This window comes from Phyllobates terribilis, unplaced genomic scaffold (genome assembly GCF_046119375.1).
Source record: "Phyllobates terribilis strain yellow unplaced genomic scaffold, ASM4611937v1 Scaffold_13__5_contigs__length_258822181, whole genome shotgun sequence".
NCBI lineage: Eukaryota > Metazoa > Chordata > Amphibia > Anura > Dendrobatidae > Phyllobates > Phyllobates terribilis.
The window spans coordinates 178,296,662-178,367,580 of record NW_027362773.1 but is presented as its reverse complement, the minus strand read 5'-3'; the positions used below and the strand labels follow the sequence as shown (position 1 = coordinate 178,367,580).

The 70,919-nt window shown below is 52.2% G+C and overlaps 1 protein-coding gene across 1 annotated transcript; it reads left to right on the top strand.

The window, feature by feature from the left end:
* Positions 1-10,936: 10,936 nt before the first annotated feature.
* Positions 10,937-45,738, top strand: LOC141173642 (protein inscuteable homolog). The gene is made up of 4 exons (XM_073657942.1): positions 10,937-11,359; positions 26,377-26,429; positions 28,710-28,833; positions 45,610-45,738. Exons 1-4 carry the CDS (start codon positions 10,937-10,939, stop codon positions 45,736-45,738), a joined length of 729 nt encoding a protein of 242 aa, XP_073514043.1.
* The last annotated feature ends 25,181 nt before the right edge of the window (positions 45,739-70,919 follow it).

The window sequence follows — 70,919 nt, the reverse complement described above, 5'->3', positions numbered from 1 at the left end:
ATACAGGATGTAACTCTGGATCAGTAATGTAATATATGTACACAGTGACTGCACCAGCAGAATAGTGAGTTCAGCTCTGGAGTATAATACAGGAGGTAACTCAGGATCAGTAATGTAATGTATGTACACAGTGACTGCACCAGCAGAATAGTGAGTGCAGCTCTGGAGTATAATACAGGAGGTAACTCAGGATCAGTAATGTAATGTATGTACACAGTGATTGCACCAGCAGAATAGTGAGTGCAGCTCTGGAGTATAATACAGGATGTAACTCAGGATCAGTAATGTAATGTATGTACACAGTGACTGTACCAGCAGAATAGTGAGTGCAGCTCTGGGGTATAATACAGGATGTAACTCAGGATCAGTAATGTAATGTATGTACACAGTGACTGCACCAGCAGAATAGTGAGTGCAGCTCTGGAGTATAATACAGGATGTAACTCAGGATCAATAATGTAATGTATGTACACAGTGACTCCACCAGCAGAATAGTGAGTGCAGCTCTGGAGTATAATACAGGATGTAACTCAGGATCAGTAATGTAATGTATGTACACAGTGACTGCACCAGCAGAATAGTGAGTGCAGCTCTGTAGTATAATATAGGAGGTAATTCAGGATCAGTAATGTAATGTATGTACACAGTGACTGCACCAGCAGAATAGTGAGTGCAGCTCTGGAGTATAATACAGGATGTAACTCAGGATCAGTAATGTAATGTATGTACATAGTGACTGCACAAGCAGAATAGTGAGTGCAGCTCTGGAGTATAATACAGGATGTAACGCAGGATCAGTAATGTAATGTATGTACACAGTGACTGCACCAGCAGAATAGTGAGTGCAGCTCTGGAGTATAATATAGGAGGTAACTCAGGATCAGTAATGTAATGTATGTACACAGTGACTGCACCAGCAGAATAGTGAGTGCAGCTCTGGAGTATAATACAGGATGTAACTCAGGATCAGTAATGTAATGTATGTACACAGTGACTGCACCAGCAGAATAGTGAGTGCAGCTCTGGGGTATAATACAGGATGTAACTCAGGATCTGTAATGTAATGTATGTACACAGTGACTGCTCCAGCAGAATAGTGAGTGCAGCTCTGGAGTACAATACAGGATGTAACTCAGGATCAGTAATGTAATGTATGTACACAGTGATTGCACCAGCAGAATAGTGAGTTCAGCTCTGGAGTATAATACAGGAGGTAACTCAGGATCAGTAATGTAATGTATATACACAGTGACTGCACCAGCAGAATAGTGAGTGCAGCTCTGGAGTATAATACAGGAGGTAACTCAGGATCAGTAATGTAATGTATGTACACAGTGACTGCACCAGCAGAATAGTGAGTGCAGCTCTGGAGTATAATACAGGAGGTAACTCAGGATCAGTAATGTAATGTATGTACACAGTGACTGTACCAGCAGAATAGTGATTGCAGCTCTGGAGTATAATACGGGATGTAACGCAGGATCAGTAATGTAATGTATGTACACAGTGACTGCACCAGCAGAATAGTGAGTGCAGCTCTGGAGTATAATATAGGAGGTAACTCAGGATCAGTAATGTAATGTATGTACACAGTGACTGCACCAGCAGAATAGTGAGTGCAGCTCTGGAGTATAATACAGGAGGTAACTCAGGATCAGTAATGTAATGTATGTACACAGTGACTGCACCAGCAGAATAGTGAGTGCAGCTCTGGGGTATAATACAGGATGTAACTCAGGATCAGTAATGTAAAGTATGTACACAATGACTGCACCAGCAGAATAGTGAGTGCAGCTCTGGAGTATAATACAGGAGGTAACTCAGGATCAGTAATGTAATGTATGTGCACAGTGACTGCACCAGCAGAATAGTGAGTGCAGCTCTGGAGTATAATACAGGATGTAACTCAGGATCAGTAATGTAATGTATGTACACAGTGACTGCACAAGCAGAATAGTGAGTGCAGCTCTGGAGTATAATACAGGATGTAACTCAGGATCAGTAATGGAATGTATGTACACAATGACTGCACCAGCAGAATAGTGAGTGCAGCTCTGGAGTATAATACAGGATGTAACTCAGGATCAGTAATGTAATGCATGTACACAGTGACTGCACCAGCAGAATAGTGAGTGCAGCTCTGGAGTATAATACAGGATGTAACTCAGGATCAGTAATGTAATGTATGTACACAGTGACTGCACCAGCAGAATAGTGAGTGCAGCTCTGGAGTATAATACAGGATGTAACTCAGGATCAGTAATGTAATGTATGTACACAGTGACTGCACCAGCAGAATAGTGAGTGCAGCTCTGGAGTATAATACAGGATCTAACTCAGGATCAGTAATGTAATGTATGTACACAGTGACTGCACCAGCAGAATAGTGAGTGCAGCTCTGGAGTATAATACAGGATGTAACTCAGGATCAGTAATGTAATGTATGTACACAGTGACTGCACCAGCAGAATAGTGAGCGCAGCTCTGGAGTATAATACAGGAGGTAACTCAGGATCAGTAATGTAATGTATGTACACAGAGACTGCACCAGCAGAATAGTGTGCGCAGCTCTGGAGTATAATACAGGATGTAACTCAGGATCAGTAATGTAATGTATGTACACAGTGACTGCACCAGCAGAATAGTGAGTGCAGCTCTGGAGTATAATACAGGAGGTAACTCAGGATCAGTAATGTAATGTATGTGCACAGTGACTGCACCAGCAGAATAGTGAGTGAAGCTCTGGGGTATAATACAGGATGTAACTCAGGATCAGTAATGTAATGTATGTACACAGTGACTGCACCAGCAGAATAGTGAGTGCAGCTCTGGAGTATAATACAGGATGTAACTCAGGATCAGTAATGTAATGTATGTACACAGTGACTGCACCAGCAGAATAGTGAGTGCAGCTCTGGAGTATAATACAGGATGTAACTCAGGATCAGTAATGTAATGTATGTACATAGTGACTGCACAAGCAGAATAGTGAGTGCAGCTCTGGAGTATAATACAGGATGTAACGCAGGATGAGTAATGTAATGTATGTACACAGTGACTGCACCAGCAGAATAGTGAGTGCAGCTCTGGAGTATAATACAGGATGTAACTCAGGATCAGTAATGTAATGTATGTACACAGTGACTGCACCAGCAGAATAGTGAGTGCAGCTCTGGAGTATAATACAGGATGTAACTCAGGATCAGTAATGTAATGTATGTACACAGTGACTGCACCAGCAGAATAGTGAGTGCAGCTCTGGGGTATAATACAGGATGTAACTCAGGATCTGTAATGTAATGTATGTACACAGTGACTGCACCAGCAGAATAGTGAGTGCAGCTCTGGAGTATAATACAGGAGGTAACTCAGGATCAGTAATGTAATGTATGTACACAGTGATTGCACCAGCAGAATAGTGAGTGCAGCTCTGGAGTACAATACAGGATGTAACTCAGGATCAGTAATGTAATGTATGTACACAGTGATTGCACCAGCAGAATAGTGAGTTCAGCTCTGGAGTATAATACAGGAGGTAACTCAGGATCAGTAATGTAATGTATGTACACAGTGACTGCACCAGCAGAATAGTGAGTGCAGCTCTGGAGTATAATACAGGAGGTAACTCAGGATCAGTAATGTAATGTATGTACACAGTGACTGCACCAGCAGAATAGTGAGTGCAGCTCTGGAGTGTAATACAGGATGTAACTCAGGATCAGTAATGTAATGTATGTACATAGTGACTGCACAAGCAGAATAGTGATTGCAGCTCTGGAGTATAATACAGGATGTAACGCAGGATCAGTAATGTAATGTATGTACACAGTGACTGCACCAGCAGAATAGTGAGTGCAGCTCTGGAGTATAATATAGGAGGTAACTCAGGATCAGTAATGTAATGTATGTACACAGTGACTGCACCAGCAGAATGGTGAGTGCAGCTCTGGAGTATAATACAGGATGTATCTCAGGATCAGTAATGTAATGTATGTACACAGAGACTGCACAAGCAGAATAGTGATTGCAGCTCTGGAGTATAATACAGGATGTAACGCAGGATCAGTAATGTAATGTATGTACACAGTGACTGCACCAGCAGAATAGTGAGTGCAGCTCTGGAGTATAATATAGGAGGTAACTCAGGATCAGTAATGTAATGTATGTACACAGTGACTGCACCAGCAGAATGGTGAGTGCAGCTCTGGAGTATAATACAGGATGTATCTCAGGATCAGTAATGTAATGTATGTACACAGAGACTGCACAAGCAGAATAGTGATTGCAGCTCTGGAGTATAATACAGGATGTAACGCAGGATCAGTAATGTAATGTATGTACACAGTGACTGCACCAGCAGAATAGTGAGTGCAGCTCTGGAGTATAATACAGGAGGTAACTCAGGATCAGTAATGTAATGTATGTACACAGTGACTGCACCAGCAGAATAGTGAGTGCAGATCTGGAGTATAATACAGGATGTAACGCAGGATCAGTAATGTAATGTATGTACACAGTGACTGCACCAGCAGAATAGTGAGTGCAGCTCTGGAGTATAATACAGGATGTAACGCAGGATCAGTAATGTAATGTATGTACACAGTGACTGCACCAGCAGAATAGTGAGTGCAGATCTGGAGTATAATACAGGATGTAACTCAGGATCAGTAATGTAATGTATGTACACAGTGACTGCACCAGCAGAATAGTGAGTGCAGCTCTGGAGTATAATACAGGAGGTAACTCAGGATCAGTAATGTAATGTATGTACACAGTGACTGCACCAGCAGAATAGTGAGTGCAGCTCTGGAGTACAATACAGGATGTAATTCAGGATCAGTAATGTAATGTATGTACACAGTGACTGCACCAGCAGAATAGTGAGCGCAGCTCTGGAGTATAATACAGGAGGTAACTCAGGATCAGTAATGTAATGTATGTACACAGTGGTTGCACCAGCAGAATAGTGAGTGCAGCTCTGGAGTATAATACAGGATGTAACTCAGGATCAGTAATGTAATGTATGTACACATTGACTGCACCAGCAGAATAGTGAGTGCAGCTCTGGAGTATAATACAGGATGTAACTCAGGATCAGTAATGTAATGTATGTACACCGTGACTGCACCAGCAGAATAGTGAGCGCAGCTCTGGGGTATAATACAGGATGTAACTCAGGATCAGTAATGTAATGTATGTACACAGTGACTGCACCAGCAGAATAGTGAGTGCAGCTCTGGAGTATAATACAGGAGGTAACTCAGGATCAGTAATGTAATGTATGTACACAGTGACTGCACCAGCAGAATAGTGAGTGCAGCTCTGGAGTATAATACAGGATGTAACTCAGGATCAGTAATGTAATGTATGTACACAGTGACTGCACCAGCAGAATAGTGAGTGCAGCTCTGGAGTATAATACAGGAGGTAACTCAGGATCAGTAATGTAATATATGTACACAGTGACTTCACCACCAGAATAGTGAGTGCAGCTCTGGAGTATAATACAGGAGTTAACTCAGGATCAGTAATGTAATGTATGTACACAGTGACTGCACCAGCAGAATAGTGAGTGCAGCTCTGGAGTATAATACAGGAGGTAACTCAGGATCAGTAATGTAATGTATGTACACATTGACTGCACCAGCAGAATAGTGAGTGCAGCTCTGGAGTATAATACAGGAGGTAACTCAGGATCAGTAATGTAATGTATGTACACAGTGACTGCACCAGCAGAATAATGAGTGCAGCTCTGGAGTATAATACAGGAGGTAACTCAGGATCAGTAATGTAATGTATGTACACAGTGACTCCACCAGCAGAATAGTGAGTGCAGCTCTGGAGTATAATACAGGATGTAACTCAGGATCAGTAATGTAATGTATGTACACAGTGATTGCACCAGCAGAATAGTGAGTGCAGCTCTGGAGTATAATACAGGATGTAACTCAGGATCAGTAATGTAATGTATGTACACAGTGACTGCACCAGCAGAATAGTGAGTGCAGCTCTGGAGTATAATACAGGATGTAACTCAGGATCAGAAATGTAATGTATGTACACAGTGACTGCAGCAGCAGAATAGTGAGTGCAGCTCTGGAGTATAATACAGGAGGTAACTCAGGATCAGTAATGTAATGTATGTACACAGTGTCTGCACCAGCAGAATAGTGAGTGCAGCTCTGGAGTATAATACAGGATGTAACTCAGGATCAGTAATGTAATGTATGTACACAGTGACTGCACCAGCAGAATAGTGAGTGCAGCTCTGGAGTATAATACAGGATGTAACTCAGGATCAGTAATGTAATGTATGTACACAGTGACTGCACCAGCAGAATAGTGAACGCAGCTCTGGAGTATAATACAGGATGTAACTCAGGAACAGTAATGTAATGTATGTACACAGTGACTGCACCAGCAGAATAGTGAGTGCAGCTCTGGAGTATAATACAGGATGTAACTCAGGATCAGTAATGTAATGTATGTACACAGTGATTGCACCAGCAGAATAGTGAGTGCAGCTCTGGAGTATAATACAGGATGTAGCTCAGGATCAGTAATGTAATGTATGTGCACAGTGACTCCACCAGCAGAATAGTGAGTGCAGCTCTGGAGTATAATACAGGAGGTAACTCAGGATCAGTAATGTAATGTATGTACACAGTGACTCCACCAGCAGAATAGTGAGTGCAGCTCTGGAGTATAATACAGGATGTAACTCAGGATCAGTAATGTAATGTATGTACACAGTGACTGCACCAGCAGAATAGTGAGTGCAGCTCTGGAGTATAATACAGGAGGTAACTCAGGATCAGTAATGTAATGTATGTACACAGTGACTGCACCAGCAGAATAGTGAGTGCAGCTCTGGAGTATAATACAGGAGGTAACTCAGGATCAGTAATGTAATGTATGTACACAGTGACTGCACCAGCAGAATAGTGAGTGCAGCTCTGGAGTATAATACAGGAGGTAACTCAGGATCAGTAATGTAATGTATGTACACAGTGACTGCACCAGCAGAATAGTGAGTGCAGCTCTGGAGTATAATACAGGATGTAACTCAGGATCAGTAATGTAATGTATGTACACAGTGACTGTACCAGCAGAATAGTGAGTGCCGCTCTGGAGTATAATACAGGATATAACTCAGGATCAGTAATGTAATGTATGTGCACAGTGACTGCACCAGCAGAATAGTGAGTGCAGCTCTGGAGTATAATACAGGAGGTAACTCAGGATCAGTAATGTAATGTATGTACACAGTGACTACACCAGCAGAATAGTGAGTGCAGCTCTGGAGTATAATACAGGATGTAACTCAGGATCATTAATGTAATGTATGTACACAGTGATTGCACCAGCAGAATAGTGAGTGCAGCTCTGGAGTATAATACAGGATGTAACTCAGGATCAGTAATGTAATGTATGTACACAGTGACTGCACCAGCAGAATAGTGAGTGCCGCTCTGGAGTATAATACAGGATATAACTCAGGATCAGTAATGTAATGTATGTGCACAGTGACTGCACCAGCAGAATAGTGAGTGCAGCTCTGGAGTATAATACAGGAGGTAACTCAGGATCAGTAATGTAATGTATGTACACAGTGACTACACCAGCAGAATAGTGAGTGCAGCTCTGGAGTATAATACAGGATGTAACTCAGGATCATTAATGTAATGTATGTACACAGTGATTGCACCAGCAGAATAGTGAGTGCAGCTCTGGAGTATAATACAGGATGTAACTCAGGATCAGTAATGTAATGTATGTACACAGTGATTGCACCAGCAGAATAGTGAGTGCAGCTCTGGGGTATAATACAGGATATAACTCAGGATCAGTAATGTAATGTATGTACACAGTGACTGCACCAGCAGAATAGTGAGTGCAGCTCTGGGGTATAATACAGGATGTAACTCAGGATCAGTAATGTAATGTATGTACACAGTGACTACACCAGCAGAATAGTGAGTGCAGCTCTGGAGTATAATACAGGATGTAACTCAGGATCAGTAATGTAATGTATGTACACAGTGACTGCACCAGCAGAATAGTGAGTGCAGCTCTGGAGTATAATACAGGAGGTAACTCAGGATCAGTAATGTAATGTATGAACACAGTGACTGCACCAGCAGAATAGTGAGTGCAGCTCTGGAGTATAATACAGGAGGTAACTCAGGATCAGTATTGTAATGCATATACACAGTGACTGCACCAGCAGAATAGTGAGTGCAGCTCTGGAGTATAATACAGGAGGTAACTCAGGATCAGTAATGTAATGTATGTACACAGTGACTGTACCAGCAGAATAGTGAGTGCAGCTCTGGAGTATAATACAGGAGGTAACTCAGGATCAGTAATGTAATGTATGTACACAGTAACTGCACCAGTAGAATAGTGAGTGCAGCTCTGGAGTATATTACAGGATGTAACTCAGGATCAGTAATGTAATGTATGTACACAGTGACTGTACCAGCAGAATAGTGAGTGCAGCTCTGGAGTATAATACAGGAGGTAACTCAGGATCAGTAATGTAATGTATGTGCACAGTGAATAGTGAGTGCAGCTCTGGAGTATAATACAGGATGTAACTCAGGATCAGTAATGTAATGTATGTACACAGTGAGTGCACCAGCAGAATAGTGAGTGCAGCTCTGGAGTATAATACAGGATGTAACTCAGGATCAGTAATGTAATGTATGTACACAGTGAGTGCACCAGCAGAATAGTGAGTGCAGCTCTGGAGTATAATACAGGATGTAACTCAGGATCAGTAATGTAATGTATGTACACAGTGACTGCACCAGCAGAATAGTGAGTGCAGCTCTGGAGTATATAACACAGGAGGTAACTCAGGATTAGTAATGTAATGTATGTACACAGTGACTGCACGAGCAGAATAGTGAGTGCAGCTCTGGAGTATAATACAGGAGGTAACTCAGGATCAGTAATGTAATGTATGTACACAGTGACTGCACCAGCAGAATAGTGAGTGCAGCTCTGGAGTATAATACAGGATGTAACTCAGGATCAGTAATGTAATGTATGTACACAGTGACTGCACCAGCAGAATAGTGAGTGCAGCTCTGTAGTATAATACAGGATATAACTCAGGATCAGTAATGTAATGTATGTACACAGTGACTGCACGAGCAGAATAGTGAGTGCAGCTCTGGAGTATAATACAGGATGTAACTCAGGATCAGTAATGTAATGTATGTACACAGTGACTGCACCAGCAGAATAGTGAGTGCAGCTCTGTAGTATAATACAGGATGTACATTGGTCTTGTGTCCGGTCGGTCTTGGCTCCACGTTCGGTATGGTGTTTTCTCGGGGAGCCCGGCGTTCTCTTGTTCGTGCTGCTGTTGCTGCAGTGTAGTCGGTGAATCACTTATCTGATCATCAGGCGCGGGCAGCACGTTCCAGGAGTATAAATTTTCTGGGTGACTCAGAGTTGCACATTCGTACAGTATCTGCTGAGTAAATTCTACATTCTCCATATCCTAACACTAAAATCAATGAATTTAATTACTTTTATTAAAACGGAGAAGAGACGATGAGGAGAAGCTTCAAAGAAGAAGCAGAATTAAAGTGAAGGGAAGATGTTGTGGGGGAGGGGCGCCTCGTCTCATGGATCCTGGGGAGGGAGGGGGGCGCTTTATAAAAGAAATACTGGAAATTATTGTGATTGGGGCTTCTTCCATAACCACAGACTGGGATATCCCAGAACATGAGGAGGGCAGACATAAGATGGGTACGGCCAAACCTCAGCCCTCACAACCAACCGAAAAACTATGGAAAAGAGGTCACACCCATGTGCCAAGAGCCGCCCTCACACCTACTGGTTGGGATTGGCCCTGACACCAACTGTCTGGGACCCCCCTAACACCCACTGGCTGGGACCCCCCTGACACCCATTGGTTGGGACCCCCCTGACACCCAATGGCTGGGAGTGACCCTGACACCCAGTGGCTGGCATTGGCCCTGACGCCCACTGGTTGGGATTGGCCCTGACGCTCACTGGTTGGGATTGGCCCTGACGCTCACTGGTTGGGATTGGCCCTGACCCCCACTGGTTGGGATTGGCCCTGACCCCCACTGGTTGGGATTGGCCCTGACGCCCACTGGTTGGGATTGGCCCTGACACGCACTGGCTGGGATTGGCTCTGACGCCCACTGGCTGGGATTGGCCCTGACGCCCACTGGTTGGGATTGGCCCTGTCGCCCACTGGCTGGGATTGGCCCTGACGCCCACAGGCTGGGATTGGCCCTGACGCCCACTGGTTGGGATTGGCCCTGACGCCCACTGGTTGGGATTGGCCCTGACGCTCACTGGTTGGGATTGGCCCTGACGCCCACTGGCTGGGATTGGCCCTGACGCCTACAGGCTGGGATTGGCCCTGACGCCCACAGGCTGGGATTGGCCCTGACGCCCACAGGCTGGGATTGGCCCTGACGCCCACTGGTTGGGATTGGCCCTGAGGCTCACTGGCTGGGATTGGCCCTGACGCCCACTGGTTGGGATTGGCCCTGACGCCCACAGGCTGGGATTGGCCCTGACGCCCACTGGTTGGGATTGGCCCTGACACGCACTGGCTGGGATTGGCCCTGACGCCCACAGGCTGGGATTGGCCCTGACACCCACTGGTTGGGATTGGCCCTGACACCTAGTGGCTGGTAGCAGCCCAGACACCCAGCTCCACCAGTGCAGTTGGCCGTCTTCTCTGCTCACACTTGTAGCTGGCTGGACCTGCCCCTAGTTGGATCATAGGATGGTTAACGATGCCCCAACACCCTCCCTATAACTGTCCTCACCAAAGGATGGGATTTTCCATCCCATCCCCACACATTGGTGTCCCTGCCATACCAGCCATGATCCAAACCACCCATAATGAATCCCCAGTTCTGTGTGGCTCTTACTGCCGATGACGGCTGAATGTTCATGTCCCTGTGTCGCGATGGCTGGTGTGACGCTTCCTGTGCCATGTGGTGTCTATTGCAGGATGAACCTGATGCAAGTGGACTCAGTACAGCGGTGGATGGACGACCTCCTGCTGATGACGGAGTGTGAGTGTATGTGCATTCTCCAGTCCAAGCCCATCAGTGTGGACGACGACTCGCAGACGGACCTGATGTTCACCTCACAGGACAGCACCCAGAGCAGCCTCGAGATGCTACTGCGGAGAGCCTGGATCATCAGCACCGAGCTCACCAAGATAGTGCAGAAGCTGGAGAGGAACCGCTGGAAACGGATCCATTGTATGAGCATCAGAACCAACTGCCACGTCTGCTCCATGATAAAGGAGTACAACACCTTCTCCAGAACGTCAACAGACCAGATGCAGGAGGTAAGCTGGAAAGTGTCCAGACCACCATTACAGGGGCGCGCAGTGCCTATCATGTCCACATCAGCATGGCCGATATAGTGCTCCTGTGCGGTGTCCAAGGAATCAATCACTCCGCACAACTCCATGTAGGGTCCACAGGGGTCCTGTAACCTTTCCAGCAGAGGCGGCCAAGAGCTGCCTCCAGGGGTCCGGTCTACATCACACCCTGCACCCCAGTCACTCGGCCACACACGGCGTCATTGCAGGAGTTGAGCACACACACAGCGTCATTGCGGGAGTCGAGCACACACACAGCGTCATTGCAGGAGCCGAGCACACACACAGCGTCATTGCGGGAGTCGAGCACACACACAGCGTCATTGCAGGAGCCGAGCACACACACAGCATCATTGCGGGAGTCGAGCACACACACAGCGTCATAGCAAGAGCCAAGCACACACACAGCGTCATTTCATGAGCCAAGCACACACACGACGTCATTTCATGAGCCGAGCACACACACAGCGTCATTGCGGGAGTCGAGCACACACACAGCGTCATTGCAGGAGTTGAGCACACACAGCGTCATTGCGGGAGTCGAGCACACACACAGCGTCATTGCAGGATCCGAGCACACACACAGCGTCATTGCGGGAGTCGAGCACACACACAGCGTCATAGCAAGAGCCAAGCACACACACAGCGTCATTTCATGAGCCAAGCACACACACGACGTCATTTCATGAGCCGAGCACACACACAGCGTCATTGCGGGAGTCGAGCACACACACAGCGTCATAGCAAGAGCCAAGCACACACACAGCGTCATTTCATGAGCCGAGCACACACACGGCGTCATTTCAGGAGCCAAGCACACACACGACGTCATTTCAGGAGCCGAGCACACACACGGCGTCTTTGCAGGAGCCGAGCAAACACACACAGCATCATTTCAGTAGCCGAGTACACAAACCGTGTCATTGCAGGAGCCGAGCATACACACAGCGTCTTTGCAGGAGCTGAGCACACACACAGCGTCTTTGCAGGAGTTGATCACACACACGGCGTCATTTCAGGAGCCGAGCACACACACGGCGTCATTTCAGGAGCCGAGCACACACACGGCGTCATTTCAGGAGCCGAGCACACACACGGTGTCTTTGCAGGAGCCGAGCACACACACGGCGTCATTGCAGGAGCTGAGCAAACACACACAGCGTCTTTGCAGGAGTTGATCACACACACGGCGTCATTTCAGGAGCCGAGCACACACACGGCGTCATTTCAGGAGCCGAGCATACACACGGCATCATTTCAGGAGACGAGCACACACACGGCGTCATTTCAGGAGCCGAGCACACACGGCGTAATTTCAGGAGCCGAGCACACACACAGCGTCATTTCAGGAGCCGAGAACACACACGGCGTCATTTCAGGAGACGAGCACACACACGGCGTCATTTCAGGAGACGAGAACACACACGGCGTCATTTCAGGAGCCGAGAACACACACGGCGTCATTTCAGGAGACGAGAACACACACGGCATCATTTCAGGAGACAAGGACACACACGGCGTCATTTCAGGAGCCGAGCACACACGGCGTCATTTCAAGAGCCGAGCACACACACGGCGTCATTTCAGGAGCCGAGCACACACACGGCGTCATTTCAGGAGCCGAGCACACACACGGCGTCATTTCAGGAGCCGAGCACACACACGGCTTCATTTCAGGAGCCGAGCACACACGGCGTCATTTCAGGAGACGAGCACACACACGGCGTCATTTCTGGAGCCGAGCACACACACGGCATCATTTCAGGAGCCGAGCACACACACGGCGTCATTTCAGGAGCCGAGCACACACACGGCGTCATTTCAGGAGCCGAGCACACACACGGCGTCATTTCAGGAGCCGAGCACACACACGGCGTCATTTCAGGAGTCGAGCACACACACAGTGTCTTTGCAGGAGCCGAGCACACACAGCTTCATTGCAGGAGCCGAGCACACACACAGCGTCATTGCAGGAGTCGAGCAAACACACAGTGTCTTTGCAGGAGTCAAGCAAACACACAAAGCGTCATTGCAGGAGTCGAGCACACACACAGTGTCTTTGCAGGAGTCGAGCACACACACAGCGTCATTGCAGGAGTCGAGCAAACACACACAGCGTCATTTCAGGAGCCGAGCACATACACAGTGTCTTTGCAGGAGTCGAGCAAACACACACAGCGTCATTTCAGGAGTCGAGCACACACACAGTGTCTTTGCAGGAGTCGAGCAAACACACACAGCGTCATTTCAGGAGTCGAGCACACACACAGCGTCATTGCAGGAGTCGAGCACACACACAGCGTCATTGCAGGAGTCGAACACACAGCGTCATTGCAGGAGTCGAGCACACAGCGTCATTGCAGGAGTCGAGCACACACACAGCGTCATTGTAAGAGCCGAGCACACACACAGCGTCTTTGCAGGAGCCGAGCACACACACAGCGTTTTTGCAGGAGCCGAGCTCACACACAACATCTTTGCAGGAGCCGAGCACACACACAGTGTCTTTGCAGGAGCCGAGCTCACACACAACGTGTTAGCAGGAGCCGAGCACACACACCGCCTCATTGCAGGAGTCGAGCACACACACCGCATCATTGCAGGAGTCGAGCACACACACAGCGTCTTTGCCGGAGACGAGCACACACACAGCGACATTGCAGGAGTCGAGCACACACACAGTGTCATTGCAGGAGTCGAGCACACACACAGCGTCATTGCTGGAGTCGAGCACACAGTGTCATTGCAGGAGTCGAGCACACACACAGTGTCATTGCAGGAGCCGAACACACACACAGTGTCATTGCAGGAGTCGAGCACACACAAAGCGTCATTGCAGGAGTCGAGCACACACACAGTGTCATTGCAGGAGTCGAGCACACACATAGTGTCATTGCAGGAGCCGAGCACACACACAGCATCTTTGCAGGAGCCGAGCACACACAGCGTCATTGCAGGAGTCGAGCACACAGCGTCATTGCAGGAGTCGAGCACACATACAGCCTCATTGCAAGAGCCGAGCACACACACAGCGTCTTTGCAGGAGCCGAGCACACACACAGCGTCTTTGCAGGAGCAGAGCACACACAGAGCGTCTTAGCAGGAACCAAGCACACACACCGCCTCATTGCAGGGGTCGAGCACACACACCGCGTCATTGCAGGAGTTGAGCACACACACAGCGTCTTTGCATGAGCCGAGCACACACACAGCGTCATTGCAGGAGTTGAGCACACACACAGCGTCTTTGCAGGAGCCGAGCACACACACAGCGTCTTTGCAGGAGCCGAGCACACACACAGCGTCTTATCAGGAGTCGAGCACACACACCGCGTCATTGCAGGAGTCGAGCACACACACCGCGTCATTGCAGGAGTCGAGCACACACACAGCGTCATTGCAGGAGCCGAGCACACACACAGTGTCATTGCAGGAGTCGAGCACACACACAGCGTCATTGCTGGAGTCGAGCACACAGTGTCATTGCAGGAGTCAAGCACACACACAGTGTCATTGCAGGAGTCGAGCACACACACAGCGTCATTGCTGGAGTCGAGCACACAGTGTCATTGCAGGAGTCGAGCACACACACAGTGTCATTGCAGGAGCCGAGCACACACACAGCGTCATTGCAGGAGTCGAGTACACACACATTGTCATTGCAGGAGTCGAGCACACAGCGTCTTTGCAGGAGCCGAGCACACACACAGCGTCTTTGCAGGAGCCGAGCACACACACAGCGTCATTGCAGGAGCCGAGCACACACACAGCATCTTTGCAGGAGTCGAGCACACACACAGCGTCATTGCATGAGCCGAGCACACACACAGCGTCATTGAAGGATCCGAGCACACACACAGCGTCATTGCAGGATCCGAGCACACACACAGTGTCATTGCAGGAGCCGAGCACACACACAGCGTCATTGCAGGAGCCGAGCACACACACAGCGTCTTTGCAGGAGTCGAGCACACACACGGCGCCATTGCACGTGCTGAGCACACACTCAGCGTCATTGCAGGAGCCGAGCACACACACAGCGTCTTTGCAGGAGCCAAGCACACACACGACGTCATTGCAGGAGCCGAGCACACACACGGCGTCATTGCAGGCACTCTCTCATTCCTGTGTGTTATTGCAGTGGAAAACTACTAAGGTTCAATAAAATTGGCAATTATTATATTCATTAAAAATCCAAAGTACAAAAATGTAAAAAAAAAATACACACATGTAGTCTGTAACGTGCTACAAACCGTCCATGGGTTCTTAATCATAACTGGGGATCCTGTGTGCAGCGAAGGAGGGATGAGAGCACTCCTGCACGGACACTGTGTGCACTGAGCTGCTGCACGGACACTGTGTGCGCTCAGCTGCTGCACGGACACTGTGTGCACTCAGCTGCTGCACGGACACTGTGTGCACTGAGCTGCTGCACGGACACTGTGTGCACTGAGCTGCTGCACGGACACTGTGTGCGCTGAGCTGCTGCACGGACACTGTGTGCGCTCAGCTGCTGCACGGACACTGTGTGCACTCAGCTGCTGCACGGACACTGTGTGCACTGAGCTGCTGCACGGACACTGTGTGCACTGAGCTGCTGCACGGACACTGTGTGCGCTGAGCTGCTGCACGGACACTGTGTGCGCTGAGCTGCTGCACGGACACTGTGTGCGCTCAGCTGCTGCATGGACACTGTGTGCACTCAGCTGCTGCACGGACACTGTGTGCACTGAGCTGCTGCACGGACACTGTGTGCACTGAGCTGCTGCACAGACACTGTGTGCACTGAGCTGCTGCACGGACACTGTGTGCACTGAGGTGCTGCGGTGTCAATGCGGATGAACAGGGCCAAAATCGTGTCTTCTGCCTGAATTATTTTCCAACCTCGTCTGTGATAATCCAGCAATGATGAGCCTGGTTCTATCACCGCATCCATCCTCACCAGGATCAGGATTATACTGCTCGTGTCCATTGTTTTGTCAGTGAGGCTCCAGCTTACAACAGAACTTCAGAGAATCAGAGAAAGGGTTATTCCAAAAAAAAACAAGTTACACCCTACCTGTAAGACAGGTGATCTCTTGCTGATCACTCCCGAAATCCGGGCTCTGCAGCCTTATTCTGAATGAAGCAGAGGTGCGCATGCTCGACCCCCACCCCATTATTTGTCAATAGGAGTGCCAGAAAAAGCCGAGCATACGCACTTCTGCCCCATTTAGCACTAGGTCACAGAGCCCCTATCACATGGGGAGAATTCCTCTCTTCCGCTTCTCATCTTCTCTCCTCACCTCTGCTCCTCTCCTCCTTTCTTCTGCTTTGCCTCTATTCCTCTTCTCTTCTCCACCGCTCCTCCTCTCCTTCTCATCTTCTTCTCTCCTCACCTCCTCTCTTCCGCTCCGCCTCTATTCCTGTTCTCCTCTCCTCTGCTCCTTCTCTCCTCCATTCCTCTCCTTCTCCCCTCCTCCTCCGCTCCTCCTCTCTTCCACTCTTCCTCTCTTCCATTCCTCCACTCCTTGTCTCCTCCACTCATCCTCTCCTCCGCTTTTCATCTTCTCCTCTCCTCCCCTTGTCTCCTCTCCTCCCCTCTGCTCCTCTCTTCTGCTCCACCTCTATTCCTCTTCTCCTTTCCACCGCTCCTTCTCTCCTCTGCTCCTCCTCTCCTCTGCTTTTCATGTTCTCCTTTCCTCCCCTCCTTTTGTCCTCTCCTCTGCTCCTTCTCTCTTCCTCTCATCTGCTCCTCCTCTCCTCTGCGCCTTCTCCTCTGCTCCTTCTCCTCTGCTCCTCCTCTCATCTGCTCCTCCTCTCCTCTGCTCCTTCTCCTCACCTCCACTCTTCTCTTCCTCTTCTCTGTGCCTCCTTTCCTCTGCTCCTTCTCCTCTCTTTTACTTTTTTCTTCCTCTCCTCTGTGCCTCCTTTCCTCTGCTCCTTCTCCTCTCTTTTACTCTTTTCTTTCCTCTCCTCTGCTCCTTCTCCTCTCTTCCTCTCCTCTGTTCCTCCTCTCCTCTGCTCCTCCTCTTGTCCTCTCCTCTGTTCCTCCTCCTTTTGTCCTCTCCTCTTCTCTGCTGCTCCTTTTGTCCTCTCCTCCTCTTCTCTGCTCCTCCTCTCCTTTCCACCTCTCCTCTGCTTCTCCTCCTCTCCTCTGCTCCTCCTCTCCTCTGTGTCACGCAAGGTGTGGGAAAGACTTAGTGCAACACAGAGGGAAGAGGGAAAGGGAGCCCAGACTCAAGGGGAAGGGGAGACCTCCTAGTCTGGTCTAGTGTCACACTATCTCAGCTACTGTCCCTATATTGGCTCTTCACGCCGTACGCGTGCCTCGCCCTTACTTTCCCTGGCGTATGGCTAAGGCTAGGGAAGGGGGAAAATGAGCACTAGTCGATCCCCACTAAACTCTAGAGACAACAAGGGTAGACAAACAGGGGGAGATTGCTTAGCTTTAGATGACTCCAGACAAATGCGCACACGGCCTCAAGCTCCAGAGAGGACGAAGTACTTCTCTTGCTAAAGCCTCACAAGTAGTAATGAATATCGCCGGCACCTCCCTCTCAGACACACCAGGTATTTATACACCCAGGCCAGGGACCTAATTAGCCAGAGGGAGGTAGCTGCTGGGTTCTAGAGAGTGCCTCTAAGAAGATGTCTACAATGCCAAATGTAGAGATCTCCTGCAACCAACTCCATTGCGACTGTCTGTCACCTCTGACACACCCGTGACACTCTGCTCCTTCTCCTCTCCTCTGCTCCTCCTCTCCTCTGCTCCTTCTCCTCTCCTTTGTTCCTCCTCTCCTCTGCTCCTTCCCCTCTCCTCTGTTCCTCCTCTCTTCTGCTCCTCCTCTCCTGTGCTCCTTCTCCTCTCCTCCTCCTCTCCTGTGCTCCTTCTCCTCTGCTCCTTCCCCTCTCCACTGTTCCTCCTCTCCTCTGCTCCTTCTCCTCTCCTCCTCCTCGCCTCTGCTCCTTCTCCTCTGTTCCTCCTCTCCTCTGCTCCTTCTCCTCTCCTCCTCCTTGCCTCTGCTCCTTCTCCTCTCCTCCTCCTCGCCTCTGCTCCTTCTCCTCTCCTCCTCCTCTCCTCTTCTCCTCCTCGCCTCTGCTCCTTCTCCTCTGTTCCTCCTTTCCTCTCTTCCTCCTCTCCTCTTTCTCCTCTGCTCCTTCTCCACTGCTCCTTCTCCTCTGCTCCTCCTCTCCTCTGCTCCTCCTCTCCTCTGCTCCTTCTCCTCTCCTCCTCTGCTCCTTCTCATCTCCTCTGTTCCTCCTCTCTTCTGCTCCTCCTCTCCTGTGCTCCTTCTCCTCTCCTCCTCTTCTCCTGTGCTCCTTCTCCTCTGCTCCTTCCCCTCTCCACTGTTCCTCCTCTCCTCTGCTCCTTCTCCTCTCCTCGCCTCTGCTCCTTCTCCTCTCCTCTGCTCCTTCTCCTCTCCTCCTCCTCTCCTCTGCTCCTCCTCGCCTCTGCTCCTTCTCCTCTGTTCCTCCTCTCCTCTGCTCCTTCTCCTCTGCTCCTTCTCCTCTCCTCTGCTCCTCCTCTCCTCTGCTCCTTCTCCTCCTCTGCTCCTTCTCCTCTCCTCTGCTCCTTCTCCTCTGCTCCTCCTCTCCTCTTCTCCTCCTCGCCTCTGTCCTTCTTCTCTGTTCCTCCTCTCCTCTGCTGCTCCTTCTCCTCTCCTCCTCTGCTTCTTCTCCTCTCCTCTGCTCCTTCTTCTCTCCTCCTCTGCTCCTCCTCTCCTCTCCTCCTCTGCTCCTCCTCTCCTCTGCTCCTTCTCCTCTGCTCCTCCTCTCCTCTGCTCCTCCTCTCCTCTGCTCCTTCTCCTCTCCTCCTCTGCTCCTCCTCTCCTCTGCTCCTTCTCTCCTCTGCTCCTCCTCTTCTCTGCTCCTCCTCTTCTCTGCTCCTCCTCTCCTCTGCTCCTTCTCCTCTCCTCCTCGCCTCTGCTTCTCCTCTGTTCCTCCTCTCCTCTGTTCCTCCTCTCCTCTGCTCCTCCTCTCCTCTGCTCCTCCTCTCCTCTGCTCCTTCTCCTCTCCTCCTCTGCTCCTTCTCCTCTCCTCCTCTGCTCCTTCTCCTCTCCTCCTTCTCCTCCTCTGCTCCTCCTCTCCTCTGCTCCTTCTCCTCTCCTCCTCTGCTCCTCCTCACCTCTGCTCCTCTCCTCCTCTGCTCCTCCTCGCCTCTGCTCTTTCTCCTCTGTTCCTCCTCTCCTTTGCTCCTCCTCTCCTCTGCTCCTTCTCCTCTCCTCCTCTGCTCCTTCTCCTCTCCTCCTCTGCTCCTTCTCCTCTCCTCTGCTCCTTCTCCTCTGCTCCTCCCCTCCTCTGCTCCTTCTCCTCTGCTCCTCCTCTCCTCTGCTCCTTCTCCTCCTCTCCTCTGCTCCTCCTCGCCTCTGCTCCTTCTTCTCTGTTCCTCCTCTCCTCTGCTCCTCCTCTCCTCTGCTCCATCTCCTCTCCTCCACTGCTCCTTCTCCTCTCCTCCTCTGCTCCTCCTCGCCTCTGCTCCTTCTCCTCTGCTCCTCCTCGCCTCTGCTCCTTCTCCTCTGCTCCTCCTCGCCTCTGCTCCTTCTCCTCTGCTCCTTCTCCTCTGCTCCTCCTCTCCTCTGCTCCTCCTCTCCTCTGCTCCTTCTCCTCTCCTCCTCTGCTCCTCCTTGCCTCTGCTCCTTCTCCTCTGTTCCTCCTCTCCTCTGCTCCTCCTCTCCTCTGCTCCTTCTCCTCTCCTCCTCTGCTCCTCCTCGCCTCTGCTCCTTCTCCTCTGCTCCTCCTCTCCTCTTCCTCTCCTCTCCTCTGCTCCTTCTCCTCTCCTCCTCTACTCCTCCTCGCCTCTGCTCCTTCTCCTCTGTTCCTCCTCTCCTCTGCTCCTTCTCCTCTGCTCCTTCTCCTCTGCTCCTCCTTGCCTCTGCTCCTTCTCCTCTGCTCCTTCTCCTCTGCTCCTCCTCTCCTCTGCTCCTCCTCTCCTCTGCTCCTTCTCCTCTCCTCCTCTGCTCCTCCTTGCCTCTGCTCCTTCTCCTCTGTTCCTCCTCTCCTCTGCTCCTCCTCTCCTCTGCTCCTTCTCCTCTCCTCCTCTGCTCCTCCTCGCCTCTGCTCCTTCTCCTCTGCTCCTCCTCTCCTCTGCTCCTCCTCTCCTCTGCTCCTTCTCCTCTCCTCCTCTGCTCCTCCTCACCTCTGCTCCTTCTCCTCTGTTCCTCCTCTCCTCCTTCTCCTCTGCTCCTTCTCCTCTGCTCCTCCTTGCCTCTGCTCCTTCTCCTCTGCTCCTCCTCTCCTCTGCTCCTCCTCTCCTCTGCTCCTTCTCCTCTCCTCCTCTGCTCCTCCTCACCTCTGCTCCTTCTCCTCTGTTCCTCCTCTCCTCCTTCTCCTCTGCTCCTTCTCCTCTGCTCCTCCTTGCCTCTGCTCCTTCTCCTCTGCTCCTCCTCTCCTCTGCTCCTCCTCTCCTCTGCTCCTTCTCCTCTCCTCCTCTGCTCCTCCTCTCCTCTGCTCCTTCTCCTCTCCTCCTCTGCTCCTCCTCTCCTCTGCTCCTTCTCCTCTGCTCCTCTTCTCCTCTGCTCCTCCTCTCCTCCTCTGCTTCTTCTCCTCTGCTCCTTCTCCTCTGCTCCTCCTCTCCTCTGCTCCTCCTCTCCTCTGCTCCTTCTCCTCTGCTCCTCCTTGCCTCTGCTCCTTCTCCTCTGTTCCTCCTCTCCTCTGCTCCTCCTCTCCTCTGCTCCTTCTCCTCTCCTCCTCTGCTCCTCCTCGCCTCTGCTCCTTCTCCTCTGCTCCTCCTCTCCTCTGCTCCTCCTCTCCTCTCCTCTGCTCCTTCTCCTCTCCTCCTCTGCTCCTCCTCGCCTCTGCTCCTTCTCCTCTGTTCCTCCTCTCCTCTGCTCCTTCTCCTCTGCTCCTTCTCCTCTGCTCCTCCTTGCCTCTGCTCCTTCTCTTCTGCTCCTTCTCCTCTGCTCCTCCTCTCCTCTGCTCCTCCTCTCCTCTGCTCCTTCTCCTCCTCTCCTCTGCTCCTCTTTTCCTCTGCTCCTTCTCCTCCTCTCCTCTGCTCCTCCTCTCCTCTGCTCCTTCTCCTCTGCTCCTTCTCCTCTGCTCCTTCTCCTCTGCTCCTCCACGCCTCTGCTCCTTCTCTGCTCCTCTTCTCCTCCTCTCCTCTGCTCCTTCTCCTCTGCTCCTCCTCTCCTCTGCTCCTTCTCCTCCTCTGCTCCTCTCCTCCTCTGCTCCTTCTCCTCTCCTCCTCTGCTCCTTCTCCTCTGCTCCTTCTCCTCTGCTCCTCTTCTACTCTGCTCCTCCTCTCGTCTGCTCCTTCTCCTCTCCTCCTCCTCTCCTCTGCTCCTTCTCCTCTGCTCCTCTCCTCCTCTGCTCCTCCTCTCCTCTGGTCCTTCTCCTCTGCTCCTCCTCTCCTCTGCTCCTTCTCCTCTCCTCCTCTGCTCCTCTCCTCCTCTGCTCCTCCTCGCCTCTGCTCCTTCTCCTCTGCTCCTCTTCTCCTCTGCTCCTCTTCTCCTCTGCTCCTCTCCTCCTCTGCTCCTTCTCCTCTGCTCCTTCTCCTCTGCTCCTCCTCTCCTCTGCTCCTTCTCCTCTCCTCCTCTGCTCCTCCTCTCCTCTGCTCCTTTTCCTCTCCTCTGCTCCTTCTCCTCTGCTCCTCTCCTCCTCCTCTCCTCCTCTGCTCCTTCTCCTCTGCTCCTCCTCTCCTCGCCTCTGCTCCTTCTCCTCTGCTCCTCTCCTCCTCTGCTCCTTCTCCTCTGCTCCTTCTCCTCTGTTCCCCCTCTCCTCTGCTCCTCCTCGCCTCTGCTCCTTCTCCTCTGCTCCCCCTCGCCTCTGCTCCTTCTCCTCTGCTCCTTCTCCTCTGCTCCTCCTTGCCTCTGCTCCTTCTCCTCTGCTCCTTCTCCTCTGCTCCTCCTCTCCTCTGCTCCTCCTCTCCTCTGCTCCTTCTCCTCTCCTCCTCTGCTCCTCCTTGCCTCTGCTCCTTCTCCTCTGTTCCTCCTCTCCTCTGCTCCTCCTCTCCTCTGCTCCTTCTCCTCTCCTCCTCTGCTCCTCCTCGCCTCTGCTCCTTCTCCTCTGCTCCTCCTCTCCTCTGCTCCTCCTCTCCTCTCCTCTGCTCCTTCTCCTCTCCTCCTCTACTCCTCCTCGCCTCTGCTCCTTCTCCTCTGTTCCTCCTCTCCTCTGCTCCTTCTCCTCTGCTCCTTCTCCTCTGCTCCTCCTTGCCTCTGCTCCTTCTCCTCTGCTCCTTCTCCTCTGCTCCTCCTCTCCTCTGCTCCTCCTCTCCTCTGCTCCTTCTCCTCTCCTCCTCTGCTCCTCCTTGCCTCTGCTCCTTCTCCTCTGTTCCTCCTCTCCTCTGCTCCTCCTCTCCTCTGCTCCTTCTCCTCTCCTCCTCTGCTCCTCCTCGCCTCTGCTCCTTCTCCTCTGCTCCTCCTCTCCTCTGCTCCTTCTCCTCTCCTCCTCTGCTCCTCCTCACCTCTGCTCCTTCTCCTCTGTTCCTCCTCTCCTCTGCTCCTTCTCCTCTGCTCCTTCTCCTCTGCTCCTCCTTGCCTCTGCTTCTTCTCCTCTGCTCCTTCTCCTCTGCTCCTCCTCTCCTCTGCTCCTCCTCTCCTCTGCTCCTTCTCCTCTCCTCCTCTGCTCCTCCTCTCCTCTGCTCCTTCTCCTCTCCTCCTCTGCTCCTCCTCTCCTCTGCTCCTTCTCCTCTGCTCCTCTTCTCCTCTGCTCCTCCTCTCCTCCTCTGCTCCTTCTCCTCTCCTCCTCTGCTCCTCCTCTCCTCTGCTCCTTCTCCTCTGCTCCTCTCCTCCTCTGCTCCTCCTCTCCTCTGCTCCTTCTCCTCTGCTACTCCTCTCCTCTGCTCCTTCTCCTCTCCTCCTCTGCTCCTCTCCTCCTCTGCTCCTCCTCGCCTCTGCTCCTTCTCCTCTGCTCCTCTTCTCCTCTGCTCCTCTCCTCCTCTGCTCCTTCTCCTCTGCTCCTTCTCCTCTGCTCCTCCTCTCCTCTGCTCCTTCTCCTCTCCTCTTCTGCTCCTCCTCTCCTCTGCTCCTTCTCCTCTCCTCCTTCTCCTCTGCTCCTCTCCTCCTCTGCTCCTCCTCTGCTCCTTCTCCTCTGCTCCTCCTCTCCTCTGCTCCTCCTCTCCTCTGCTCCTTCTCCTCTGCTCCTCCTTGCCTCTGCTCCTTCTCCTCTGTTCCTCCTCTCCTCTGCTCCTCCTCTCCTCTGCTCCTTCTCCTCTCCTCCTCTGCTCCTCCTCGCCTCTGCTCCTTCTCCTCTGCTCCTCCTCTCCTCTGCTCCTCCTCTCCTCTCCTCTGCTCCTTCTCCTCTCCTCCTCTGCTCCTCCTCGCCTCTGCTCCTTCACCTCTTTTCCTCCTCTCCTCTGCTCCTTCTCCTCTGCTCCTCCTTGCCTCTGCTCCTTCTCTTCTGCTCCTTCTCCTCTGCTCCTCCTCTCCTCTGCTCCTCCTCTCCTCTGCTCCTTCTCCTCTGCTCCTTCTCCTCTGCTCCTCTTCTCCTCTGCTCCTTCTCCTCCTCTCCTCTGCTCCTCCTCTCCTCTGCTCCTTCTCCTCTGCTCCTTCTCCTCTGCTCCTCCTCGCCTCTGCTCCTTCTCTGCTCCTCTTCTCCTCTGCTCCTCCTCTCCTCTGCTCCTTCTCCTCTGCTCCTCCTCTCCTCTGCTCCTTCTCCTCCTCTGCTCCTCTCCTCCTCTGCTCCTTCTCCTCTCCTCCTCTGCTCCTCTCCTCCTCTGCTCCTTCTCTTCTGCTCCTTCTCCTCTGCTCCTTCTTCTCTGTTCCTCCTCTCCTCTGCTCCTTCTCCTCTGTTCCTCCTCTCCTCTGCTCCTTCTCCTCTGTTCCTCCTCTCCTCTGCTCCTTCTCCTCTGCTCCTCTCCTCCTCTGCTCCTTCTCCTCTGCTCCTCCTCTCCTCGCCTCTGCTCCTTCTCCTCTGCTCCTCTCCTCGCCTCTGCTCCTTCTCCTCTGCTCCTCTCCTCCTCTGCTCCTTCTCCTCTGCTCCTTCTCCTCTGCTCCTCTTCTCCTCTGCTCCTCCTCTCGTCTGCTCCTTCTCCTCTCCTCCTCTGCTCCTCCTCTCCTCTGCTCCTTCTCCTCTGCTCCTCTCCTCCTCTGCTCCTCCTCTCCTCTGCTCCTTCTCCTCTGCTCCTCCTCTCCTCTGCTCCTTCTCCTCTCCTCCTCTGCTCCTTCTCCTCCTCTCCTCTGCTCCTTCTCCTCTGCTCCTCCTCGCCTCTGCTCCTTCTCCTCTGCTCCTCTTCTCCTCTGCTCCTCTTCTCCTCTGCTCCTCTCCTCCTCTGCTCCTTCTCCTCTGCTCCTCCTCTCCTCTGCTCCTTCTCCTCTCCTCCTCTGCTCCTCCTCTCCTCTGCTCCTTCTCCTCTCCTCTGCTCCTTCTCCTCTGCTCCTCTCCTCCTCCTCTCCTCCTCTGCTCCTCCTCTCCTCACCTCTGCTCCTTCTCCTCTGCTCCTCTCCTCCTCTGCTCCTTCTCCTCTGCTCCTTCTCCTCTGCTCCTCCTCTCCTCTGCTCCTTCTCCTCTCCTCCTCTGCTCCTCCTCGCCTCTGCTCCTTCTCCTCTGCTCCTTCTCCTCTGCTCCTCTTCTCCTCTGCTCCTCCTCTCGTCTGCTCCTTCTCCTCTGCTCCTCCTCTCCTCTGCTCCTTCTCCTCTCCTCCTCTGCTCCTCTCCTCCTCTGCTCCTTCTCTTCTGCTCCTTCTCCTCTGCTCCTTCTCCTCTGTTCCTCCTCTCCTCTGCTCCTTCTCCTCTGTTCCTCCTCTCCTCTGCTCCTTCTCCTCTGTTCCTCCTCTCCTCTGCTCCTTCTCCTCTGCTCCTCTCCTCCTCTGCTCCTTCTCCTCTGCTCCTCCTCTCCTCGCCTCTGCTCCTTCTGCTCTGCTCCTCTCCTCGCCTCTGCTCCTTCTCCTCTGCTCCTCTCCTCCTCTGCTCCTTCTCCTCTGCTCCTTCTCCTCTCCTCCTCTGCTCCTCTCTTCCTTCCTGTTATTGGGTGAGCTACCTTGATATAGTAGACAATGACAATTCAGGAGACCTTTATTATGACCAGCATTTATAGACGCCTGTGTATACAAACACGTTAACAAAAAGGATGGACCTCATTTTATATTTTTGCGCCCAAAAATGGAACCTAGAACATCGCTTTAACTTGCTGTAGTTTGTGTAGTAGTAAATCTGTCAGACAGTAAAATGGAAAGAAGACGCAGATCCGTCGTGTTATAGATTGGTAATAATATAATAGATAGGTGACGCGTCGTCATCGTCGTGTGTATAATGTCATTACGGGATCATCATCATCGGAGGACAGAACAGACAAAACCTCCAGCCCTGGACACGTCTGACGTCCTATTACACGATGATGAGGATGATGAAGGTAATTTTCGTGTCCTCTCTTGGGCTCTCGGTCCTTTTAGCTCTTCTTCTTTTATTTTCTTTCCCATCTAAACTTTTGTACCATTTGCTGAGACCTCGAGCAGAGAGAACATAGCGCCGCCGTGATTTTCCGTATCGCCTCGACAGGACTCGATTTGCATTCAGGGCGTCGGGGCGCTGGCGGCCGTTAGTTAATTGTAGGGATCTCGCGGCAGAAGATTGTTTATTGTGATAATTGAATGACTTTGGATAGTTACAATGTTTCCTCTTAGAAACGTAAAATAGAAGCTGCATTATCTACTTGTAATTTCCAGAGGTCGGATCCATCACATTCGCTGCGTAGATTCTCCTCGCCGCCTCTCCACTCTCCCGCACTTATCCCGGTAATAGTTGCTTGGGATCGACATAAATTATGGGAAAAAATAATGTGTTATCAGGTTCAGAACAGCGTAATAACTTTTAATGAAGTCGTTTTAGAGGAAAGTGAGCACAATCACATCGCGGCAGATGAAAAATATGTTTTCCGGATGTGGACGATTGACTCGCTGGGTGCGTAATGTGAATGTTCTGCTGACACCGTCAAGTATTTATAGATCCGCTGATATTTATGGTCAGACAGGACATCGGGCTTAATGTTTATGCATCTTAGCAGCATTATCCGCCCTGCCGGCCCTTTAAATCAGGCCGATAACAAATGTCCCTTTTATTCGTCCGCAGTATGAAACTTTATTAATGGAGAAATGTTCCGAACTTACAGAAATCACCGAAAGGTAAGAACAAGTCACAGGAACGTGCAGATTTACTGAATTTAGGTGAGACCGCCCGAAAAAAAAACCTCAGCTGGATGTGACGCCCGTGTCCGGACTCCTCGCCACCTCTTCACTGGCTTTCGCCTAAATTTCGCCGCGGTTTGGCAAACTTGTCCTATTTTATCCCTCATCGTAAAACACTCTCTCTGCAACACTGTAATAAACACATAATGGACAGGACTGGACGCCGTGCGGTAAAACGTCGGCTTACACTCTCTGAGCACCAACGCAGTAGTGAATCTGCCCCAATATTCCTGTGAGGGGCGCCACGTCCGGCTGAACAGAGAAATGTTACTGCTGTGTGTGCGCTTCATTGCGTCACTGTCCCGTAGCTTTACTATTGGGGTGCACTCACATATATGGGGGGGCAACTTACTTACGTAAAATTAGTGTCGTTCTCATCTCTGGACGGAGAATTGTAGAAAGCCAAGTTCTGCCACCAAAACCGTCCATGACGATGATCGCAGAGGCTGCCGCCGCGTCTGAAGTCACTCCGGTGTCTCTAGGCCCCTTCGCATGTCCTGGACGGGCCGTCCGCCTTCTTTCCTCGAATGCCTCACCCACCCATTATAAGCTATGGGCGGCTCACATGTCTGGGATGACCAGGGTTCGCATGTCGTGGACGGGCCGTCCGCCTTCTTTTCTCGAATGCCTCACCCACCCATTATAAGCTATGGGGCGGCTCACATGTCTGGGATGACCAGGGTTCGCATGTCGTGGACGGGCCGTCCGCCTTCTTTTCTCAAATGCCTCACCCACCCATTATAAGCTATGGGGCGGCTCACATGTCTGGGATGACCAGGGTTCGCATGTCGTGGACGGGCCGTCCGCCTTCTTTCCTCGAATGCCTCACCCACCCATTATAAGCTATGGGCGGCTCACATGTCTGGGATGACCAGGGTTCGCATGTCGTGGACGGGCCGTCCGCCTTCTTTTCTCGAATGCCTCACCCACCCATTATAAGCTATGGGGCGGCTCACATGTCTGGGATGACCAGGGTTCGCATGTCGTGGACGGGCCGTCCGCCTTCTTTCCTCGAATGCCTCACCCACCCATTATAAGCTATGGGGCGGCTCACATGTCTGGGATGACCAGGGTTCGCATGTCCTGGACGGGCCGTCCGCCTTCTTTTCTCTAATGCCTCACCCACCCATTATAAGCTATGGGGCGGCTCACATGTCTGGGATGACCAGGGTTCGCATGTCGTGGACGGGCCGTCCGCCTTCTTTTCTCTAATGCCTCACCCACCCATTATAAGCTATGGGGCGGCTCACATGTCTGGGATGACCAGGGTTCGCATGTCCTGGACGGGCCGTCCGCCTTCTTTTCTCTAATGCCTCACCCACCCATTATAAGCTATGGGGCGGCTCACATGTCTGGGATGACCAGGGTTCGCATGTCCTGGACGGGCCGTCCGCCTTCTTTTCTCTAATGCCTCACCCACCCATTATAAGCTATGGGGCGGCTCACATGTCTAGGATGACCAGGGTTCGCATGTCGTGGACGGGCCGTCCGCCTTCTTTCCTCGAATTCCTCACCCACCCATTATAAGCTATGGGGCTGCTCACATGACCAGGGTCAATACAAGTCTATGGGTCTGTGTATAATCCATGTGTCATCCGTGTGCTGCACATGTCTAACAGTGCAAAGTACAGGAGAAGCTTTGTCATTTCTTTTTCTTTTGCCATAGCAGAAAACACTGACGACACAATGGGAAACATACCGGCACCATATGCCACAAATCCACCTCAATGTCCTGTTACTTATGGATGTATTATTCTACCAGACAATAGGGATCTAGGGTGTAACACCACAATGGAGTCAATCCGAAAAATGTGCAAAAAAAGAAAAAGGTGGCACTCACCGTCCATTGAAAGATCCTTTATTCAGCAAAAATGATAACATGGATGCAGGAGAGTTAGGAACACTTAATGGACCATTGCGAGTTCATTACTCTCCTGCATTCATGTTTTCATTTTTGCTGAATAAAGGATCTTTCAATGGACGGTGAGCGCCACCTTTCTTTTTGCACATTGATCCAAAACACTGATGACACGGTACTGTTTTTTCCAGTAGCGGTTTTATACGGACATGTGAAGGAGGCCTAAAGCTGCGTCTATGGAGAACTGTGTTGTGATTGGATGATGTGAAGTGGCGCTGTCCCCCTCGCCGGTGCCGCTGCTTTACTTCTCGTGATATTTCTACTTTTACCCCTTCACTGAACCCTGAATTGTATTCCAGGTGCACACAGACAGATGAGGAGGATGCCCTGGCAGCGATGAAGGCCTCCATTAACCAGGTCCTGACCGCGGTCGGCCAGGCATTCAGTCAGCTGATTAATCTCGCCCTGATCCAGGAAGTGAAGGTGACGAATCTCATAGAACAGAAAATCACATGAAATCTGACCACTCGGTTTTTGTGTCGCAGTCACGAGTTGCAGCTCGGTAACGCTCGTGCATTGCTGTGTTGTTACTGTGCAGATTGATACATTGTTGCTTTATACAGTGAAGGAAATAAGCATTTGATCCCTTGCTGTTTTTGTAAGTTTGTCCACTGACAAAGACATGAACAGTCTATAATTTTAAGGGTAGGTTAATTTTCACATTGAGAGATAGAATATCCCCCCAAAAAAAATCACATTGTATAAATGAAATACATTTTTTGCAGAAAAGCACCCCCAAAGTATAATGTTTCCCCCACCATGCTTCACGGTTGGGACGATGTTCTTAGGGTTGTACTTATCCTTCTTCCTCCAAACACGGCGAGTTGAGTTAATGCCAAAGAGCTCAATTTTTGTCTTATCTGACCACAACACCTTCTCCCAGTAACTCACAGAATCATCGAGGTGTTCATTGGCAAACTTCAGACGGGCCTGCACATGTGCCTTCTTGAGCAGGGGGACCTTGTGGGCACTGCAGGATTTTAAACCTTTAAGGCGTAATGTGCTACCAATGGTTTTCTGTGTTCCCAGCTACCTTGAGATCATTAACAAGTTCCCCCCGTATAGTTTTAGGCTGATCTCTCACCTTCCTCATGATTAAGGATACCCCACGAGGTGAGATTTTGCATGGTGCCCCAGATCGATGTCGATTGACAGTCATTTTGTATTTCTTCCATTTTCTTACTATTGCACCAACCGTTGTCTCCTTCTCACCCAGCGTCTTACTTATGGTTTTGTAGCCCATTCCAGCTTTGTGCAGGTCTATGATCTTGTCCCTGACATCCTTAGAAAGCTCTTTGGTCTTGCCCATGTTGTAGAGGTTAGAGTCTGACTGATTAATTGAGTCTGTGGACAGGAGTCTTTTATACGGGTGACTATGTAAGACAGCGGTCTATAATGCAGGTAACGAGTTGATTAGGAGCCAGAACTTATAAGGGTTTGTAGGGGATCAAATACTTATTTCTCATTGCAAAATGCAAATAAATGTATCTAATTTATACAATGTGATTTTCTTGATTTTTTGGGGGGATATTCTATCTCTCAATGTTAAAATTAACCTATCCTTAAAATTATAGACTGTTCATGTCTTTGTCAGTGGGCAAACTTACCAAAACACCAAGGGATCGAATACTTATTTCCTTCACTGTATAATGCCAATCCCAAAAAATCAAGATGTCTTCACTTTGTGATCAATGAGGGTCTGTCAGGATCTGGAGCATAAAGAGGGGGGGTCCGTATAAAACCCCTCCAAAGTTTCCGCATGTGCACCTCCCGCAGCACAGAGAACTTCAGCTCCACTCCATACGCATGAATGTACCAAGTGCATTGCGACAATGTATCATTTTGGTCACATGGTGCAAGAAAATTCCTTTTAATGAGGAATCTGATTTTCCTTCACCTCTGATCACACGACTGCAAAGAAATCAGCATTTCACCAGCGCAGAGGTTGGGGCAGAGAATGGGTAGAAGTTTATGGAGTTTCTCAGCGTTTTTGGGCTCCTGGAGATGGTCGTTAGGTTTATGGACTTTTCTAGGACTGTTGAATAATCCGGAATGCTTGATAATCCAGCACCGGCCGGGTCCCATTGATTTTACTGTAATCTCTGCTCACATTGCTACGTTGTGTTTCTCGGCGTCTCTGGGGTTAACCCCGTCACTGCCCCCCGCTCTGATTGTTATAATTGGCGCTCCCTCCTGGATCTGCGCCTGTGGGAATCCTCCTGTCGTATAGCAGGACGCAGCCGGTCCCACATCCCGCCGTTAATCCACAGCGATTCCCCGTCCTCGCTTTCTGCAGCTTTTATCGTATTTGACAGAGAAGATTATTTTTAAGGAAAATGCAGTTTTCTTGTCAACAAGAATGGTCAGGACTGAGCGAGCGGAGGAATGGGCACTGACAGGTGGCGGCGTGCGCCCAGCCAGTCCGGTGAGATCATTACTGACGTGACTATTTCAGAAGACGGATCTGTGTCTGCCGCGCGGTGCACTAATCCATGATGAGTGATGTCATAGGATGATGTCATGCTGCCCCGTGGAGCCGCACGTCTGCCCAAGGTCACATGGCTGCAGGAAAGGCCACCTCTTATTGTCAGTTCCTTCCTCTTTTTTTTTTTCCTTTCTACAGGATGAAAGTCCCACAAAAAGCTTCGATACATCATTTACCAGAATGACGGCGCTAAGTGAATGAGCGCTACGATTCTCTCTGAATTACGGGAAAAGCAGAGGAGGCGTTGACCGCCTGGACCAGGCTCCAGCATCTCCTGCTACCCACGGGGTTAATATCTGGAGTAATCTCCGATATTGATAATACATCTGTGTTCGCCAAGTCATTTCTAATATGAAGATCAACCACAAATAGTTTATGACTTCCATGGTTGTGGCTACCCGATATGGCCCCCACCAGTCGCCCGCAACTGGACCACTTACTATAACTGGGTCTAGAAGAACAGCTGCAGTATAAAGCATGGGGGAGGCACTAGGCAGCAGTCCCAGTCTCTGATGAGGCAGGAGTGTGGAGAATAAGAGGCAGGAATGCGGAGAATAAGGGGCAGGAGCGTGGAGAATAAGGGGCAGGAGTGCGAAGAATAAGGGGCAGGAGTGTGGGAAATAAGGGGCAGGAGTGTGGGAAATAAGGGGCAGGAGTGTGGGTAATAAGGGGCTGGAGTGTGGAGGATGAGGAGCAGGAGTGTGGAGGATGAGTGGCAGGAGTGTGGAGGATGAGGGGCAGGAGTGTGGAGGATGAGGGGCAGGAGTGTGGAGGATGAGGGGCAGGAGTGTTGGGGCTGAGGGGCAGGAGTGTGGAGAATAAGGGGCAGGAGTGCGGAGAATAAGGGGCAGAAGTGTGGAGGATGAGGGGCAGAAGTGTGGAGGATGAGGGGCAGGAGTGTGGAGGATGAGGGGCAGGAGCGTGGAGAATAAGGGGCAGGAGTGCGAAGAATAAGGGGCAGGAGTGTGGGAAATAAGGGGCAGGAGTGTGGGAAATAAGGGGCAGGAGTGTGGGTAATAAGGGGCTGGAGTGTGGAGGATGAGGAGCAGGAGTGTGGAGGATGAGGGGCAGGAGTGTGGAGGATGAGGGGCAGGAGTGTGGAGGATGAGGGGCAGGAGTGTGGAGGATGAGGGGCAGGAGTGTGGAGGCTGAGGGGCAGGAGTGTGGAGAATAAGGGGCAGGAGTGCGGAGAATAAGGGGCAGAAGTGTGGAGGATGAGGGGCAGAAGTGTGGAGGATGAGGGGCAGGAGTGTGGAGGATGAGGGGCAGGAGTGCGGAGAATAAGGGGCAGGAGTGCGGAGAATAAGGGGCAGGAGTGCGGAGAATAAGGGGCAGGACTGTGGAGAATAAGGGGCAGGACTGTGGAGAATAAGGGGCAGGAGTGTGGAGAATAAGGGGCAGGAGTGTGGAGAATAAGGGGCAGGAGTGTGGAGAATAAGTGGCAGGAGTGTGGAGGATAAGGGGCAGGAGTGTGGAGAATAAGGGGTAGGAGTGTGGAGAATAAGGGGTAGGAGTGAGGAGAATAAGTGGCAGGAGTGTGGAGAATGAGGGGCAGAAGTCTGGAGAATAAGGGGCAGAAGTCTGGAGAATAAGGGGCAGGAGTGTGGAGAATAAGGGGTAGGAGTGTGGAGAATAAGGGGTAGGAGTGAGGAGAATAAGTGGCAGGAGTGTGGAGAATAAGGGGCAGGAGTGTGGAGAATAAGTGGCAGGAGTGTGGAGGATAAGGGGCAGAAGTCTGGAGAATAAGGGGCAGAAGTCTGGAGAATAAGGGGCAGGAGTGTGGAGAATAAGGGGTAGGAGTGTGGAGAATAAGGGGCAGGAGTGTGGAGAATAAGGGGGAGGAATGTGGAGAATAAGGGTCAGAAGTGTGGAGAATAAGGGGCAGGAGTGTGGAGGAATAAGGGGGCAGAAGTGTGGAGAATAAGGGGCAGGAGTGTGGAGAATAAGGGGGAGGAATGTGGAGAATAAGGGTCAGAAGTGTGGAGAATAAGGGGCAGGAGTGTGGAGGAATAAGGGGGCAGAAGTGTGGAGAATAAGGGGCAGGAGCGTGGAGAATAAGGGGGAGGAATGTGGAGAATAAGGGTCAGAAGTGTGGAGAATAAGGGGCAGGAGTGTGGAGGAATAAGGGGGCAGAAGTGTGGAGAATAAGGGGCAGGAGCGTGGAGAATAAGGGGGAGGAATGTGGAGAATAAGGGTCAGAAGTGTGGAGAATAAGGGGCAGGAGTGTGGAGGAATAAGGGGGCAGAAGTGTGGAGAATAAGGGGCAGGAGCGTGGAGAATAAGGGGGAGGAATGTGGAGAATAAGGGTCAAAAGTGTGGAGAATAAGGGGCAGGAGTGTGGAGGAATAAGGGGGCAGAAGTGTGGAGAATAAGGGGCAGGAGTGTGGAGAATAACGGGCAGGAGTGTAGAGAATAAGGGGTAGGAGTGTGGAGAATAAGGGGTAGGAGTGAGGAGAATAAGGGGTAGGAGTGAGGAGAATAAGGGGCAGGAGTGCGGAAAATAAGGGGCAGAAGTGTGGAGAATAAGGGGCAGGAGTGTGGGAAATAAGGGGCTGGAGTGTGGAGAATAAGAGGCAGAAGTGTGGAGGAATAAGGGGCAGGAGTGTGGAGAATAAGGGGCAGAAGCGTGGAGGATAAGGGCCAGAAGCGTGGAGGATAAGGGGCAAGAGTGTGGAGGATAAGGGGCAGGAGTGTGGAGAATAAGGGGCAGCACTGGGAATATTGAGGTGTCACAGAAACTTCATGCATTTGTCAATAAAATGTAATAACGCACAGAATATTTATAATTGTCTGTCAGTGACCATAGAAACAGCGACTAAGAGAGCCAGTCAGTCTGAAAACTTTTGGCCATGACTGTACGTAAACCCAGATAAGCCTCGTGAATCTTGGCTGCTTCTCTAATTAATGCTCTCCTTGCTTGGGATGTCAGGTTAGGTGGACGGCCATGTCTTGGTAGGTTTGCAGTTGTGCCATACTCCTTCCATTTTTGGATGATGGATTGTACAGTGCTCTGTGAGATGTTCAGAGCTTAGGCTATTTTTTTTTACAACCTAACCCTGTTTTCCTCTTCTCCACAATTTTATCCCTGACCTGTCTGGTGGGCTCCTTGGTTTTCACCTTTATCCCTAACCTGTCTGGTGGGCTCCTTGGTCTTCATCTTTATCCCTGACCTGTCTGGTGTGCTCCTTGGTCTTCATCTTTATCCCGGACCTGTCTGGTGGGCTCCTTGGTTTTCATGATGCTGTTCGGTCCCTAATGTTCTCACTCAAACCTCTGAGGTCTTCACAAAACAGCTGTACTTATACTGAGAAGAATCACGCTCAGGTGGACGCAATAAAAAAAAAAGTAAATAAAGTCTGCTCACCATTGGGGTGTGGTGCAGTCTCAGCCTCACTCGGATCCAGCCAGAGCAGCCTGGTTCATGAATGAGAAAATAGGAGGATCAGGCTATAAACTTGAATAAAACATAACTTTTATTGAGCAATTAAAAAATATTGCTACCGCCATAATAAGTCTTAGTTCACACAAGGATCACAGCTGTCTCGACCTACGCGTTTCGACGTGCAGTCTTAATCTTGGTCTGTCCAGTTTACGTCTGTGGTCTCCCCCCCGGATAGGTCTATACACTTTCCTTTTTTCTGCCTTGAAATTTCAGTGCCGAAACTTCCCCTTTATGGAACGTTCGGAAGTGTTTTGACGCTGCTGAAATATTTGTGGCCAAAGGATTAACCGCATCGGATATGTGTCTTCTAATCCGTACTTTTAAAGGGCCGGTAGTACAACCAATGTATTGGATCTTACATGTAATTCATTCAACAAGGTATATAACCCGGGGCGTGCAAGTCATGTATTTTGTACATACGATTGTTATGTAGTGAAGTAAAAGTCTCCTTCTTCACTGCGTGTGGACACACTTTACTGCGGCTCACTCCGCATTTGAAAGGACCGATGCCGATGCTCGTCACTCGGGAAAAGACTGGGGGGCAGGGTGGTACCCAACGTGGGGGCTTTCTTAGCCACAAACCCAATATCCTTGGTAAGAATTTTATTAAGCCCCGGATCCTGGTGTAACATTGGTATGGATTTCTTTATAGTGGACACCGCTTTGTTATACTGCGGACTTTAAGTCGTAGAGAATGTTACACTGGAAGTTTCACATCCCAAATCTTTTTTTTTCACCCCTTATTTTTGAGAAGATCCTTACGTTTTAGGCTAGATACCATTTTGTATGATTCTTTTTAAGGTTCTAGTCAGGATAACCTCTTTTTTGCCAGTCTGTCACAAGCTTTACTGGCCACCGTATCAAACGCAGTATTATGCGTACAATTTAGTTTCGTCCTAATTAATTCCCCATATGCAATATGGACGCAATGTACTAATTATGTGACAGTCACGACTCTGTTGTCGAGTATCCCGGGGCCAGGGGCTCCTTCCCTGTCCCTAACACTAGGGGCGCCCTAGCTGGCCCTGTTCCCCAGATTACTTCTGAAGGTGAAGATGCCGGGGCCACGTACCTTGTCTGAGATCCTCAATCCGCCCTCAGTCTGATCCTTTCCCCCACTCAGGGAAGACGGGAATAGTAGTTTATGGCAGTACACCAACCAGACTAACAAGGTAATACAAACAGGGCTAAAGGAAAATACCAGTCATACAAATATATGCACACAAATAACTTTTTCAAGTCTCTGTGTGTAGATAACAACCTGGATGAGATCTGTAACTGTTGCTCCGGCTTCTGATTCTTTCCGTTGTTTTGTGCGGTTTTACTCTTAGTAATTGGGGCCTGTCAGGAAAACACACTTGGTCAGACCTTGCAGCTCTCTGGCGCCCCCTTATCCTGCTGGTCAAACACGGTATTGACCGAGGATAAGAATGGGTGCAGCTGCTCTAATTTATGTCGACTATTGCGGCACGTGATGTGACAGGACGTATATATACCACCAGTTCCTTCCAGGAACGTATATATACCTCCGACCAGCCACCCTCAAACCACAATATCACATAAATACTGGTATACTGCCACCACCGATCGCTTAACAGGTGGATCAGGTACCCGTTAGGTAACGTGAATTAGCGGGTGAGGAACGTGTTTGCTCGACATAGGACAAGAAGAACGAAGCTCGTAAATAATAATGATTTACTCCCAAAAGTGGGCAGTGTTTACAAAAGATATACAAGATATTATAAAAGAGACAATTTACATATATGCATAAACAGTTATTAAAATAAAAGGGATAGGTGATAGCAAAACCTGCGCCACGTGGTGATGGTCTCAGCTTCTGTGGTGGGGGGGGATCCCCGGAAATTAGATGTGATTCTTCCACGCAGCGAGGAGCATGCGTCTGACGTCCCTGGCAAGAATGACTTAAAAAATGGCCGTTCTGGTTTTTAGTACGGGGCCAAAACATTAGGAGACACCCATGGTGTTTACCTCACACGGGGGCTCGGTTTTGTGAACCCACCCAGCTGCATAGGACATAGAAATCCTTCAGATTTCATATCTTGGTGTGGGGGGGTCCCACATCCAAGTTGGAGACATCATGTTTGCCGTCATCAATATTCATGAAGATGGATATTAAATATGATATCTCTATGACGCTCAGAAGCTCAGAATCCATTTCCCGGGCTTCCGGTGGTTTCTCAGTTATGCAAGATATACTATTATAATTGGAAAAAGGTGAGTATTCCAAAAATGTGGTCCCTGTGTTTGTGACCGTCATGTGCCTTATTAAAATCGACATTAAACGTTTGTACACTGTAATGCAGCGACTTGCTGGCATTACAGTAATGGTCCAGGATGTGTTTTACCTGACCATGTACCTTCCCCCTCAGGTGACTGGTCACATGACTGTGACATAGCACAGGTCCTGTGCGCACAGAATGTCTGTCTGATCACATGACTGTGACATCAGCAAGGTCCTGTCAGTACGTGTGTGTGTGTGCACGGGATGCATATATAAACCCTGCCTGAAAGGTCGAGACTGGATCCTGTGTGGATGCTGGTGGCCTTGGAAGGCAGATGCTTGATGAAGAGTCCTGAAAGGCAAAGCCTGGATCCTGTGTGGATGTCAGTGGCCTTTGAGGGAACGATGGCTGGAGACCCCTACCTGGGAAGCCGCAAAGCCACAGTGGTGGCAAGCCTAATGGACTGAGACAGCTAAACCTTGTAAAGGTAATACACTGTGTTATATGGACACTCGTATGGACATTTGCTAAAGTATTACCTTGCTGAAGGCTGTAACCTGGGCCAAGTGGGCCTGTCTGCCACTTGGCTCGTAAACGTTATATATGTGTGTCGGCGGGCCACTGAGTTGGACCCAATCATGTGTGGTTTATGAATTGCAATAAACTGCTAAATTGAGAAATACCGGATGGACATTGCTGGTGTGCTTTGATTTACCCGGTGCAGCGAGTATTCCCCAGTATGATGGCTAGTGCTGCCTTACAACACTTAAACAATAGGATTGGAGGGAAAAATCCAGGGTATTAGAAGGCTTGTTCTGGGCTGACGATTTATAGCGGTAATAAAAATTCGTGATGCGGAGGAAAGCACTGAGTTCTATGTCTTACAAATGGACAGGGGGTAGAAATTTAGGACATCTCTCATTTTTAAAACTCAGACAAAAATACATTTTGCCTGACACCTCCCCCTTTTAGACTGCGCTATGGAGGTAAGACCTTCTGGTACTCCTCCAGGCGTATCTCAGGAGGCTCCCCTCACCGGGACAGCCCATCGGCATTGCCATGCTCGCTGCCTTTGCGGTGTTGAACGGTAAAGTCGTACTGCTGGAGGGTGAGTCTCCAGCGTAACAACCTTCCGTTGGCACCGGACATGATGTGCAGCCAACTCAGGGGGTTGTGGTCAGTCACGACAGTGAAGGGGTGCCCGTACAAGTAAGGCTGTAAACGGATGAGGGCCCATACAATGGCCAGGCACTTCTTCTCTATGGTGGAATAGGCCACTTCCCTTGGCAGCAGTTTCCGACTTAGGTACAACACAGGGTGTTCTTGGTCCCCCGAGTCAACCTGGCTGAGTACAGCACCGAGGCCAAACTCACTGGCGTCGGTCTGTATGAAGAGGGGCCGTGTGCCGTCGACCGCCTTTAGCACAGGAGATCTGCTCAAGGCAGTCTTCAAAGCCCGAAAGGCCACCTCGCATTCATCTGTCCATTTGACTGAATGGGGTAGGCTCCTCCTGGTGAGATCTGTCAAGGGCTTCGCAAGGCTACTATAGTCTTGTACAAAGCGTCTATAGTACCCTGCGGTGCCCAAGAAGGACTGCACCTGCTTCTTGGTCCTGGGGGTGGGCCAGTACATGATAGCGTCCACTTTCCCAGGCTCTGGCTTCAGAGTATCCCCACCTACCCGGTGCCCCAGGTAGTGGACCTCGTTCATGCCCATCTGGCACTTTCCTGGCTTAATGGTCAAGCCCGCCTGGTGAATGCGCCCGAGCACCTGCTGCAGATGCTTGAGGTGATCCTCCCAGGTGGGACTGAAGACGGCAAAAATATCATCCAGGTATGCCACTGCGTACCTCTCCAGTCCCTGGAGCAGGTGGTTGACCATTCGCTGGAATGTGGCAGGGGCATTTTTCATGCCAAAAGGCATGACCGTGGATTCATACAATCCGAAGGGGGTGATAAAGGTGAACTTCTCCTGGGCCCCGGGGCTCAAGGGAATCTGCCAATATCCCCGACTCAGATCCATAATGGAGAGATAGCTCGCGCTGGCTAACTGCTCCAGCAGCTCCTCAATGCGTGGCATGGGTTGTGCGTCAGAGGCTGTGATAGCGTACAGGTGAGGCCCATGTGCTTTTGGACCGCTTAATCACCCCCAACTTCAGCTTCTCCTCGACCTCCTGGCGCATGACATGCTGCACCTCGTCGGAGATTCGATAGGCTGTCCGCCGGAGTGGGGCATGATTCCCGGTGTCCACTTCATGGATCGCCGCCTCAGTCCTGCCAGGCATGTTGGTGAACACTGCTTGGAAGGGTTTCAGCACTGCTCGCAGCTGAGACCTCTGGTCTGCGGATAGCAAGGCGCTTATCTCTACATCCTCTAGGGACCCGCTGGCCTTCGCTTGGGCCAGCATGTCCGAGAGGGGGTGGTCCTCCCCATCCTCGGGCAGGCTGCAGACCGGTAGGACGCAGGCTCCACGTTCTTGATGAGCCTTCATCATATTAACGTGGAAAGCCTTCCGCCTACCCCGCGCGTGGTCAAGAGTGATCACGTAGGTGACCGGGTTGAGCTGTTGGTGAATGACGTATGGGCCTTCCCAGGCCGCCTGAAGCTTGTCCTTTGGTACGGCGACCAGCACCCACACCTTCTGACCCACCTGGTAGGTCTGCTCTCGGGCGTTCTGGTCGTACCAATGCTTCTGGTCAGCCTGGGCTTGCGCCATGTTGTCATGCACCAACTGCGTCAAGGTCTGCATCTTGTCACGGAAGCGCATGACATACTCCACGATGGACACTCCTGGGGAGTTCGGCTCTCCTTCCCAGAATTCCCTTATCAACCCAAGGGGTCCTCGGACACGTCTGCCATACAGGCGCTCAAAGGGGGAGAACCCCGTCGAGGCCTGTGGAACCTCTCTGTAAGCAAATAGCAGGTGTGGGAGGTAACGCTCCCAGTCGCGACCCTGGGTCTCAACCAGCATTTTTAACATCTGTTTGAGGGTACCGTTGAATCGCTCACACAAACCATTGGTTTGGGGATGATACGCGCTCGATACCAGATGCTGCACCTGCATTTTCTTACATAGAGCCTCCATTAAGCGTGACATGAACTGGGTCCCCTGGTGGGTAAGCATCTCCCTGGTAAAGCCTACTCGCGAAAAGATGGCCAAGAGGGCGTCCGCCACCTTATCCGCCCTAATTGAGGACAATGCTACTGCCTCCGGATACCGGGTAGCATAGTCTACCACGGTAAGGATGAAACGTTTTCCAGAGCTGCTGGGTATGGCCAGTGGTCCCACAATGTCCACAGCAATCCTCTGGAAAGGCTCCTCTATCACTGGCAAAGAGATCAGGGGGGCTTTGGGGGCCGGCCCTGACTTTCCCACTCTTTGACACGTGGTACAGGATCGACAGTAGTTCACCACATCCGTCCTCATTTTGGGCCAATAAAAGTGATGAGACAGCCGGGCCTTGGTTTTGCTGACCCCCAAGTGTCCAGCGAGTGGAATTTCATGGGCGATCCCCAACAACTCATCCCTGAATTGGTAGGGGATGACCAGCTGTCTTTCCCTCAGCCACTCCTGTTGGGGTGTACAGGGAACTGTCTCCCGGTACAACCTCCCTTGGTCCCAGAATACCCTCTCCTTATCAGACTCGGAGGTGGGCTTCTCAGCGAGGCTCCTTAACGTCCCTAGGCTAGCATCTGAGTGCAGAGCTGCCTGAAACTCCTGGCTGGAGGAAGCCAGAAGTGAGGTTAAGGCCACGTCCTCACTGGGACCCTCTGGGACCAGCTCTGGGTCCATACCTGATTCAGTTATTCCTCTGTCCGAGGAGGGTCCAGAAGGCAGGGCGTTACTTGCGTTCTGGGCACTCTGACTACGGGTAACAGCGGCTATATAGGCCGTCTGCCCGGGGAATAACACCGTCTCATTAGCCTGCGAGGCCATGAGAACTACTTCTCCATCATCCTCCATTACCTCAGGCACAGTGCTACGTATGGGACAGCGACTATCAGCCAGGTCACCTTCTGTTGTGACACTGGTCGCTGGCACAGCACCACCTGCGCCATGGTCCTCGTGCCTCTCCCCATTACCCTTAGCACTGACACTTGCTCCTGCTAGGGGATCCTCAGCAACATCACCCCGCAGCGTGACATGGCTGAGTTCTGTACCTTCCAGTACATCATCATCCTCATCATCATCAGGTAAAGCATTGACATTCCCATTATCAGCATTAACCTTACCAACCGTATCAGATCGGGGAGGGGTGTTAGGGACATAATAAGCAAACATCCTCCCCTGATCAGTTCCCAACAAAACATTTGCAGGTAGGTTTTCGGATACTCCCACTTCCTTCACCCCACTCCCCGCACCCCAATCAATAAAAACCCGGGCCATGGGCAAGGGGCATCGGACTCCCCCAATCCCGGTGACAGTCAGGGTCTTTCCTGGAATAAGCTCTTCAGCGGACACCAGTTCGGGTCGGATGAGGGTTCGTTTGGCCCCAGTGTCCTTGAGGCCTACAGTGAGAGTGTTCCCCACCCTGACAGACTGCAAGTTTTCACAGGCCCTCCCAACCGGCCCACTCACCAAAAGAACTGAAGCATTAGGCACTGGGGCTTGGATGGGGGGTTCTTCCTCTGCTTCTCTGGGCAAGTGGCGCTGAGATGACCAGTCTGGTTGCAGAAATAACACCTGCGGGCATCAGATGCAGGCCGGGCGTTGGTAACGGGAAAAAGGCCTCCAGAAGGTCGGCTGGCAGGGGCAGGGATGGTGGTTGATGGCTTACCCCCTTTCCAGCTGGTGACGACTGGCTTCCGCTCCTCCGGTCTCCGGTTGGCCTCGTAGGTGTCTGCGATCTGCGCTGCTTTATTGGCATCAGGTGGCTCCCGATCCATCACAAACTGCCGTACCTCAATCGGACACAGATGCAGGAACTGGTCTTTCACCATCAGGTCCTTTAGCTGCTCAAAGGTGGTCGCTGACAGTCCTTGGATCCACTGCTCAAAGTTGGTTCGGAGCCCATGCACCACATCGCTGTAACTGTGGTGCGGTCCACGCTGGAGGCTCCGGAACTTTTTACGGTACACCTCAGGAGTCAGCTGGAACCTCTGGATTAGGGCCTGCTTAATGGCATCATAGTTCCCATCGAGACTCGGAGGAAGAGCCACAAACACATCCAGAGCTTTGCCTCGCAGTCCTGCAGTTAAGTATCGCGCCCACTGTTCCTCAGGCCGCTGGTACTGTCTGCAAGTCTTTTCAAAACCCCTCAGAAAGGTGTCGAGGTCGCCGTCCTTTTCCATCACAGGAAAATGCTCTGGACGGGGCTTAAACAGGGTCGCATTGTTGGTCTCACTGCTCCGTGAGGTGGATGCTGGTATGCCGAGTTGGGCCATCTGCAGTTCATGGGCCCTCTGGGCTTGGGCCTTTCGCTCGGCTCTCTCAGCCTTGGCTCGCTCAGCTCTCTCGGCCTCCGCAGCCTCCTGGTGCTGCTGAATTACTTTCAGCCGTCCTTCATGATCCTCTGCAGGAAGTTGCTGTAGAGCCATCTGCAGATAGGGGTCCACGCTGCCCTGGTCGCTGACGCGGCGTGCGTCTACAGGTGGGACCCCTGCAGCAGTACTGTCCATATCTCGGCTGACCCCTGGCCCTGCTGAGGTCTGGAGAAGGGCTTGCTCGGTCTCCAGTTGCCCCAGTGCAGCAGCCATTTGTTCTCTGTTTTTGTAGCGGTGCTCAATGCCTCTGGTTATACATATTCCAGTAAGAGTGTCCTTTTTCTGCTGGCTGTACCAGCGCTCCCCAACTACGACCATGATCACCAAAATAAAATTAGAAAAGAAAAACCGAAGAAGAGTAGGGGTAACTGCTACACATACCGTATTGTCTCAGATCTAATAAACACTGAGTTCGATCTTCAAAACTTTTGTGCAGGGTCCAGGTAAGAACCGTGCAAGTTTTTAGTGAGAGGAATGATTGCTCAAACCAGATCACTAATATCCTATGATCCCACCGCTTGCCACCAATTGTCAGGAAAACACACTTGGTCAGACCTTGCAGCTCTCTGGCGCCCCCTTATCTTGCTGGTCAAACACGGTATTGACCGAGGATAAGCACGGGTGCAGCTGCTCTAATTTATGTTGACTATTGCGGCACGTGATGTGACAGGACGTATATATACCACCAGTTCCTTCCAGGAACGTATACAGTCATATGAAAAAGTTTGGGCACCCCTATTAATCTTAAGCTTAATGTTTTATAAAAATTGGTGTTTTTGCAACAGCTATTTCAGTTTGATCTATGTAATAACTGTTGGACACAGTAATGTTTCTGCCTTGAAATGAGGTTTATTGTACTAACTGAAAATGTGCAATCTGCATTCAAACAACATTTGACAGGTGCATAAGCATGGGCACCCCACCAGAAAAGTGACATTAATATTTAGTAGATCCTCCTTTTGCAAAAATAACAGCCTCTAGTCGCTTCCTGTAGCTTTTAATGAGTTCCTGGATGAAGGTATTTTTGACCATTCCTCTTTACAAAATAATTCCAGTTCAGTAAAGTTTGATGGTCGCCGAGCATGGACAGCCCTCTTCAAATGATCCCACAGATGTTCAATGATATTCAGGTCTGGGGACTGGGATGGCCATTCCAGAACATTGTAATTGTTCCTCTGCATGAATGCCTGAGTAGATTTGGAGTGGTGTTTTGGATCATTGTCTTGCTGAAAGATCCATCACCTGCGTAACTTCAACTTTATCACTGATTCTTGAACATTATTGTCAAGAATCTGCTGATACTGAGTGGAATCCATGCGTCCCTCAACTTTAACAAGATTCCCAGTGCCGGCATTGGCCTCACAGCCCCAAAGCATGATGGAACCTCCACCAAATTTTACTGTGGGTAGCAAGTGTTTTTCTTGGAATGCTGTGTTTTTTTGCCGCCATGCATAACGCCTTTTTGTATGACCAAACAACTCAATCTTGGTTTCATCAGTCCACAGGACCTTCTTCCAAAAATAAATTGGCTTCTACAAATGTGCTTTTGCATACCTCAGCCGACTCTGTTTGTGGCGTGCTTGCAGAAACGGCTTCTTTCGCATCACTCTCCCATACAGCTTCTCCTTGTGCAAAGTGCGTTGTATAGTTGACCGATGCACAGTGACACCATCTGCAGCAAGTTGATGCTGCAGCTCACTGGAGGTGGTCTGAGGATTGTCCTTGACTGATCTCACCATTCTTCTTCTCTGCCTTTCTGATGTTTTTCTTGGCCTGCCACTTCTGGCCTTAACAAGAACTGTCCCTGTGTTCTTCCATTTCCTTACTATGTTCCTCACAGTGGAAACTGACAGGTTAAATCTCTGAGACAGCTTTTTGTATCCTTCCCCTGAACAACTATGTTGAATAATCTTTGTTTTCAGATCATTTGACAGTTGTTTTGAGGAGCCCATCATGCCACTCTTCAGAGGAGATTCAAACAGGAGAACAACTTGCAAATGGCCACTTTAAGTAACTTTTCTCATGATTGTATACACCTGGCTATGAAGTTCCAAGCTCAATGAGGTTACAAAACCAAAAAAAGTGCTTTAGTAAGTCAGTAAAAAGTAGGTAGGAGTATTTAAAACAAGAAAATGATAAGGGTGCCCATACTTATGCACCTGTCAAATTTTGTTTGAATGCAGATTGCACATTTTCTGTTAGCACAATAAACCTCATTTCAAGGCAGAAACATTACTGTGTCCAACAGTTATTACATATATCAAACTGAAATAGCTGTTGCAAAAACACCAATTTTTATAAAACATTAAGCTTAAGATTAATAGGGGTGCCCAAACTTTTTCATATGACTGTATATACCTCCGACCAGCCACCCTCAAACCACAATATCACATAAATACTGGTATACTGCCACCACCGATCGCTTAACAGGTGGATCGGGTACCCGTTAGGTAACGTGAATTAGCGGGTGAGGAACGTGTTTGCTCGACATAGGACAAGAAGAACGAAGGTGGTAAATAATAATGATTTACTCCCGAAAGTGGGAAGTGTTTACAAAAGATATACAAGATATTATAAAAGAGACAATTTACATATATGCATAAACAGTTATTAAAATAAAAGGGATAAGTAATAGCAAAACCTGCTTCACAAGGTGATGGTCTCAGATTCTGTGGGGGGGGGGGGGGCGGCTCCCCGGAAATTAGAGGTGATTCTTCCACGCAGCGAGGAGCATGCGTCTGACGTCCCTGGCAAGAATGACATAAAAAATGGCCGTTCTGGTTTTTAGTACGGGGCCAAAACATTAGGAGACACCCATGGTGTTTACCTCACACGGAGGCTCGGTTTTGTGAACCCACCCAGCTGCATAGGACATAGAAATCCTTCAGATTTCATATCTTGGTGTGGGGGGGTCCCACATCCAAGATGGATACATCATATTTGCCGTCATCAATATTCATGAAGATGGATATTAAATATGATATCTCTATGACGCTCAGAAGCTCAGAATCCATTTCCCGGGCTTCCGGTGGTTTCTCAGTTATGCAAGATATACTATTATAATTGGAAAAAGGTGAGTATTCCAAAAATGTGGTCCCTGTGTTTGTGACCGTCATGTGCCTTATTAAAATCGACATTAAATGTTTGTACACTTAAACAATAGGATTGGAGGGAAAAATCCAGTGTATTAGAAGGCTTGCTCTGGGCTGAGGCTTTATGGCGGTAATAAAAATTCCTGATGTGGGGGAAAGCACTGAGTTCTATGTCTTACAAATGGACAGGGGGTGGAAATTTAGGACATCTCTCATTTTTAAAACTTGGACAAAAATACATTTTGCCTGACAGGGCCACGGAAGGACACGTCCCGCTGAGGGCACTGAGGGGTCGCCGCCTCCGCCTCTCCTATTATTAATCCACGCCGCTCATTATATTAATTACCAGACAGTGTGGTCAGATGGAAGTAACGAGACCTCGGCAGTGATGTCATCGCACCGCCGCTCTGATGTCACTCTCACACCATGAATGACGTCTGTGATTGATTTCAGGGTCTGGTGGACGAGCTGGAGACCTGTGAGAACGTGTACAGTGTGAACACCGCCATCCACAGCCTGTTCAGCCTCACCCAGGAGGGGGCAAGACTCTGCCATCTGGTGGCGCAGGTGAGAACGACATGACAGCCAGATCAAAACGGTGATGAGGACAGGTAGTGTGGTAGATGTCACCGGCAGTCCTATGTAACACCACAGATAGCACAGTGATCACTCTCTGAGTACAGATAATGTAGTAGCTGTCACCTGCAGTCCTATGTAACACCACAGATAACACAGTGATACCTCCCTGAGTACAGATAATGTAGTAGATGTCACCTGCAGTCCTATGTAACACCACAGATAACACAATGATAACTCTCTGAGTACAGATAATGTAGTAGATGTCACCTGCAGTCCTATGTAACACCACAGATAACACAGTGATAACTCTCTGAGTACAGATAATGTAGTAGATGTCACCTGCAGTCCCATGTAACACAACAGATAACACAGTGATAGATCTCTGAGTACAGATAATGTAGTAGATGTCACCTGCAGTCCTATGTAACCACAGATAACACAGTGATAACTCTCTGAGTACAGATAATGTAGTAGATGTCACCTGCAGTCCTATGTAACACCACAGATAACACAGTGATAACTCTCTTGAGTTCAGATAATGTAGTAGATGTCACCTGCAGTCCCATGTAACACAACAGATAACACAGTGATAACTCTCTGAGTACAGATAATGTAGTAGATGTCACCTGCAGTCCTATGTAACACCACAGATAACACAGTGATATCTCTCTGAGTACAGATAATGTAGTAGATGTCACCCGCAGTCCTATGTAACAGCACAGATAACACAGTGATAACTCTCTGAGTACAGATAATGTAGATGTCACCTGCAGTCCTATGTAACACCACAGATAACACAGTGATAACTCTCTGAGTACAGATAATGTAGTAGATGTCACCTGCAGTCCTATGTAACACCACAGATAACACAGTGATATCTCTCTGAGTTCAGATAATGTAGTAGATGTCACCTGCAGTCCTATGTAACACCACAGATAACACAGTAATAACTCTCTGAGTACAGATAATGTAGTAGATGTCACCTGCAGTCCTATGTAACACCACAGATAACACAGTGATAACTCTCTGAGTTCAGATAATGTAGTAGATGTCACCTGCAGTCCTATGTAACACCACAGATAACACAGTGATAACTCTCTGAGTTCAGATAATGTAGTAGATGTCACCTGCAGTCCTATGTAACACCACAGATAACACAGTGATAACTCTCTGAGTTCAGATAATGTAGTAGATGTCACCTGCAGTCCTATGTAACACCACAGATAACACAGTGATAACTCTCTGAGTACAGATAATGTAGTAGATGTCACCTGCAGTCCTATGTAACACCACAGATAACACAGTGATATCTCTCTGAGTACAGATAATGTAGTAGATGTCACCTGCAGTCCTATGTAACACCACAGATAACACAGTGATATCTCTCTGAGTACAGATAATGTAGTAGATGTCACCTGCAGTCCCATGTAACACCACAGATAACACAGTGATATCTCTCTGAGTACAGATAATGTAGTAGATGTCATCCGCAGTCCTATGTAACACCACAGATAACACAGTGATAACTCTCTGAGTACAGATAATGTAGTAGATGTCACCCGCAGTCCTATGTAACACCACAGATAACATAGTGATAACTCTCTGAGTACAGATAATGTAGTAGATGTCACCTGCAGTCCTATGTAACACCACAGATAACACAGTGATAACTCTCTGAGTACAGATAATGTAGTAGATGTCACCTGCAGTCCTATGTAACACCACAGATAACACAGTGATAACTCTCTGAGTACAGATAATGTAGTAGATGTCACCTGCAGTCCTATGTAACACCACAGATAACACAGTGATAACTCTCTGAGTACAGATAATGTAGTAGATGTCACCTGCAGTCCTATGTAACACCACAGATAACACAGTGATAACTCTCTGAGTACAGATAATGTAGTAGATGTCACCTGCAGTCCTATGTAACACCACAGATAACACAGTGATATCTCTCTGAGTACAGATAATGTAGTAGATGTCACCTGCAGTCCTATGTAACACCACAGATAACACAGTGATAACTCTCTGAGTACAGATAATGTAGTAGATGTCACCTGCAGTCCTATGTAACACCACAGATAACACAGTGATATCTCTCTGAGTACAGATAATGTAGTAGATGTCACCTGCAGTCCTATGTAACACCACAGATAACACAGTGATAACTCTCTGAGTACAGATAATGTAGTAGATGTCACCTGCAGTCCTATGTAACACCACAGATAACACAGTGATAACTCTCTGAGTACAGATAATGTAGTAGATGTCACCTGCAGTCCTATGTAACACCACAGATAACACAGTGATAACTCTCTGAGTACAGATAATGTAGTAGATGTCACCTGCAGTCCTATGTAACACCACAGATAACACAGTGATAACTCTCTGAGTACAGATAATGTAGTAGATGTCACCTGCAGTCCTATGTAACAGACATGTTTTGGATAGCTGACTGTATAAACCTTCTGATTAACCCGTTGTTGGCCCCTCTTGGTGACCCGTTCACACTGGGCGCCCGGCGTTTGTGGGGAGATGCAGCCGGCGGTAATGATGTTACAGAGAGTTGTTGTTGTTGTGTTGAGGCTCCGGCGTCGGGATAGAAGGTCTAATGGTTTCCTCGGTTGCGGCTGAACTGCAGTAATGACGGCGGTGAGGAGTCCAGACCCCGCGCAGCTCCGAGGAGGCGAGCGCAGGACCTGACATTTCCACGGAGACTCCATCTCTGGGGGGCGACCGCACCAGATACATAATAATCACCGGATACAATGTAACAAGTGCAGAGACGATGCAGAGGAAGCGAATGGAAGCAGAGTCGACCACCAATGTACAGACCCGGACAGAGGAGACCGGACGCCACAAGTGCTGACATTTCTGCAAACTCCATACTAATTAGTAAAACAAGACAATTAAAGAAAAGCTGCTTCCTTCTCCCCTTATGAGCCTCTCTTTCCCCTCGTCCTCCAGGTAAAATCTGGCTGTTCATGTGCAGTAAGGCTATGTTCACACCACGCTCGCTTCAGGCTATGTTCACACGACGCTCGCTTCAGGCCATGTTCACACGACGCTCGCTTCAGGCTATGTTCACACGACGCTCGCTTCAGGCTATGTTCACACGATGCTCGCTTCAGGCTATGTTCACACGACGCTCGCTTCAGGCTATGTTCACGCGACGCTCGCTTCAGGCTATGTTCACACGATGCTCGCTTCAGGCTGTGTTCACACGACGCTCGCTTCAGGCTGTGTTCACACCACACTCACGTCAGGCCATGTTCACACGACGCTCGCTTCAGGCTATGTTCACACGATGCTCGCTTCAGGCTATGTTCACACGACGCTCGCTTCAGGCTATGTTCACACGATGCTCGCTTCAGGCTATGTTCACACCACGCTCGCTTCAGGCTATGTTCACACGACGCTCGCTTCAGGCCATGTTCACACGACGCTCGCTTCAGGCTATGTTCACACGACGCTCGCTTCAGGCTATGTTCACACGACGCTCGCTTCAGGCCATGTTCACACGACGCTCGCTTCAGGCTATGTTCACACGACGCTCGCTTCAGGCTATGTTCACACGATGCTCGCTTCAGGCTATGTTCACACGACGCTCGCTTCAGGCTATGTTCACGCGACGCTCGCTTCAGGCTATGTTCACACGATGCTCGCTTCAGGCTGTGTTCACACGACGCTCGCTTCAGGCTGTGTTCACACCACACTCACGTCAGGCCATGTTCACACGACGCTCGCTTCAGGCTATGTTCACACGATGCTCGCTTCAGGCTATGTTCACACGACGCTCGCTTCAGGCTATGTTCACACGATGCTCGCTTCAGGCTATGTTCACACCACGCTCGCTTCAGGCTATGTTCACACGACGCTCGCTTCAGGCCATGTTCACACGACGCTCGCTTCAGGCTATGTTCACACGACGCTCGCTTCAGGCCATGTTCACACGACGCTCGCTTCAGGCTATGTTCACACGATGCTCGCTTCAGGCTATGTTCACACGACGCTCGCTTCAGGCTATGTTCACGCGACGCTCGCTTCAGGCTATGTTCACACGATGCTCGCTTCAGGCTGTGTTCACACGACGCTCGCTTCAGGCTGTGTTCACACCACACTCACGTCAGGCCATGTTCACACGACGCTCGCTTCAGGCTATGTTCACACGATGCTCGCTTCAGGCTATGTTCACACGACGCTCGCTTCAGGCTATGTTCACACGACGCTCGCTTCAGGCTATGTTCACACAACGCTCGCTTCAGGTTTTGTTCACACGATGCTCGTTTCAGGCCATATTCACACGACGCTCGCTTCAGGCTATGTTCACGCGACGCTCGCTTCAGGCTATGTTCACACGATGCTTGCTTCAGGCTGTGTTCACACGACGCTCGCTTCAGGCTGTGTTCACACCACGCTCGCGTCAGGCCATGTTCACACGACGCTCGCTTCAGGCTATGTTCACACGACGCTCGCTTCAGGCTATGTTCACACAACGCTCGCTTCAGGCTGTGTTCACACCACGCTCGCTTCAGGCTATGTTCACGCGACGCTCGCTTCAGGCTATGTTCACACGATGCTCGTTTCAGGCTGTGTTCACACAACGCTCGCTTCAGGCTGTGTTCACACCACGCTCGCGTCAGGTTTTGTTCACACCACACTCGCTTCAGGTTTTGTTCACACCACGCTCGCTACAGATTTTGTTCACACAACGCTCGCTTCAGGTTTTGTTCACACTACGCTCGCTTCAGGTTTTGTTCACATCACGCTCGCTTCAGGTTTTGTTCACACGACGCTCGCTTCAGGTTTTGTTCACACGACGCTCGCTTCAGGCTTTGTTCACACGACGCTCGCTTCAGGCTTTGTTCACACGACTCTCGTTTCAGGTTTTGTTCACACGACGCTCGCTTCAGGTTTTGTTCACACGACGCTCGCTTCAGGTTTTGTTCACACGACGCTCGCTTCAGGTTTTGTTCACACCACGCTCGCTTCAGGTTTTGTTCACACGACGCTCGTTTCAGGTTTTGTTCACACGAGGCTCGTTTCAGATTTTGTTCACACCACGCTAGTTTCAGATTTTGTTCACACCATGCTCGTTTCAGATTTTGTTCACACCACGCTCGCTTCAGATTTTGTTCACACCACGCTCGCTTCAGGTTTTGTTCACACGACGCTCGCTTCAGGTTTTGTTCACACCACGCTCGCTTCAGGTTTTGTTCACATCACGCTCGCTTCAGGTTTTGTTCACACGACGCTCGTTTTAGGTTTTGTTCACACCACACTCGCTTCAGGTTTTGTTCACACCACGCTCGCTTCAGGCTTTGTTCACACCACGCTCGCTTCAGGTTTTGTTCACACCACACTCGCTTCAGGTTTTGTTCACACGACGCTCGCTTCAGGTTTTGTTCACACCACGCTCGTTTCAGGTTTTGTTCACACCACGCTCGTTTCAGGTTTTGTTCACACCACGCTCGCTTCAGGTTTTGTTCACACGACGCTCGCTTCAGGTTTTGTTCACACCACGCTCGCTTCTGGTTTTGTTCACACCACGCTCGCTTCAGGTTTTGTTCACACCACGCTCGCTTCAGGTTTTGTTCACACGACGCTCGCTTCAGGCTTTGTTCACACCACGCTCGCTTCAGGTTTTGTTCACACCACGCTCGCTTCAGGTTTTGTTCACAGGACGCTCGTTTCAGGCTTTGTTCACACCACGCTCGCTTCAGGTTTTGTTCACACCACGCTCGTTTCAGGTTTTGTTCACATGACGCTCGCTTCAGGCTTTGTTCACACGACGCTCGCTTCAGGCTTTGTTCACACCACGCTCGCTTCAGGCTTTGTTCACACCACGCTCGCTTCAGGCTTTGTTGACACCACGCTCCTTTCAGGCTTTGTTCACACCACGCTCGCTTCAGGCTTTGTTCACACGACGCTCGCTTCAGGCTTTGTTCACACCACGCTCGCTTCAGGCTTTGTTCACACCACGCTCGTTTCAGGCTTTGTTCACATGACGCTCGCTTCAGGCTTTGTTCACACGACGCTCGCTTCAGGCTTTGTTCACACCACGCTCGCTTCAGGCTTTGTTCACACCACGCTCGCTTCAGGCTTTGTTCACACGACGCTCGCTTCAGGCTTTGTTCACACCACGCTCGCTTCAGGCTTTGTTCACACCACGCTCGCTTCAGGCTTTGTTCACATGACGCTCGCTTCAGGCTTTGTTCACACCACGTTCGCTTCAGGCTTTGTTGACACCACGCTCGTTTCAGGCTTTGTTCACACGACGCTCGCTTCAGGCTTTGTTCACACGACGCTCGCTTCAGGCTTTGTTCACACCACGCTCGCTTCAGGCTTTGTTCACACCACGCTCGTTTCAGGCTTTGTTCACACGACGCTCGCTTCAGGCTTTGTTCACACCACGCTCGCTTCAGGTTTTGTTCACATGACGCTCGCTTCAGGCTTTGTTCACACGACGCTCGCTTCAGGCTTTGTTCACACCACGCTCGTTTCAGGCTTTGTTCACATGACGCTCGCTTCAGGCTTTGTTCACACCACGCTCGCTTCAGGCTTTGTTCACACCACGCTCGCTTCAGGCTTTGTTCACACGACGCTCGCTTCAGGCTTTGTTCACACCACGCTCGCTTCAGGCTTTGTTCACACCACGCTCGCTTCAGGCTTTGTTCACACCACGCTCGCTTCAGGCTTTGTTCACACCACGCTCGCTTCAGGCTTTGTTCACACCACGCTCGCGTCAGGCTTTGTTCACACCACGCTCCTTTCAGGCGGTCAGAACCTCAGCTTATCAGGCAGAAGACGCGCTGGAACTTGTTGCTTTTCTCTGCACTTTTGTAACTTTGTCGTCTCCTTTCCTGCTCGTTTCCTGGGATTCTAGGAGGCAGAAACACTGAGAACATTCTGAGAAAGTCGTCGGCCATATTCAAGGAGCTTTGTTGGCCTCCCATTGACTTGTATTGTGAAGCAGAAACCGCCTGAAGGAGGCGCCGTTCACTTCTCTTGACCACTTGGCCGTTTTGTAAACCTAAAGTAGTTAAGACGCTCAAAAGCCTGAACATGTGAACAGCGAGTTGATTCATGAATGATAGAAATGAATATTCTTTTGAGCGTTTTCTCAGCGCTTATTCAGAGTTTGCGGAGTGCACCCGCTCAAACTCCCCCTGAAAATAACATTGTGTGAACACATCCTAAGAGTTCAGATTACTGCAGACTATTAGAATCTCAGGAGAGGAGGATAGTCTGCAGAGAGGAGTAGTCACTCAAAGAGACAGATCCATGGTACTGAACTATATTATGCTTTATCTGACCTCAGTGCAGGATTCACAACGACACGGAACAGTATTGCTACATAATGTCCTCCATGTTACTGTCTGTGCAGGTCACTCCTCAGTCCCCTCTATGCTCCTCCTGTCTGTGCAGGTACTCCTCAGTCCCCTCTATGCTCCTCCTGTCTGTGCAGGTGACTCCTCAGTCCCCTCTATGCTCTTCCTGTCTGTGCAGGTCACTCCTCAGTCCCCTCTATGCTCCTCCTGTCTGTGCAGGTGACTCCTCAGTCCCCTCTATGCTCTTCCTGTCTGTGCAGGTGACTGCTCAGTCCCTTCTATGCTCCTCCTGTCTGTGAGGGTGACTCCTCAGTCCCCTCTCTGCTCCTCCTGTCTGGGCAGGTCACTCCTCAGTCCCCTCTATGCTCCTCCTGTCTGGGCAGGTCACTCCTCAGTCCCCTCTATGCTCCTCCTGTCTGTGAGGGTGACTCCTCAGTCCCCTCTATGCTCCTCCTGTCTGTGCAGTTGACTCCTCAGTCCCTTCTATGCTCCTCCTGTCTGTGCAGGTGACTCCTCAGTCCCCTCTATGCTCCTCCTGTCTGTGCAGGTGACTCCTCAGTCCCCTCTATGCTCCTCCTGTCTGTGCAGGTGACTCCTCAGTCCCTTCTATGCTCCTCCTGTCTGTGCAGGTGACTCCTCAGTCCCCTCTATGCTCCTCCTGTCTGTGCAGGAGACTCCTCAGTCCCTTCTATGCTCCTCCTGTCTGTGCAGGTGACTCCTCAGTCCCCTCTATGCTCCTCCTGTCTGGGCAGGTCACTCCTCAGTCCCCTCTATGCTCCTCCTGTCTGTGCAGGTGACTCCTCAGTCCCTTCTATGCTCCTCCTGTCTGTGCAGGTGACTCCTCAGTCCCCTCTATGCTCCTCCTGTCTGTGCAGGTCACTCCTCAGTCCCCTCTATGCTCCTCCTCTCTGTGCAGGTCACTCCTCAGTCCCCTCTATGCTCCTCCTGTCTGTGCAGGTCACTCCTCAGTCCCCTCTATGCTCCTCCTGTCTGTGCAGGTGACTCCTCAGTCCCCTCTATGCTCCTCCTGTCTGTGCAGGTGACTCCACAGTCCCCTCTATGCTCCTCCTGTCTGTGCAGGTGACTCCTCAGTCCCCTCTATGCTCCTCCTGTCTGTGCAGGTGACTCCTCAGTCCCCTCTATGCTCCTCCTGTCTGGGCAGGTCACTAATCAGTCCCCTCTATGCTCCTCCTGTCTGTGCAGGTGACTCCTCAGTCCCCTCTATGCTCCTCCTGTCTGTGCAGGTCACTCCTCAGTCCCCTCTATGCTCCTCCTGTCTGTGCAGGTGACTCCTCAGTCCCCTCTATGCTCCTCCTGTCTGTGCAGGTGACTCCTCAGTCCCCTCTATGCTCCTCCTGTCTGGGCAGGTCACTCCTCAGTCCCCTCTATGCTCCTCCTGTCTGTGCAGGTGACTCCTCAGTCCCCTCTATGCTCCTCCTGTCTGTGCAGGTGACTCCTGAGTCCCCTCTATGCTCCTCCTGTCTGTGCAGGTCACTCCTCAGTCCCCTCTATGCTCCTCCTGTCTCTGCAGGTCACTCCTCAGTCCCCTCTATGCTCCTCCTGTCTCTGCAGGTCACTCCTCAGTCCCCTCTATGCTCCTCCTGTCTGTGCAGGTCACTCCTCAGTCCCCTCTATGCTCCTCCTGTCTGTGCAGGTGACTCCTCAGTCCCCTCTATGCTCCTCCTGTCTGTGCAGGTGACTCTTCAGTCCCCTCTATGCTCCTCCTGTCTGGGCAGGTCACTCCTCAGTCCCCTCTATGCTCCTCCTGTCTGTGCAGGTGACTCCTCAGTCCCTTCTATGCTCCTCCTGTCTGTGCAGGTGACTCCTCAGTCCCCTCTATGCTCCTCCTGTCTGTGCAGGTGACTCCTCAGTCCCCTCTATGCTCCTCCTGTCTGTGCAGGTCACTCCTCAGTCCCCTCTATGCTCCTCCTGTCTGTGCAGGTCACTCCTCAGTCCCCTCTATGCTCCTCCTGTCTGTGCAGGTCACTCCTCAGTCCCCTCTATGCTCCTCCTGTCTGTGCAGGTGACTCCACAGTCCCCTCTATGCTCCTCCTGACTGTGCAGGTGACTCCTCAGTCCCCTCTATGCTCCTCCTGTCTGTGCAGGTGACTCCTCAGTCCCCTCTATGCTCCTCCTGTCTGTGCGGGTCACTCCTCAGTCCCCTCTATGCTCCTCCTGTCTGGGCAGGTCACTCCTCAGTCCCCTCTATGCTCCTCCTGTCTGTGAGGGTGACTCCTCAGTCCCCTCTATGCTCCTCCTGTCTGTGCAGGTGACTCCTCAGTCCCTTCTATGCTCCTCCTGTCTGTGCAGGTGACTCCTCAGTCCCCTCTATGCTCCTCCTGTCTGGGCAGGTCACTCCTCAGTCCCCTCTATGCTCCTCCTGTCTGTTCAGGTGACTCCTCAGTCCCTTCTATGCTCCTCCTGTCTGTGCAGGTGACTCCTCAGTCCCCTCTATGCTCCTCCTGTCTGTGCAGGTGACTCCTCAGTCCCCTCTATGCTCCTCCTGTCTGTGCAGGTCACTCCTCAGTCCCCTCTATGCTCCTCCTGTCTGTGCAGGTCACTCCTCAGTCCCCTCTATGCTCCTCCTGTCTGTGCAGGTGACTCCTCAGTCCCCTCTATGCTCCTCCTGTCTGTGCAGGTGACTCCACAGTCCCCTCTATGCTCCTCCTGTCTGTGCAGGTGACTCCTCAGTCCCCTCTATGCTCATCCTGTCTGTGCAGGTGACTCCTCAGTCCCCTCTATGCTCCTCCTGTCTGTGCAGGTGACTCCTCAGTCCCTTCTATGCTCCTCCTGTCTGTGAGGGTGACTCCTCAGTCCCCTCTATGCTCCTCCTGTCTGTGCAGGTGACTCCTCAGTCCCTTCTATGCTCCTCCTGTCTGTGCAGGTGACTCCTCAGTCCCCTCTATGCTCCTCCTGTCTGGGCAGGTCACTCCTCAGTCCCCTCTATGCTCCTCCTGTCTGTGCAGGTGACTCCTCAGTCCCTTCTATGCTCCTCCTGTCTGTGCAGGTGACTCCTCAGTCCCCTCTATGCTCCTCCTGTCTGTGCAGGAGACTCCTCAGTCCCTTCTATGCTCCTCCTGTCTGTGCAGGTGACTCCTCAGTCCCCTCTATGCTCCTCCTGTCTGGGCAGGTCACTCCTCAGTCCCCTCTATGCTCCTCCTGTCTGTGCAGGTGACTCCTCAGTCCCTTCTATGCTCCTCCTGTCTGTGCAGGTGACTCCTCAGTCCCCTCTATGCTCCTCCTGTCTGTGCAGGTCACTCCTCAGTCCCCTCTATGCTCCTCCTCTCTGTGCAGGTCACTCCTCAGTCCCCTCTATGCTCCTCCTGTCTGTGCAGGTCACTCCTCAGTCCCCTCTATGCTCCTCCTGTCTGGGAAGGTCACTCCTCAGTCCCCTCTATGCTCCTCCTGTCTGTGCAGGTGACTCCTCAGTCCCTTCTATGCTCCTCCTGTCTGTGCAGGTGACTCCTCAGTCCCCTCTATGCTCCTCCTGTCTGTGCAGGTCACTCCTCAGTCCCCTCTATGCTCCTCCTCTCTGTGCAGGTCACTCCTCAGTCCCCTCTATGCTCCTCCTGTCTGTGCAGGTCACTCCTCAGTCCCCTCTATGCTCCTCCTGTCTGTGCAGGTGACTCCTCAGTCCCCTCTATGCTCCTCCTGTCTGTGCAGGTGACTCCACAGTCCCCTCTATGCTCCTCCTGTCTGTGCAGGTGACTCCTCAGTCCCCTCTATGCTCCTCCTGTCTGTGCAGGTGACTCCTCAGTCCCCTCTATGCTCCTCCTGTCTGGGCAGGTCACTAATCAGTCCCCTCTATGCTCCTCCTGTCTGTGCAGGTGACTCCTCAGTCCCCTCTATGCTCCTCCTGTCTGTGCAGGTCACTCCTCAGTCCCCTCTATGCTCCTCCTGTCTGTGCAGGTGACTCCTCAGTCCCCTCTATGCTCCTCCTGTCTGTGCAGGTGACTCCTCAGTCCCCTCTATGCTCCTCCTGTCTGGGCAGGTCACTCCTCAGTCCCCTCTATGCTCCTCCTGTCTGTGCAGGTGACTCCTCAGTCCCCTCTATGCTCCTCCTGTCTGTGCAAGTGACTCCTGAGTCCCCTCTATGCTCCTCCTGTCTGTGCAGGTCACTCCTCAGTCCCCTCTATGCTCCTCCTGTCTCTGCAGGTCACTCCTCAGTCCCCTCTATGCTCCTCCTGTCTCTGCAGGTCACTCCTCAGTCCCCTCTATGCTCCTCCTGTCTGTGCAGGTCACTCCTCAGTCCCCTCTATGCTCCTCCTGTCTGTGCAGGTGACTCCTCAGTCCCCTCTATGCTCCTCCTGTCTGTGCAGGTGACTCTTCAGTCCCCTCTATGCTCCTCCTGTCTGGGCAGGTCACTCCTCAGTCCCCTCTATGCTCCTCCTGTCTGTGCAGGTGACTCCTCAGTCCCTTCTATGCTCCTCCTGTCTGTGCAGGTGACTCCTCAGTCCCCTCTATGCTCCTCCTGTCTGTGCAGGTGACTCCTCAGTCCCCTCTATGCTCCTCCTGTCTGTGCAGGTCACTCCTCAGTCCCCTCTATGCTCCTCCTGTCTGTGCAGGTCACTCCTCAGTCCCCTCTATGCTCCTCCTGTCTGTGCAGGTGACTCCTCAGTCCCCTCTATGCTCCTCCTGTCTGTGCAGGTGACTCCACAGTCCCCTCTATGCTCCTCCTGTCTGTGCAGGTGACTCCTCAGTCCCCTCTATGCTCCTCCTGTCTATGCAGGTGACTCCTCAGTCCCCTCTATGCTCCTCCTGTCTGTGCGGGTCACTCCTCAGTCCCCTCTATGCTCCTCCTGTCTGGGCAGGTCACTCCTCAGTCCCCTCTATGCTCCTCCTGTCTGTGAGGGTGACTCCTCAGTCCCCTCTATGCTCCTCCTGTCTGTGCAGGTGACTCCTCAGTCCCTTCTATGCTCCTCCTGTCTGTGCAGGTGACTCCTCAGTCCCCTCTATGCTCCTCCTGTCTGGGCAGGTCACTCCTCAGTCCCCTCTATGCTCCTCCTGTCTGTTCAGGTGACTCCTCAGTCCCTTCTATGCTCCTCCTGTCTGTGCAGGTGACTCCTCAGTCCCCTCTATGCTCCTCCTGTCTGTGCAGGTGACTCCTCAGTCCCCTCTATGCTCCTCCTGTCTGTGCAGGTCACTCCTCAGTCCCCTCTATGCTCCTCCTGTCTGTGCAGGTCACTCCTCAGTCCCCTCTATGCTCCTCCTGTCTGTGCAGGTGACTCCTCAGTCCCCTCTATGCTCCTCCTGTCTGTGCAGGTGACTCCACAGTCCCCTCTATGCTCCTCCTGTCTGTGCAGGTGACTCCTCAGTCCCCTCTATGCTCATCCTGTCTGTGCAGGTGACTCCTCAGTCCCCTCTATGCTCCTCCTGTCTGTGCAGGTGACTCCTCAGTCCCTTCTATGCTCCTCCTGTCTGTGAGGGTGACTCCTCAGTCCCCTCTATGCTCCTCCTGTCTGTGCAGGTGACTCCTCAGTCCCTTCTATGCTCCTCCTGTCTGTGCAGGTGACTCCTCAGTCCCCTCTATGCTCCTCCTGTCTGGGCAGGTCACTCCTCAGTCCCCTCTATGCTCCTCCTGTCTGTGCAGGTGACTCCTCAGTCCCTTCTATGCTCCTCCTGTCTGTGCAGGTGACTCCTCAGTCCCCTCTATGCTCCTCCTGTCTGTGCAGGAGACTCCTCAGTCCCTTCTATGCTCCTCCTGTCTGTGCAGGTGACTCCTCAGTCCCCTCTATGCTCCTCCTGTCTGGGCAGGTCACTCCTCAGTCCCCTCTATGCTCCTCCTGTCTGTGCAGGTGACTCCTCAGTCCCTTCTATGCTCCTCCTGTCTGTGCAGGTGACTCCTCAGTCCCCTCTATGCTCCTCCTGTCTGTGCAGGTCACTCCTCAGTCCCCTCTATGCTCCTCCTCTCTGTGCAGGTCACTCCTCAGTCCCCTCTATGCTCCTCCTGTCTGTGCAGGTCACTCCTCAGTCCCCTCTATGCTCCTCCTGTCTGTGCAGGTGACTCCTCAGTCCCCTCTATGCTCCTCCTGTCTGTGCAGGTGACTCCACAGTCCCCTCTATGCTCCTCCTGTCTGTGCAGGTGACTCCTCAGTCCCCTCTATGCTCCTCCTGTCTGTGCAGGTGACTCCTCAGTCCCCTCTATGCTCCTCCTGTCTTGGCAGGTCACTAATCAGTCCCCTCTATGCTCCTCCTGTCTGTGCAGGTGACTCCTCAGTCCCCTCTATGCTCCTCCTGTCTGTGCAGGTCACTCCTCAGTCCCCTCTATGCTCCTCCTGTCTGTGCAGGTGACTCCTCAGTCCCCTCTATGCTCCTCCTGTCTGTGCAGGTGACTCCTCAGTCCCCTCTATGCTCCTCCTGTCTGTGCAGGTCACTCCTCAGTCCCCTCTATGCTCCTCCTGTCTGTGCAGGTGACTCCTGAGTCCCCTCTATGCTCCTCCTGTCTGTGCAGGTCACTCCTCAGTCCCCTCTATGCTCCTCCTGTCTCTGCAGGTCACTCCTCAGTCCCCTCTATGCTCCTCCAGTCTCTGCAGGTCACTCCTCAGTCCCCTCTATGCTCCTCCTGTCTGTGCAGGTCACTCCTCAGTCCCCTCTATGCTCCTCCTGTCTGTGCAGGTGACTCCTCAGTCCCCTCTATGCTCCTCCTGTCTGTGCAGGTGACTCTTCAGTCCCCTCTATGCTCCTCCTGTCTGGGCAGGTCACTCCTCAGTCCCCTCTATGCTCCTCCTGTCTGTGCAGGTCACTCCTCAGTCCCTTCTATGCTCCTCCTGTCTGTGCAGGTGACTCCTCAGTCCCCTCTATGCTCCTCCTGTCTGTGCAGGTGACTCCTCAGTCCCCTCTATGCTCCTCCTGTCTGTGCAGGTCACTCCTCAGTCCCCTCTATGCTCCTCCTGTCTGTGCAGGTCACTCCTCAGTCCCCTCTATGCTCCTCCTGTCTGTGCAGGTCACTCCTCAGTCCCCTCTATGCTCCTCCTGTCTGTGCAGGTGACTCCTCAGTCCCCTCTATGCTCCTCCTGTCTGTGCAGGTGACTCCACAGTCCCCTCTATGCTCCTCCTGTCTGTGCAGGTGACTCCTCAGTCCCCTCTATGCTCCTCCTGTCTGTGCAGGTGACTCCTCAGTCCCCTCTATGCTCCTCCTGTCTGTGCGGGTCACTCCTCAGTCCCCTCTATGCTCCTCCTGTCTGGGCAGGTCACTCCTCAGTCCCCTCTATGCTCCTCCTGTCTGTGAGGGTGACTCCTCAGTCCCCTCTATGCTCCTCCTGTCTGTGCAGGTGACTCCTCAGTCCCTTCTATGCTCCTCCTGTCTGTGCAGGTGACTCCTCAGTCCCCTCTATGCTCCTCCTGTCTGGGCAGGTCACTCCTCAGTCCCCTCTATGCTCCTCCTGTCTGTGCAGGTGACTCCTCAGTCCCTTCTATGCTCCTCCTGTCTGTGCAGGTGACTCCTCAGTCCCCTCTATGCTCCTCCTGTCTGTGCAGGTGACTCCTCAGTCCCCTCTATGCTCCTCCTGTCTGTGCAGGTCACTCCTCAGTCCCCTCTATGCTCCTCCTGTCTGTGCAGGTCACTCCTCAGTCCCCTCTATGCTCCTCCTGTCTGTGCAGGTGACTCCTCAGTCCCCTCTATGCTCCTCCTGTCTGTGCAGGTGACTCCACAGTCCCCTCTATGCTCCTCCTGTCTGTGCAGGTGACTCCTCAGTCCCCTCTATGCTCATCCTGTCTGTGCAGGTGACTCCTCAGTCCCCTCTATGCTCCTCCTGTCTGTGCAGGTGACTCCTCAGTCCCTTCTATGCTCCTCCTGTCTGTGAGGGTGACTCCTCAGTCCCCTCTATGCTCCTCCTGTCTGTGCAGGTGACTCCTCAGTCCCTTCTATGCTCCTCCTGTCTGTGCAGGTGACTCCTCAGTCCCCTCTATGCTCCTCCTGTCTGGGCAGGTCACTCCTCAGTCCCCTCTATGCTCCTCCTGTCTGTGCAGGTGACTCCTCAGTCCCTTCTATGCTCCTCCTGTCTGTGCAGGTGACTCCTCAGTCCCCTCTATGCTCCTCCTGTCTGTGCAGGTGACTCCTCAGTCCCCTCTATGCTCCTCCTGTCTGTGCAGGTCACTACTCAGTCCCCTCTATGCTCCTCCTGTCTGTGCAGGTCACTCCTCAGTCCCCTCTATGCTCCTCCTGTCTGTGCAGGTGACTCCTCAGTCCCCTCTATGCTCCTCCTGTCTGTGCAGGTGACTCCACAGTCCCCTCTATGCTCCTCCTGTCTGTGCAGGTGACTCCTCAGTCCCCTCTATGCTCCTCCTGTCTGTGCAGGTGACTCCTCAGTCCCCTCTATGCTCCTCCTGTCTGGGCAGGTCACTAATCAGTCCCCTCTATGCTCCTCCTGTCTGTGCAGGTGACTCCTCAGTCCCCTCTATGCTCCTCCTGTCTGTGCAGGTCACTCCTCAGTCCCCTCTATGCTCCTCCTGTATGTGCAGGTGACTCCTCAGTCCCCTCTATGCTCCTCCTGTCTGTGCAGGTGACTCCTCAGTCCCCTCTATGCTCCTCCTGTCTGGGCAGGTCACTCCTCAGTCCCCTCTATGCTCCTCCTGTCTGTACAGGTGACTCCTCAGTCCCCTCTATGCTCCTCCTGTCTGTGCAGGTGACTCCTGAGTCCCCTCTATGCTCCTCCTGTCTGTGCAGGTCACTCCTCAGTCCCCTCTATGCTCCTCCTGTCTCTGCAGGTCACTCCTCAGTCCCCTCTATGCTCCTCCTGTCTCTGCAGGTCACTCCTCAGTCCCCTCTATGCTCCTCCTGTCTGTGCAGGTCACTCCTCAGTCCCCTCTATGCTCCTCCTGTCTGTGCAGGTGACTCCTCAGTCCCCTCTATGCTCCTCCTGTCTGTGCAGGTGACTCTTCAGTCCCCTCTATGCTCCTCCTGTCTGGGCAGGTCACTCCTCAGTCCCCTCTATGCTCCTCCTGTCTGTGCAGGTGACTCCTCAGTCCCTTCTATGCTCCTCCTGTCTGTGCAGGTGACTCCTCAGTCCCCTCTATGCTCCTCCTGTCTGTGCAGGTGACTCCTCAGTCCCCTCTATGCTCCTCCTGTCTGTGCAGGTCACTCCTCAGTCCCCTCTATGCTCCTCCTGTCTGTGCAGGTCACTCCTCAGTCCCCTCTATGCTCCTCCTGTCTGTGCAGGTCACTCCTCAGTCCCCTCTATGCTCCTCCTGTCTGTGCAGGTGACTCCTCAGTCCCCTCTATGCTCCTCCTGTCTGTGCAGGTGACTCCACAGTCCCCTCTATGCTCCTCCTGTCTGTGCAGGTGACTCCTCAGTCCCCTCTATGCTCCTCCTGTCTGTGCAGGTGACTCCTCAGTCCCCTCTATGCTCCTCCTGTCTTTGCAGGTCACTCCTCAGTCCCCTCTATGCTCCTCCTGTCTGTGCAGGTGACTCCTCAGTCCCCTCTATGCTCCTCCTGTCTGTGCAGGTGACTCCACAGTCCCCTCTATGCTCCTCCTGTCTGGGCAGGTGACTCCTCAGTCCCCTCTATGCTCCTCCTGTCTGTGCAGGTGACTCCTCAGTCCCCTCTATGCTCCTCCTGTCTGGGCAGGTCACTCATCAGTCCCCTCTATGTTCCTCCTGTCTGTGCAGGTGACTCCTCAGTCGCCTCTATGCTCCTCCTGTCTGTGCAGGTGACTCCTGAGTCCCCTCTATGCTCCTCCTGTCTGTGCAGGTCACTCCTCAGTCCCCTCTATGCTCCTCCTGTCTCTGCAGGTCACTCCTCAGTCCCCTCTATGCTCCTCCTGTCTCTGCAGGTCACTCCTCAGTCTCCTCTATGCTCCTCCTGTCTGTGCAGGTGACTCCTCAGTCCCCTCTATGCTCCTCCTGTCTGTGCAGGTGACTCCACAGTCCCCTCTATGCTCCTCCTGTCTGTGCAGGTGACTCCTCAGTCCCCTCTATGCTCCTCCTGTCTGTGCAGGTGACTCCTCAGTCCCCTCTATGCTCCTCCTGTCTGGGCAGGTCACTCCTCAGTCCCCTCTATGCTCCTCCTGTCTGTGCAGGTGACTCCTCAGTCCCCTCTATGCTCCTCCTGTCTGTGCAGGTGACTCCACAGTCCCCTCTATGCTCCTCCTGTCTGGGCAGGTGACTCCTCAGTCCCCTCTATGCTCCTCCTGTCTGTGCAGGTGACTCCTCAGTCCCCTCTATGCGCCTCCTGTCTGTGCAGGTGACTCCTCAGTCCCCTCTATGCTCCTCCTGTCTGTGCAGGTGACTCCACAGTCCCCTCTATGCTCCTCCTGTCTGGGCAGGTGACTCCTCAGTCCCCTCTATGCTCCTGCTGTCTGTGCAGGTCACTCATCAGTCCCCTCTATGCTCCTCCTGTCTGTGCAGGTGACTCCTCAGTCGCCTCTATGCTCCTCCTGTCTGTGCAGGTGACTCCTGAGTCCCCTCTATTCTCCTCCTGTCTGTGCAGGTCACTCCTCAGTCCCCTCTATGCTCCTCCTGTCTCTGCAGGTCACTCCTCAGTCCCCTCTATGCTCCTCCTGTCTCTGCAGGTCACTCCTCAGTCTCCTCTATGCTCCTCCTGTCTGTGCAGGTCACTCCTCAGTCCCCTCTATGCTCCTCCTGTCTGTGCAGGTGACTCCTCAGTCCCCTCTATGCTCCTCCTGTCTGTGCAGGTGACTCTTCAGTCCCCTCTATGCTCCTCCTGTCTGTGCAGGTCACTCCTCAGTCCCCTCTATGCTCCTCCTGTCTGTGCAGGTGACTCCTCAGTCCCCTCTATGCTCCTCCTGTCTGTGCAGGTCACTCCTCAATCCCCTCTATGCTCCTTCTGTCTGTGCAGGTGACTCCTCAGTCCTCACTATGCTCCTCCTGTCTGTGCGGCTGACTTCTCAGTCCCCTCTATGCTCCTCCTGTCTGTGCAGGTGACTCCTGAGTCCCTTCTATGCTCCTCCTGTCTGTGCAGGTCACTCCTCAGTCCCCTCTATGCTCCTCCTGTCTGTGCAGGTCACTCCTCAGTCCCCTCTATGCTCCTCCTGTCTGTGCAGGTCACTCCTCAGTCCCCTCTATGCTCCTCCTGTCTTTGCAGGTGACTCCTCAGTCCCCTCTATGCTCCTCCTGTCTGTGCAGGTGACTCCTCAGTCCCCACTATGCTCCTACTGTCTGTGCAGGTCAACCCTCAGTCCCCTCTATGCTCCTCCTGTCTGTGCAGGTGACTCCTCAGTCCCCTCCATGCTCCTCCTGTCTGTGCAGGTGACTCCTCAGTCCCCCCTATACTCCTCCTGTCTGTGCAGGTCACTCCTCAGTCCCCTCTATGCTCCTCCTGTCTGTGCAGGTCACTCCTCAGTCCCCTCTATGCTCCTCCTGTCTGTGCAGGTCACTCCTCAGTCCCCTCTAAGCTCTTCCTGTCTGTGCAAGTGACTCCTCAGTCCCCTCTATGCTCCTCCTGTCTGTGCAGGTCACTCCTCAGTCCCCTCTATGCTCCTCCTGTCTGTGCAGGTCACTCCTCAGTCCCCTCTATGCTCCTCCTGTCTGTGCAGGTGACTCCTCAGTCCCCTCTACGCTCCTCCTGTCTGTGCAGGTGACTCCTCAGTCCCCTCTATGCTCCTCCTGTCTGTGCAGGTCACTACTCAGTCCCATCTATGATCCTCCTGTCTGTGCAGGTCACTCCTCAGTCCCATCTATGCTCCTCCTGTCTGTGCAGGTGACTCCTCAGTCCCCTCTATGCTCCTCCTGTCTGTGCAGGTGACTCCTCAGTTCCCTCTATGCTCCTCCTGTCTGTACAGGTGACTCCTCAGTCCCCTCTATGCTCCTCCTGTCTGTGCAGGTGACTCCTCAGTCCCCTCTATGCTCCTCCTGTCTTTGCAGGTGACTCCTTAGTGCCCTCTATGCTCCTCCTGTTTGTGCAGTTGACTCCTCAGTCCCCTCTAAGCTCCTCCTGTCTGTGCAGGTCAGTCCTCAGTCCCCTCTATGCTACTCCTGTCTGTGCAGGTCACTCCTCAGTCCCCTCTATGCTCCTCCTGTCTGTGCCGGTCACTCCTCAGTCCCCTCTATGCTCCTCCTGTCTGTGCAGGTCACTCCTCAGTCCCCACTATGCTCCCCCTGTCTGTGCAGGTCACTCCTCAGTCCCCTCTATGCTCCCCCTGTCTGTGCAGGTGACTCCTCAGTTCCCTCTATGCTCCTCCTGTCTGTGCAGGTGACTCCTCAGTCCCCTCTATGCTCCTCCTGTCTGTGCAGGTGACTCCTCTGTCCCCTCTATGGTCCTCCTGTCTGTGCAAGTCACTGCTCAGTCCCCTCTATGCTCCTCCTGTCTGTGCAGGTGACTCCTCAGTCCCCTCTATGCTACTCCTGTCTGTGCAGGTGACTCCTCAGTCCCCTCTATGCTCCTCCTGTCTGTGCAGGTCACTCCTCAGTCCCCTCTATGCTCCTCCTGTCTGTGCAGGTCACTCCTCAGTCCCCTCTATGCTCCTCCTGTCTGTGCAGGTGACTCCTCAGTCCCCTCTATGCTCCTCCTGTCTGTGCAGGTGACTCCTCAGTCACCTCTATGCTCCTCTTGTCTGTGCCGGTCACTCCTCAGTCCCCTCTACGCTCCTCCTGTCTGTGCAGGTCACTCCTCAGTACCTTCTATGCTCCTCCTGTCTGTGCAGGTCACTCCTCAGTCCCTTCTATGCTCCTCCTGTCTGTGCAGGTGACTCCTCAGTCACCTCTATGCTCCTCCTGTCTGTGCCGGTCACTCCTCAGTCCCCTCTATGCTCCTCCTGTCTGTGCAGGTCACTCCTCAGTCCCTTCTATGCTCCTCCTGTCTGTGCAGGTCACTCCTCAGTCCCCTCTATGCTCCTCCTGTCTGTGCAGGTCACTCCTCAGTCCCCACTATGCTCCTCCTGTCTGTGCGGGTGACTCCTCAGTCCCCTCTAAGCTCCTCCTGTCTGTGCGGGTGACTCCTCAGTCCCCTCTATGCTACTCCTGTCTGTGCGGGTGAGTCCTCAGTCCCTTCTATGCTCCTCTTGTCTGTACAGGTGACTCCTCAGTCCCCTCTATGCTCCACCTGTCTGTGCAGGTGACTCCTCAGTCCCCTCTATGCTCCTCCTGTCTGTGCAGGTGACTCCTCAGTCCCCTCTATGCTCCTCCTGTCTGTGCGGGTCACTCCTCAGTCCCTTCTATGCTCCTCCTGTCTGTGCAGGTGACTCCTCAGTCCCCTCTATGCTCCTCCTGTCTGCGCAGGTGACTCCTCAGTCCCCTCTATGCTCCTCCTGTCTGCGCAGGTGACTCCTCTGTCCCCTCTATGCTCCTCCTGTCTGTGCAGGTCACTCCTCAGTCCCCTCTATGCTCCTCCTGCCTGTGCAGGTGACTCTTCAGTCCCCTCTATGCTCCTCCTGTCTGTGCAGGTCACTCCTCAGTCCCCTCTATGCTCCTCCTGTCTGTGCAGTTGACTCCTCAGTTCCCTCTATGCTCCTCCTGTCTGTGCAGGTGACTCCTCAGTCCGCTCTATGCTCCTCCTGTCTGTGCAGGTGACTCCTCAGTCCCCTTTATGCTCCTCATGTCTGTGCAGGTGACTCCTCAGTCCCCTCTATGCTCCTCCTGTCTGTGCAGGTGACTCCTCAGTCCCCTCTATGCTCCTCCTGTCTGTGCAGTTGACTCCTCAGTTCCCTCTATGCTCCTCCTGTCTGTGCAGTTGACTCCTCAGTTCCCTCTATGCTCCTCCTGTCTGTGCAGGTGACTCCTCAGTCCCCTCTATGCTCCTCCTGTCTGTGCAGGTGACTCTTCAGTCCCCTCTATGCTCCTCCTGTCTGTGCAGGTGACTCCTCAGTCCCCTCTATGCTCCTCCTGTCTGTGCAGGTGACTCCTCAGTCCCCTCTAAGCTCCTCCTGTCTGTGCAGGTCAGTCCTCAGTTCCCTCTATGCTACTCCTGTCTGTGCAGGTCACTCCTCAGTCCCCTCTATGCTCCTCCTGTCTGTGCAGGTCACTCCTCAGTCCCCTCTATGCTCCTCCTGTCTGTGCAGGTCACTCCTCAGTCCCCACTATGCTCCCCCTGTCTGTGGAGGTCACTCCTCAGTCCCCTCTATGCTCCCCCTGTCTGTGCAGGTGACTCCTCAGTCCCCTCTATGCTCCTCCTGTCTGTGCAGGTCACTCCTCAGTCCCCTCTATGCTCCTCCTGTCTGTGCAGGTGACTCCTCAGTCCCCTCTCTGCTCCTCCTGTCTGTGCAGGTCACTCCTCAGTCCCCTCTATGCTCCTCCTGTCTGTGCAGGTGACTCCTCAGTCCCCTCTATGCTCCTCCTGTCTGTGCAGGTGACTCCTCAGTCCCCTCTATGCTCCTCCTGTCTGTGCAGGTGACTCCTCAGTCCCTTCTATGTTCCTCCTGTCTGTGCAGGTGACTCCTCAGTCCCCTCTATGCTCCTCCTGTCTGTGCAGGTGACTCCTCAGTCCCCTCTCTGCTCCTCCTGTCTGTGCAGGTCACTCCTCAGTCCCCTCTATGCTCCTCCTGTCTGTGCAAGTGACTCCTCAGTCCCTTCTATGCTCCTCCTGTTTGTGCGGGTCACTCCTCAGTCCCTTCTATGCTCCTCCTGTCTGTGCAGGTGACTCCTCAGTCCCCTCTATGCTCCTCCTGTCTGCGCAGGTGACTCCTCAGTCCCCTCTATGCTCCTCCTGTCTGCGCAGGTGACTCCTCTGTCCCCTCTATGCTCCTCCTGTCTGTGCAGGTCACTCCTCAGTCCCCTCTATGCTCCTCCTGCCTGTGCAGGTGACTCCTCAGTCCCCTCTATGCTCCTCCTGTCTGTGCAGGTGACTCTTCAGTCCCCTCTATGCTCCTCCTGTCTGTGCAGTTCACTCCTCAGTCCCCTCTATGCTCCTCCTGTCTGTGCAGGTGACTCCTCAGTTCCATCTATGCTCCTCCTGTCTGTGCAGGTGACTCCTCAGTCCCCTCTATGCTCCTCCTGTCTGTGCAGGTGACTCCTCAGTCCCCTCTATGCTCCTCCTGTCTGTGCAGGTGACTCCTCAGTCCCCTCTATGCTCCTCCTGTCTGTGCAGGTGACTCCTCAGTCCCCTCTAAGCTCCTCCTGTCTGTGCAGGTCAGTCCTCAGTCCCCTCTATGCTACTCCTGTCTGTGCAGGTCACTCCTCAGTCCCCTCTATGCTCCTCCTGTCTGTGCAGGTCACTCCTCAGTCGCCTCTATGCTCCTCCTGTCTGTGCAGGTCACTCCTCAGTCCCCACTATGCTCCCCCTGTCTGTGCAGGTCACTCCTCAGTCCCCTCTATGCCCCCCCTGTCTGTGCAGGTGACTCCTCAGTCCCCTCTATGCTCCTCCTGTCTGTGCAGGTGACTCCTCAGTCCCCTCTATGCTCCTCCTGTCTGTGCAGGTGACTCCTCAGTCCCCTCTCTGCTCCTCCTGTCTGTGCAGGTCACTCCTAAGTCCCCTCTATGCTCCTCCTGTCTGTGCAGGTGACTCCTCAGTCCCCTCTATGCTCCTCCTGTCTGTGCAGGTGACTCCTCAGTCCCCTCTATGCTCCTCCTGTCTGTGCAGGTGACTCCTCAGTCCCTTCTATGTTCCTCCTGTCTGTGCAGGTGACTCCTCAGTCCCCTCTATGCTCCTCCTGTCTGTGCAGGTGACTCCTCAGTCCCCTCTCTGCTCCTCCTGTCTGTGCAGGTCACTCCTCAGTCCCCTCTATGCTCCTCCTGTCTGTGCAGGTGACTCCTCAGTCCCTTCTATGCTCCTCCTGTCTGTGCAGGTCACTCCTCAGTCCCCTCTATGCTCCTCCTGTCTGTGCAGGTGACTCCTCAGTCCCCTCTATGCTCCTCCTGTCTGTGCAGGTGACTCCTCAGTCCCCTCTCTGCTCCTCCTGTCTGTGCAGGTCACTCCTCAGTCCCCTCTATGCTCCTCCTGTCTGTGCAGGTCACTCCTCAGTCCCCTCTATGCTCCTCCTGTCTGTGCAGGTGACTCCTCAGTCCCCTCTATGCTCCTCCTGTCTGTGCAGGTGACTCCTCAGTCCCCTCTATGCTCCCCCTGTCTGTGCAGGTCACTCCTCAGTCCCCTCTATGCTCCTCCTGTCTGTGCAGGTGACTCCTCAGTCCCCTCTCTGCTCCTCCTGTCTGTGCAGGTCACTCCTCAGTCCCCTCTATGCTCCTCCTGTCTGTGCAGGTCACTCCTCAGTCCCCTCTATGCTCCTCCTGTCTGTGCAGGTGACTCCTCAGTCCCCTCTATGCTCCTCCTGTCTGTGCAGGTGACTCCTCTTTCCCCTCTATGCTCCCCCTGTCTGTGCAGGTCACTCCTCAGTCCCCTCTATGCTCCTCCTGTCTGTGCAGGTGACTCCTCAGTCCCCTCTATGCTCCTCCTGTCTGTGCAGGTGACTCCTCAGTCCCCTCTATGCTCCTCCTGTCTGTGCGGGTGACTCCTCAGTCCCCTCTATGCTCCTCCTGTCTGTGCAGGTGACTCCTCAGTCCCCTCTATGCTCATCCTGTCTGTGCAGGTGACTCCTCAGTCCCCTATATGCTCCTCCTGTCTGTGCGGGTGACTCCTCAGTCCCCTCTATGCTCCTCCTGTCTGTGCGGGTGACTCCTCAGTCCCCTCTATGCTCCTCCTGTCTGTGCGGGTGACTCCTCAGTCCCCTCTATGCTCCTCCTGTCTGTGCAGGTGACTCCTCAGTCCCCTCTATGCTCCTCCTGTCTGTGCAGGTGACTCCTCAGTCCCCTCTATGCTCCTCCTGTCTGTGCAGGTGACTCCTCAGTCCCCTCTATGCTCCTCCTGTCTGTGAGGGTGACTCCTCAGTCCCCTCTATGCTCCTCCTGTCTGTGCGGGTGACTCCTCAGTCCCCTCTATGCTCCTCCTGTCTGTGCAGGTCACTCCTCAGTCCCCTCTATGCTCCTCCTGTCTGTGCGGGTGACTCCTCAGTCCCCTCTATGCTCCTCCTGTCTGTGCAGGTCAGTGCTCAGTCCCCTCTATGCTCCTCCTGTCTGTGCAGGTCACTCCTCAGTCCTCTCTATGCTCCTCCTGTCTGTGCTGGTGACTCCTCAGTCCCCTCTATGCTCCTCCTGTCTGTGCAGGTGACTCCTCAGTCCCCTCTATGCTCCTCCTGTCTGTGCGGGTGACTCCTCAGTCCCCTCTATGCTCCTCCTGTCTGTGCAGGTGACTCCTCAGTCCCCTCTATGCTCCTCCTGTCTGTGCAGGTCAGTCCTCAGTCCCCTCTATGCTCCTCCTGTCTGTGCAGGTCACTCCTCAGTCCCTTCTAAGCTCCTCCTGTCTGTGCGGGTGACTCCTCAGTCCCCTCTATGCTCCTCCTGTCTGTGCAGGTGACTCCTCAGTCCCCTCTCTGCTCCTCCTGTCTGTGCAGGTCACTCCTCAGTCCCCTCTATGCTCCTCCTGTCTGTGCAGGTGACTCCTCAGTCCCTTCTATGCTCCTCCTGTTTGTGCGGGTCACTCCTCAGTCCCTTCTATGCTCCTCCTGTCTGTGCAGGTGACTCCTCAGTCCCCTCTATGCTCCTCCAGTCTGCGCAGGTGATTCCTCAGTCCCCTCTATGCTCCTCCTGTCTGCACAGGTGACTCCTCTGTCCCCTCTATGCTCCTCCTGTCTGTGCAGGTCACTCCTCAGTCCCCTCTATGCTCCTCCTGCCTGTGCAGGTGACTCCTCAGTCCCCTCTATGCTCTTCCTGTCTGTGCAGGTGACTCTTCAGTCCCCTCTATGCTCCTCCTGTCTGTGCAGGTCACTCCTCAGTCCCCTCTATGCTCCTCCTGTCTGTGCAGGTGACTCCTCAGTTCCCTCTATGCTCCTCCTGTCTGTGCAGGTGACTCCTCAGTCCCCTCTATGCTCCTCCTGTCTGTGCAGGTGACTCCTCAGTCCCCTCTATGCTCCTCCTGTCTGTGCAGGTGACTCCTCAGTCACCTCTATGCTCCTCCTGTCTGTGC

Bases quoted from the DNA above. Each gene is read 5' to 3' on its own strand.
- LOC141173642 (XM_073657942.1), top strand. From the start codon at position 10,937: ATGACGGCTGAATGTTCATGTCCCTGTGTCGCGATGGCTGGTGTGACG. The intron at 11,360-26,376 runs GTAAGCTGGAAA...ATTCGTCCGCAG, and splicing joins CAACAGACCAGATGCAGGAG to TATGAAACTTTATTAATGGA. The intron at 28,834-45,609 runs GTGACGAATCTC...GATTGATTTCAG, and splicing joins CCCTGATCCAGGAAGTGAAG to GGTCTGGTGGACGAGCTGGA.